This window comes from Macrobrachium rosenbergii, chromosome 55 (assembly GCF_040412425.1).
Source record: "Macrobrachium rosenbergii isolate ZJJX-2024 chromosome 55, ASM4041242v1, whole genome shotgun sequence".
In the NCBI taxonomy this organism is placed as follows: Eukaryota; Metazoa; Arthropoda; class Malacostraca; order Decapoda; family Palaemonidae; genus Macrobrachium; species Macrobrachium rosenbergii.
In genome coordinates, this window is record NC_089795.1 from 51,821,450 (window position 1) to 51,893,538 (window position 72,089).

The 72,089-nt window shown below is 37.0% G+C and overlaps 1 protein-coding gene, 1 long non-coding RNA gene and 1 pseudogene across 2 annotated transcripts; 2 read left to right on the top strand and 1 right to left on the bottom strand.

Annotated features, from left to right (window-relative positions):
* Positions 1–9,713: 9,713 nt before the first annotated feature.
* Positions 9,714–18,125, top strand: LOC136835243 (uncharacterized). Its single transcript, XR_010852064.1, has 4 exons — positions 9,714–10,036; positions 15,443–15,587; positions 17,271–17,482; positions 17,649–18,125. It is a non-coding gene; the product is annotated as an uncharacterized lncRNA (long non-coding RNA).
* On the bottom strand, positions 18,126–34,575 carry Pgk (phosphoglycerate kinase). Its single transcript, XM_067098515.1, has 9 exons — positions 34,158–34,575; positions 31,731–31,870; positions 31,380–31,588; positions 30,865–31,064; positions 30,107–30,245; positions 28,218–28,352; positions 27,088–27,209; positions 19,916–20,115; positions 18,126–18,673 (listed from the first exon to the last, which is right to left on the bottom strand). Exons 1-9 carry the CDS (start codon positions 34,217–34,219, stop codon positions 18,633–18,635), a joined length of 1,248 nt encoding a protein of 415 aa, XP_066954616.1. The 5' UTR covers positions 34,220–34,575; the 3' UTR covers positions 18,126–18,632.
* Positions 34,576–64,850: 30,275 nt separating this feature from the next.
* LOC136835811 (excitatory amino acid transporter-like) overlaps positions 64,851–72,089 on the top strand; it is a 23,464-nt pseudogene continuing 16,225 nt past the window's right edge.

Genomic DNA, 72,089 nt, shown 5'->3' on the forward strand with positions numbered 1-72,089 from the left:
GGAAAGAAAAAATGATCTCACCTTCCTTCTACATCTGTTCCTGAATTCTGCCTCGACGAAATCAAAATCAAAAAGGAAGAAAGAGGAAAAGATGGAGAACTTTGTATTAAAGCTCACTTCTTCCTGAATTCTTCCTGGACGAAATTTAAATCAAAAGGAAGAGACAGTGGATAGAGATGGAGAATTTTGTATGAAAACCTCACTTTTCCTGAATTCTCCTGACAAAATTTAAATCATGAGGAAGAGAAAAATAGATAAAGAAGGAGAATTTTTGTGTCGAAGCTCACTTCTTCCTGATTTCTGCCACGACGAAAATTAAATCAAAAGGAAGAGAGAGAGAAAAGATAGAGAACTTCGTATTAAAACCCCACCTCTTCCTGAATTCTTCGTGGACGAAATTTAAATCAAAAGGAAGAGAAAGTGGATAAAGATGGAGAATTTTGTATCAAAAGATCGCTTCTTCCTGAATTCTGCCGCTACGAAATTTAAATCAAAAGGAAAATACAGTGATAAAGAGGGAGAATTTTGTATCAAAAACTCACTTCATCCTGAATCCTTCCTGGGCGAAATTTAAATCATGAGGAAGAGGAAATGGGTAACGAAGGGGAATTTTGTGTCAGAAGCTCACTTCTTCCTGATCCCTGCCTCGACGAAATTTAAATCAAAATGAAGAGAGAGAGGAAAAGATGAAGAATTTTGTATCAGAAACTCACTTCCTCCTGAATTCTTCCTGTACGAAATTTAAATCAAAAGGAAAATAAAGTGGATAAAGAGGGAGAATTTTGTATCAAAAGCGCACTTCTTGAATTCTTCCTGGACAAAATTTAAATCAAAATGAAGAGAAAGTGGATAAAGACGGAAAATTTCGTATCGAAAGAAGAAAATTTAATCTATTTCTTTACTAAGTGAACTTGCAGGGAAAGTTGTCAATGACTATACGTGAAATGGCCTTTGCTTACTTTCCGGTTATATGAAAATTCGGAGAATCTCCGGTCTACATCCGTCTCATAATAGTCACGAAAGAAAGAAAGAATGAAAGGAAGACAGAAAGAAAGAAGGAAGCAAGCAAGGAAGACACATAAAGGGTTCATGGTAATAAAGTGAACAGTTAGGTAAAAAAATAAATAAAAGGCTTCCCTAATCATTGTACTCAGTGTTATTACATCGATACGCCATTAAGCAACTAAAATTCTACACAGTGAATAACATACCATAACAATATCATAGCAGGTTCTCTTATGTAAAAGATTTAAAAGTGTCTATACATATACTGTAGGTATTTGGAAGTAAATAAAACTGATGAGGTTAGGATGAGAGAAGTAGCGATTCACAGAATAGGTGAAACAAGGACGGTAGCAGGATGTTTGCAAAAGACTGGAAGGAGACTTGGAGTGTTTATGGAAGCCAGAGTGGGAAAGTATGAAGGAGGTTGAGCCAGTTCCCCTTTATGGAAGTGAAGGCGGAATACTGTATGCGAATGAAAGAAGAAGCATTGAAGCTGATGGGACTAATTATTTATATAGTATAGTTGACAAGAAGATCAGAATGGTAATAAATGTGGAGATACTGAAAAGTATCAAAAAGTTTTGAGTAGGTGACAGAATGGATCAGAGTATTTTGAGACGGTTAGGTCGTGTGGGAAGAATGGAGGGCTACTGCTGGTGAAAAGAGTATATAATCCAAAAGTGCATGGATAGGAGTATGAAGTGGTTAATATAATGAAAGTTTTTTGTGCAGGATCCATTCAAGATTCAGCTGATAAAGTATGACTTTGGCAGTGCCTTGTGTTGTTTATTCTGAGGAGCCGGCCGATGTTGGAAGAAAATTTTTTAATGTGGAATATATGTATATATATATATATATATATATATATATATATATATATATATATATATATATATATATGTATATATATATATATATATATATATATATATATATATATATATATATATATATAATATAATATAATATAATATAATATAATATAATATACTGTATATGTGTATGTCCATACGTGTGTCCAAGTATTTGTGAGAAATAACTTCATGATGGAAAAATGCCTTTTTAACTATATAAAAAGAACGCTGATTGAACAACCCTGTCGCATATATGCACGTCACCCGTTTTGTTCCTTTCTTCCTTTCTTCATTTCTTTCTCTGTCTCCTCCTCTGTTTCCCAACTGGTTCTATAGTCCAGTCACCTTTCTTCTTTTTGTACATCATTACCTTCTTTCTTTCGTTCTCTGCTTCGTCACATCCTCAACGTCCTGAGCTCAATCTTTTCTGAATCTGCCAACCATACCCATTCTCTCTCTCTCTCTCTCTCTCTCTCTCTCTCTCTCTCTCTCTCTCTCTCTCTCTCTCTCTCTCTCTCCACTCCGTTCCTCACTCCACGCTCCCTTCCCATTCTTTTGAGGAGCGAAGCGCTGACCATAAGGCTCTATAACACCATCTTACGTGGAATAACATCAAACAGCTCGCCAATGGAACTGCTAATTCTACCTGACTTAGGACGGCAATCATCCGGTTTTTCCATAATAGATTTGACGATGGTCTCGCCCCGGCTGATCCCGATGATTACAGTAACAGCAACCGTTGCAGTATCCTTTAATCGGACGAGTTATAACGTTTGTTAAGCCGGGTTAACGCCTGTTTAGCCGTGCATAAAAAACTAAAAGAGGGAGGAGAAAAAGGTATCTCGGGTTCAGAGCTGCATCAGTGATGGTCGGCTTTGTTTCCCGATAAATTTTAGGAAGCCTTTTTGTTGTCGGTAGCTGTAGTAAAAGGATTATAGATTCTTTGCCAAAGGCCAAGCGCTGGGACCTATGAGGACATTAGCGCTGAAAGGAAATTGGCAGTAAAAGGTTTTGAAAGATGTAACAGGAGGAAAACCTCGCAGTTGTACTATGAAACAGTTGTTGGGGAGAGGGTGGAAAGTAAGATGGAAGAAAGAGAGTATGAGCGGAGGTACAGTAAAGAGAATGAAAGGAATTGCATCTAGAGGCCGAAGGGACGCTGCAATGAACCAAAGTAATGCCTGCAGTGCACCACATGGGTGCACTGACGGCACGACCTCCTACGGGGAACGAAGATGCAGATGTCACAGGGATAGCGTTAGTAAGTAATACTCACCTTTCTACAGTAGCAGTGGTACTGAAGAGAATTTAAGTCTTAGATAGTGACAGTAATGGTATCTTTTGTAATAGCAGCTGTAGACGTATTGCACAGAATCTGTGTTAATTATTACCAATTCTCTCCGATATTTGCAAATTCAAAAGAGTTGAAAATACCTATATCGAGAGTAAAAGAAGCTAATTATCCTCTTAGCTTCCTCCACTGCTAGCATCAGTGAAAAGCGTCCTCGTTCATGGAAACACTAGTGTATAGCAACTGTCAACAATACTCTGACCAATAGTATTTAGCCATCATGTTTATCAGTTTTAGGGAATCTGTTAATTTCTTTCAGATAGTTATTGTAACTGCTGGGGTGCATGTATTTCATTGACCGCACTGAAACTCAGCACAGAAAGTTAAATAATTTTCTGATTCAACACCGTATACGCTGGCAAGGATATAACATCAATGAAAGTAGTTTGTCGAAAATGTTAAGGAAAAGCGAGATTAAAAGAGTGTATTTGATACGGAAAACAACAGCGAATTAAGGTGCCTCTTAAAAATACTGAGATAAATTAATTACACTAGTCCTTAATATCTTGGTCAATATTTGAGGGATTTTTAAATGAGCTTAAGAAACGAAAAATAGATAAGTATTAAAAATGATGTAATAGAAAGGTTTAATCGTTACCCAATGGAACTTTTAAAACGTTAACAGAACCTTTTTTTATAAATATGTATTAGAAAACTTTGTTGACAGAAGCACCACAAGGAAGTAGTCTAAAAACAATGCTGTTTAGCACATACGCTACTGAATTACAATGGATTTCATAAAAACATGAAATAATTTTTCCAATTACTTTTAGTTATAATTATTTTATGTTTTTTACAGATCGTACGCAGCCTTGCCTGGTTCTAAACATCACTGAGGATATCATGACCAAAATATCGAGAACGCAGTGAAGGAAGCATAGACTTGGACGTTATAGGAAAAATATCGAAGTAAGTGATATCAAAACAGAATATATAATACTGATATAGCCAAAAAACTTTAAAGTTAATGATGATAACCAAACAAATAGTTTAAAAAACTTAATATCAATAAAGTCAAGACAAATAGTACAGCGGTGCAGTACTAATTAATGAACATGATGACATCAAATAATCAATATAGAGAAGCAGAGCTTTGGCACATGAGGAATATGTTTTTCATAAGGAAACATTCAAACATGAGCAAACTTTGGATGCTTGTTTATAACCATGTAATCGCAAGAATGTACTGCTTACTGTCTCGTCTGATTTAAAATGATTTACTGAAGAAACGACAAGTTTTGTGAACACCAACGTAATAATGAATAAATTCCTGCTTAACAGGGTCACGCCCAAGTTCTCTGAAAACGGTTTTCCACAAAAAAAAAAGGCTAACATACGGTTTTCCACAGAAAATGCCGAGTAAAAGCTTTCCCTTAAAAAGTCTAACAAACAGGCTTTCACTTAAATGCCTAAACCAAAAGGTTTCGAAAAAAATCATTAAAAGTATTACCAAAAATTCTAACAAATCGGGGTTTCTCATTGAAATTTTAACAAAAGGTTTTTCCCTGAAAAAGTCCATAAGTTTCGCCAAAGAATTCTAGCAAAAGACCTTTCCCTTGAAAATTCCAGCGAGAGGTTTCTATCGACAGAAAAATTCTAACAAAAACTTTTCACCGAACAATTCTAACAGACAGGTTTTTCACCGAAACATTCTATAAAAAGGCTTTTGCCCTTTAAAAATGCTGACAAAGTTGCTTTCACCCTTAAAAAAATGTTGACAAAAGTTTTCCCAGGTTTTGTGTGACCTCATAAACGCTGTAGAGACAAGGAAGAAAGTCTACCAAATTCCGAATAATATAGACAAAACATGGCCCAGTTCCAAAATGACAGTGGCTGGTCTGAGCTCCAGGTAATCTGACGTCTGCGACCTCGATACTTACGACATATGTCTATCAACAGGCTTTTTAGGATCAGTGAATTCATTAGATAACTATTTTCTTGATCTGGATCGACAAAAAGTCAAAATAGTATTCCTAAAATGGACACCAATAGGAAAAACGTATGTAAAACCGTAGAGCATAGTGATGATTTTTAGTTTTCTGCAAAAGAAAAACTGTTGTGCCGGCTTTGTCCGTCCGCACTTTATTCTGTCCGCACTTTTTCTGTCCGCCCTCAGATCTTAAATTGTGTTCATTGAGGGTAGAGAGGCTGCAAATTGCGCATGCTGATCATCCACCTCCAATGATCAAACATACCAAATTGCAGCCCTCTAGCCTCAGTAGTTTTCATTTTATTTAAGGTTAAAGTTAGCCAGAATAGTGCTTCTGGCAACGATATAGGACAGGCCACCACTGGCCTTGGTTCAAGCTTTCATGGGCCGTGGCTCATACAGCATTGTACCAAGGCCACTGAAAATAAATACCGGAGACTGCCGAAAGATAGATTTATTTTCGGTGGCCTTGATTATACGCTGTAGCGGCTGTGCAGAAAACTTATTGCGCCGAAGAAACTTCGGCGTATTCTTTACTTGTTTCACAGATAATATACTGTATACTCTCCACTCTGATGCCTTGAATATTTTACTCAATTATGGTGTTTTTTTTCTTCAGGCAGTGAATGAAGATTGTCCGGCCTGCAAAGGAACGATATATACATATATATATATATATATATATATATATATATATATATATATATATATATATATATATATATATATATATATATATATATATATATCTTAGAGAGAGAGAGAGAGAGAGGAGTGTAAAGCATGCAGCATACCAAGAGCTTCATAAAAGTTTCAGAATCCTTACTTTCTTTGTAGGTAAATTGAGTAAATATTGCCTTGACTTTGTTTAAATTAAGCTATAACGTTTTTTGCTACCTCTAACATCATGTATTGGCATAGTCATAAAATGTTTTACTATATATATATATATATATATATATATATATATATATATATATATATATATATATAGTTATATATATATATATATATATATATATATATATATATATATATATATATATATATATATATATATATATATATATATATACATATTATAAAAAGCCAAAGATGCCCTTTTAGTTGCATAAATAACTTAAACCAAAAGTTGATAATTTTACAACACACATAGGAAATATCAACCTAAAATAGGGAGCTTATTCACATCTGAATCTTTCAAAATTAAAATGAAAATAGTCCCTAAATCACTCAAATCCACCTCCTCAAGTCGGAAGAGATAAGGTTCTAGGAAGCAGAGCAGAAAACGAGTTTGTTAATGGAATCTTTCTAGAAGCTTTATAAACAGAAATCCACACACACACAAACAAAGGTACAACTTTAAGATTTTCAGCAAATCTTTAGGTTGATGATCCAACACTTTTCTTGACCTCAGCAAACTCGATAATCACTGATAACTGTATAGACTGGTGGGGTTCTGATCTGAATAACGCAAAGCCAAGAAGACTTGCACCTCTCAGCCACAATGTCCACCTGTGACTGATTGCACTGTGTAGAAAGTGGGAACTGGGAGGTAACATCCTTACATATATATATATATATATATATATATATATATATATATATATATATATATATATATTACATATATCATATACATATGTGTACATGTGTTATATATATATATATATATATATATATATATATATATATATATATATATATATATATATATATATATATATATGGGTCAGGAAGTTAGTAAAATTGCTGGTATATTAGGCGACAGCCTGCCCATGAAAAACCTCTGGTACGGAAGTTCTTAGGTTCCAACTTCTATTATTACCTGTGTGGTCAATTGGTAGCACCCTGGCCTCATTTGAGAGACTGGGGTTGATCCTGATGTGAGTCAGAAATATATATATATATATATATATATATATATATATATATATATATATATATATATATATATATATATGAAATTTTTATCACATGATTTATATACAATCATGAAGCTACAAATGTCGCTAATATTAAATTCACCTACCTCGGAATAACCCGGGAATTGTAGTTCTTAGGGGAATTTATTATGATAAATGAATTGGAATCGGGACACGAACTCGCGACGAAAGTCTATTCAGCGACTCCAGTTGACGTAAACCATTGAGCCATCAAGAGAGGTCATATAAACGGAGATATACTGAGGTAGCGTGAATTTCGATATTAAACGACATTTGTAGCTTCATGATATATATATATGTATATATATATATATATATATATATATATATATATATATATATATATATATATATATATGTGTGTGTGTGTGTGTGTGTGTATTATATATATAATTTCTCTTCTCATTAGTTAGAACAAGATTGCAAAATATTGCTATTTTGCATCCATATTCAGTATTCAAAGCTCAATAAACTGCAACATCCACAGTTTGAAGATAAAATACAGTACAGTTACCCCCAAAAGTTTCCTAAGAGTATTGTCTTAATATTTTTAAATTTTTGTGTTGCAAGCATGTTGCAGTTTGTTGGATTAAGCCATTATATACCTAATTGCCGGCCCAATACACTGCATTTTACTTAGACGGTAGAGTTAAAAAATCCTTAGCCTACATATGGCCTTACTGTTCTAGAAAATTGGTGCTATTTGCAAGAGGCAATATCTTGCATTTTGCAATAACCCGTTTGCAACACTGCCGCTTCAGAACCAAATTACAATATACTGCATTTCTGCATTCATAATTCATCATTAGTGGCCCAGTATAAAACATTTTACGCCTACAGTATAAAAGGAGTTGAGAACCTGGCTGATGAAGCAAAAACATATGTATAAATAGAATAGCAAACTATCGTGGTATGGAACAGTATGCTAATACTGATTCCTGGGCAACCTCCATTTAGGGCTAATTTTTAGAAATACAGTGTAAGTATTTTAAGAACCATCAATAACTTACGTTTCTAAACAATTTGATTAGGTGAAAAGCCTTCAGATGTGAATACGGATCCAGCTGCTATTCCTCCGTATATGAAAAAAAGATAGAATATACAATTCAGGTCGAAGGCCAAGCGCTGGGACCTATGAGGTCATTCAGCATTGAATGGGAAACTGAGAGTATAAGGTTACAATTGTGTAACAGGAGGAAAACCTCGCAGTTGCACTACGGAATAATTGTTAGGAGTGGGTGGAAAGTAAGATGGAAGAAAGAATATGAATGGAGGTACAGTAAAATGAATGAAAGGGATTGCAGCTAGGGGATGAAGGGACTGCAAAGAACCTAAATACCTACAGTGCACACACGTGAGGTGCACTGACGGCAACCTCCGTAAACAGACAAGATTGAGTGAAATGTGTGGAATAGAATATTGAGTTTAGGCCAAAAGGCCAAGCCCTGAAACCTATGAGGTTATTCAGCTCTGGAAGGGAAATTAAGAGTGGGTAGGTTTGGAAGGTGTAACAGGAGGAAAACTTTGCAGTTGCACTATGAAACAGTTGTTAAGAGAAGGTGGATAGCAAGATGGAAGAAAGATAATATGAAAACGGGTACAGTAAAAGGAATGAAAGGGGTTGCAGCTAGGGGCCTAAGGGATGCGGCACTACCCCAGGGGGGAATGAAATGTGTATTTCATAAGTTACAGTAAACACCAACTGACTTTTACCAGATTTTCTATAAATTCTTAACCTGATGTGGTCAGTCACCTCTACAGCTTTCACACTATCGTGTGCAAAAAACTGTATTTATGATATATTTTTCTGTTTTCCTTTTCAGTTGTTAAAACTCCAGTTTCTTTTGTTTTTGTACGTACACAGTAAGATTAAAGAATCTTATTAAAAATGTCTTGATTATGCCTAGGCTTGCCAACCCTCACGGATTCGCCGTGATTCTCTAGTATTCCTGTATATTCTCCCCTCTCCCGTAATGGCTTCAAAACCTCCAGGAATTTTAGAAAAATATTGTGTTTTAAATAAAATGGAATTTCTGTTTTTTTTTATGAAATTGTTAGCAAAAATAAAGAACAAGTATATATATATATATATATATATATATATATATATATATATATATATATATATTATATGTTATATATATATATATATATATATATATATATATATATATATTATATATGTTATATATGTATATATATATATAATATATATATATATATATATATATATATATATATATATATATATATATATATATATATATATATATATGCGTGTGTGTGTGTGTGGTGTGTGTGCGCGCACATACAAGTCCCACCTGAATAGATAAATGGGTGATCATGTGATTTGTCAAAGTACACTAACTAGAAACAAAACAACAAACAAGAGAAACAGCAGCAGCACTAAGGAGGTTGGTATACAAAAATAAAAACACATTTTGTGGTGCGCGTGTTTGCGCGATCTCCCGGATTTCTAGATCAGGTAGCTGGAAGCCTAATTATGCCTTGCTGTGTGCTCAAATGGTTCGAGATTCCATGTAATGTATATACCTTTTTCGAGCGTAACTACCTTGAGTGCTAGTTGCGTGTTTCATCGCCACCTTCGCTTCAGACCACTGTTTACGCACGCGCGAAGACGGGACAGATACCTTTTACTCCTCACGGCGAGCACAAGTCACTGGCCCTTATTCTAACGTGAATATTACGTTCAGTACTGCATGAAGTGGTTTGCTGTTTTTCAGTACTGATTATTTGACCATGAAATTCCTGTGAGACTTCACGTTCATTATCCCTTCTTTCGTAATCAGTGATGGGCTGGACATGGGATTCTCTGCTGCGTCCCAGGAAACTGCTATCAGCATGGAATCAATTTTGGGCACTACTGGATGCGTTATTGAACATAAATGAATTTTGCAGCTGAACAAACCAGCGCAAGTCATCCTTTGAGGTAGGTCTCGTTCCGTTTGGCACACCGTACCAGACTTTGAAGTTGCCCTATTTTTCTAGTGCGCTTTCATCAAGCCTTGAAAATACCAGACATCTGGGCGACATCATTGCTTGTCTTCAGGGGAATGTGCATTTGTCCAAGAGAGGATTTTACCTTGCTGCTAGTTTTACCTCGCGTTGCTACTGGTTCAATAAATAAATCCTTTAACTTAGCGCATTTCGTATTTTTGTTTTCATCTGTTATTTTCGAATATGGCGACCGTCACAGGATTTGATGAATTTGTTCTGTATATCCGCCCAGATAAGTTAGGGATAATAGTGAACATCTCAATATTTCTTAAATTCTAACATTTCTTGATCATTTTGGCTTAGGTTGTTTTCCGTGTTGAGATGTTTCTGGTTTTGACCCTTATTTCGGATTATTTAAGTATTTTTGATTTCGAGATTTCATTTTCAAAGTGTCTGGTAAACTTAAAATTTCTTGTTAATTCTCGTAAGTATATACGAAAGTGGATTACTGAGAAGCATCGTAATATTTTGAGTTTTCCTTCTATGCGTGAATTAAAGTTGCAGTTTGAATACTGGAAGCGCAGGTTGGTGGATTTAAACATTTTTTTTTTTTTTATCACAAATGTGAACAGTGGAGTACAGAGGAGGAGGAAACAAAGTCTGAGCGGGAGTAACAGCTATGTCATGAGTACGAAGATAAGCTTTTAGCTTGTTTATTGGCTGTTGATTCTTCGCATGATAGGTCTTTTGTGCAGTCTAATGGTGATAAGAGTGCGGCTCGTTGTTTGCTAAGGATCCCCTGTTGCTCCTCCTACATACAGTAGTTCTGACAGTGAAGATTTTGATAGGTTTCATACTACCCGGAGTATGACAAGCTACTTTCATTGAAACAGCAGCTTACTGGTAGAGTGTACGTCTCTTGTCCCATTGATATTTGTTTACTAACATTATAGATTAGTTCCTTTTATTTTGCACGTATTTATCCTTTTTTAGTTCTTCCAATGTTCTGTAATACTGTGTCCTTGCTTCAATATGAATTCCAAGAGGAACCGTAATAAAGACAAAGCTCCAAGCAAACTAGTACTACTAGCACAAGCTCCTTTTGAACACGAAAAGGATGTAAAGTCCCCGCTCAACGCGTTCTCTGTAGAGAACTTCCCGTTTTCTGCGGTGCCTTCACATCGACCTAAGGTCGATCGGAATATATTTTTATCATAATTGTAAATTGTAGCCTATATATGTTGTCTTTCTAAACAGCCATGCTTTATGTACAAGTAACGAGTTATTTGTTGTGTCAGACATTATTGATCACTATGTTTTCTGTATGAACCTGTCCTGTTTTGTAAGAAATTAGTTTGACCACAGGTCACCTGTAAATCTTTGTACCAGCGGTCTCGGCGTATTACGCTGACGTCAGCATCCCGCTTTATAAGCAGCTCGCTTTCATCTATAAACCAGCATTACTTGTCTTCCTGCTCATTATTTCGCACCTCTCTCACAAGGACATATTTTAGTTCACAACTTTGCTTCAGACTGTTTACCTTGCAGCATCACATATCTTCGCTGCTTCAACAAAAAAAGCTGGCTACCGCGTGTTGCAAGCCGCATTTACTTTTGAAGAACACAATGGAATTCGTAAGAAACCTACATATTTCAACAGAAAGCTACTTTATCCTGTAGCCAGATATCAACTAGGAATCTCATAGAATTTCCAGACCACAAATTCTCGGAATTCCATACAACTAGCTGAACTTCTGGAAGCTTCTAGAAAGGTTGGTGGGCCTTGCATTTCAGTACGTGTGGAAGAACCTCCGTAACCTTTTACAAATTTAAACTTTTACTTTCTCTCATTGTAAAGTTCTCTTAGTCATTATAAGAGCGATACTCAGAAATTCAATATACTGCAACAATTATCGGAACTTAAGCTTAGCCTAATAGTAGTGCTGACCATATAATTTCATTTCTAGAGTCGTTTAATTGTTGAAAGAGTGCGGAAGCCACAGATTGATATTGACACAGTGCTTCAATATTTAATTTGGGAAGGAATGAATATATCCTTCAGGAATCGCTTGATCCAAATTACTAATCATAAACCTAAATTGAGATAAATTCTAGATAAATATTTTGAAACTACTGAGCGGTATTTGGCAGGCCAAAGGCACGGAACGAATAATTGCAAGAATACTGTTCTAAAGGAAGCAAATCCAAAGTCTGCTGATATCACCTCTGCTGTGGCCGTGAATGTAAAACCTGATATAGGTAAGTTTAAAACCTTCAAGCCTTGCAGCATTTGCATTAAACTTTATGGCAATGAAGCAAATCCTCCAATTTTCTAAGTGCAAAATATTGGTCACCCAGTTCTAAACTTGTAGGTACATATTTAATAGTTGATGTAACCAATGTGGAGACTGGCATTTTACATTTTTGTGTCTACAGTTAGGTGGCAATGTTGGACAGGATGTAAAGCCTCGTCAGTCTAGCTCTGATTCTAAGAAGGGTATACCTGAGGTGAAAGATAAATCTGGTAAGCAAACCAGTAGTTGTGTTGTTAATGTAACAGACGCTTTTTAGATAGACTCTGATGTGGAGTCAGTTTTACCCACATTTACCAGCAATAATGAGGGTAAACTGCTAATTAGATGCCTTAAAGACATTGGCTGTCAGTCAAATTTTATTTCCAGTACAGTGGCTGAAAACTTGAACGTGAAGGTTAACAGGGATAATGTATCTCTAACTTTAAATGGTATAAATTCTTCCCGGAAATATTTACCAGGTTGGTGGAAAGTAATGTTGAAATTAATGGTGTTATTCAAGTAGTTAAGGCCCCATGCATTCCAAATATAAGTATTGCATTGAGACTTATGTAGTTGGGTAAAGTTGTACAAGGATTCAAAGACAGAGGTTATATATTAGCTGATACGAAGCTTTCATGTCATGACTTAATTGGTGTCAATTTCATTCTAGGGACAAAGTCATGCCACTGCTTACCTCAAAATGAGATTTTATATGGTTTGAATAAAACTTAAACCAGTTTATGCTGTAACCCATGCAGGGATATTACTGCTGGGTAGTATAGACCACCTTCAAGATCTCCCTTATTTGCCATATACTGTAAAAGTAGATGTTGTAGTAATTTGACTACAGTTCCAGAGTTTAATATTGATATGAATATTAATAGTTCTTTTATCTGACCTTACCATTGAAGAGAGCTTGCTCCCTACAGAATTTTCCATATTGGACGAGAAGGGAAACTTTATAGAATTCCAGTTTGAAAAAGCGTTAAACCATGTTTCGGAGGAGAACTGTTCCAGGCATATGAACATGAGTAATGGAGGCTGTAAAACTGAAGATTCAGAGCTTAATAACAAGCTAGTTAAGTACAGCCTTGATAATATGGTAAGAGATGTTGGCAGGATTGTGGTCCTCGTTTGTGAAATTTTAAGGTGGCTCATTTATTGGGTACAAATCATGAATTAGCTTGAATGGTGTTGAAATCTAATTTGAAGAAACTTCAAAAGACGAAAATAAATTATTCCATATAGACAAGGTATTTAAAGATCAGTTAGAGTGGAATAATTCTGACAACCGTGAAACCACTAAATGTCGGGTTGTATATCTCCCTAATCTTTGCCAAAAGAGTAAGGATGGAGGGGTAACCATTAGTCATAACCAAGCCATTTTTCCAGGTCCTACCTTGAATAAAAAGATTGGATTAGCCTCATTACATTTGAGGTTTGGATTTTTTGTTTCGATATTTGTCAGGCCTTTAATAATTTAGCTTTAAATGATGTGGATAGTAACAGCTTACATTTTTTATGGTTCAGTGATGTAGATAAGAAAGACTTGATTATTGTAGCATTTAAGAATGTTAGGCTGAGTTTTGGGTTAAGTTGTAGTCCAATACTGTTGATGTTGGCTTTGTGTAAGATGTTGATACTGTATTGGATATCGGTGGTGAAAGTTAATCTCTCGTCGAACTTAAATGACATATATCAGTTGTTATATGGACAACTATGCCATTGTTTTTGATTCATCAGCTGAACTTAAATGGGCTTATGAACAGGTTAAAGGTATTTTTGAACCCTACCAGTTTAGGTTACAACAGTTCATAACCAATTATTCTAATTTGCAGGAAATCATAGATTCAGAGAATAAAGTTAAAACTGATGAAAAAGTAAAGTTGCTTGCTTTAGTTTGGGATCATTTAAGAATTGTTTATCCACCGAGCCCATTAATCTTGACATTACACAAATACCAAGAGCGAGGTTTTACGTAATATTGCTTCTCAGTATGATCTTTATAATTTTAATGGCCCTTTACTTAATAGAAGCAGGCTTTTCCTGAACAAATTACAATGTGATCAAGACTTAACTGGGATCAAGCACTGGATAAAGAACGTTCAAGAGAATGGCAAGATATTGCTAAACAAGCAAATGCTGCTTCTGTCATTGAGGTTCCTAGGTTTGCTGGAAGCATTTTCTGACAGTAGCAAATGTATATTTGTAGTAGATTTATATATATATATATATATATATATATATATATATATATATATATATATATATATATAATATATATATATATATATATATATATATATATATATATATATATATATATATATATATATATATATATATATATATATATATATATATATATATATATATATATATATATATATATATATACCACATACCACATGTAAGCTGTTTTGCTTTGGCAAAAAAATTGTATGGTAGGGAAAATCTTTAATCTAAGAGTATGCTTTCCTTGAGCTACAAAGCATTGCCTTAGCAGTTGAATATGTCTTTGATTTATATCAAGAATTATCAGGTCCTGCATGCATAAAGCTAATTAAAATTCATGAAGACTTTATTCCGATAGCCTTGCAGCTTTATCTTGGATGTATTCTGATGCCCACAAGCTTGATAAACTACAGAAATCTTCTGTGTTTGTGAAGAAAGGTTGCATGAGATTAGTGAGCTGTTCTCAAAGCACCCAGTTATGTTTACCTTTGTATCTGAAGAAAATCCAGGGGATTATATTACATGTAGTCTCTCTTATAAGCAATGCATAAAACCTATAACTACTTTACAGGTCCAGACCTTGTCAATGCTCGGAAAATGGAACAAAATAAGGATACTTCGGAATTTGTGGTACCAGATCCTAAAATGGATATTCCAATACCTGTAACCAATTTGGGTGCTTACATTAGTAAGATACAAAAACTGAACATCTGCAGATGACTTCAAGAGTTTCTAGCTTTCATTGTTTAATTCTAATCTATCGCAATGTTTTCCTGTTTGTCAGTAAGCTGAAACTTAAAGTGAAGACTAAGGATCATAGTAAATTTCACCTTTTTAAGGTTTTCAACAGTAATCCTTTTTTTTGGCAGATGGTAGGCGATTGTTGCTGTCCAGGGAACGGGGATGATGTTTTCCTGAAGGACGTGCCAGGAATAGTTGAACAACTTATATTTATGTTGACAGAGGACTGTTAAGAGTATGAAGTAAGCTGTCAAGACTGAAAGATGAAGGGAGGTACAGTATAGGTTTCCTATTTTATTGTCTAAGGATAGTGCTTTAACTAAATTGATTATCAGAGTAATGCACCATGAAGAGTTTGCTCATGCAGGTGTATATTCTGTCTTATCAGAGATGCATAAAATGTGTTGGGTATCAAAGTCTTTTTCTACAATTAAAGAGCTGCTGAAGTCTTTTTGTATGTCAACTTTTTTATGAGAGGGCAATCAAACATAACCAGAATTCATACAGGGAATTTAGAGTTAATGCACCAGAAATTTCCTTCAGGTATATTTTTATGGATTATATGGGTCGATATTTTGTGCACATGAACAGTCATAAGGTTAAGGCCTGGTTATTATGTACTTCTTGTAATTGGAGTAGGGCAATTAATTTAAAACTTTGCTATGACTTGTCTGTAAAGGAGTTCAGTTGTGTTTTGTGTTTTGTTTGCCAAAGTTGTGTATTTCCGACATGGGTACTCAACTAATAGCAGGAGCAAACACAGTCATGGGCTTTTTAAGGGATCCCGAGGTCAAGCTGTATTTAGAGGAAAATGGAGTCAAACCGGTTCAGTTTGAGCATTTTTTCGAAGGCCAAAGTCAACTTGGATCGATGGTGGAGACTTGCCAAGTTGACCAATAAGCTTATCTATGGCTTGATAAACAATAATGTATTAAAGGTAAGGGACTTCGAATTTTATAGCTCAGACTGGACATTTACTCAACAGAAGGCCTATTGCTTTCACAGAGGCTTTGCGTGGGAAAACCTTCAATGGATCATTTCCTCAGCATATTACACTAGAGAACTTGATTCGTGGGTATGACCTCACTTCTGTTAATATAATTCCCGGTTTGCAGAGGACACCTTGTGGACTTGCATCATTCAGAGTTCCTGGCTACATTAACTCAGCAAGCTGTTGATAAAAAGACCAGATATCTTCCTGTTAAACACACTTAACAGAAGAATGATATTGTGCTAATAAAGCCTAGCCAGTATCCCATGGGTTTGGTAAAGGAAATATATAACTATCAATGATATTGGAGAAATTACTGGTGCTGTTGTGTTAAAGGGTAAGAAATGAGAAACTACCAAGAGACACATTTCTAACCGTATATTTCTTTTAAGACTTGAGTGCCAAATAGAGGATAATGTTGATGGGAAACCTACTGATGACAATTTGCAGGGTCAAACTCGAAGCTCATGTAAACCAAGCATTGCTGCTGAAATGTTAAGGAAAAGAATAGGAAACTCTTAGGTTTTGAGTAGTTGCTCTTGTCAACTCTTTTGGTGATGGTTATTAGCTTTTAGGGTATTTTATCAAATTATAGCTGAAGTACTTAAATACTGTGATTAAATTATTCAGTAATTTAATGTTTTTGTGGAGAGAGTATGAAAAACTGTATAATACATTTTTCTAGTTTCCTTTTCAATGGTTAAAATTCCAGTTTCTTTGATTTTTCTACAAAGTAAGATTAAAGGATCTTAAAAATTTCTTTATAATGCCTTGCTGTGTTCGAAATTCCATGTACTGTATATACCTTTTTTGAGAATAACTACCTTGAGTGCTAGTAGTGTTTCGTCTCCACCTTCACTTCAAACTTTACCAATGCCTGAAGACAGGACAGTCTCGGATACCTTTTACTCTTCATGGTGAGCACAAGACACTGGGCCTTATTCTAACGTGAATATTACTTTCAGTACTCCATGAATTGTTTGCCGTTTTGCAGTACTTCCTGTGAGACTTCATGTTCATCTTCCCTTCTTTTGTATCACTGATGGGCTGGACATGGGATCCTTTGCTATGTCCTAGGAAACGGCTATCAACATGGAATCAATTTTGGGTATTGGATAAGTTACTGATCATAAATGGATTTCTCAGCTGAACAAACCAGCTCAAGTCAGTCTTTGAGGTAGGTCTCGTTCCGTTTAACACACCGAACCAGATTTTGAAGTTGCCCTATTTTTCTACTGCACTTTCATCAAGCCTTGAAAATATGCTTGTATTCTCAATCAATTTTTATATATTTATTAGCCATTATGTTTATCCCGTTGATTGATAGTATTTCCTGTTTTTAGGATTCAAGGTATTCTAGGAATAGGGGGTTGGTAGCCAGTGCCTAGGATACGAAACATCTGGACGGCATCGTTGTTTGTCTTCTGGGGAATGTGCATTTGTTCATGATTGGATTTTACCTTGCTGTGAGTTTTACCTCATGTTGCTACAGGTTTAACTTTTTCCATCTCTCTATTTTTTAATACATCATTTTGATGGAACAGAAAACATTTTCACCAGGTCTATTCTATTATTTATTCCTGAAATGATCTATGAATCTCATGTGTGCTGCATATTTTAATTTCCTTTTATCATAGTGTTTACAGCAAAAGTTTAGAGTTCACCATCAGGGGAACCTGTGATTGGAAGAATGTTACTTGAATTCCACTTCAATGTCTTAGGCATAAATATTACCGGCAACAAATTCATCTAGTACTCGTGGACAGCTATTGTTTTTACCATTTAACCTGTTGTAAGTTCTGTTTGCAATAAAAAACCACTATAAATAAAATTTTATTCTTTTATGGATGCACCTGACAACCATCTCATCAAAACATCACAGACTAAATAAACTGACAACAGATACAGCAGCTTCCTAGAGTCAACACTATAATTTTTCTCCTTTCAGTGACAAAAATAACTACATTTAAATCTGTCAATATGCCAACAGTATGTGTGAAAACATTTTACTTGTATGGTTGATTTAGCTTTGTTGTATGGTTGATTTAGCACCATAGTCAAGGTTTTTAAAATTTTATGGTTAGAACAACAATTTCTTAACTGTTGGGTAACTTTCATTTTTTCTCAATTAACACAGTAGCTATGCACTGAACTTCACTATATTTCAGCTACTAAAAATAGAAAAAAATCTTAACTGACAAATACAAAACTTACACAATTGGTCATGAAATATCTATGATACATGAACATAGCAATACTGCACAGGAAAACCTGACACAAAGTAGTCAACAAGCGTATGTAACATGAGACATCGCCCTGATGGTCCTCTAGGCATTGGAAAGAGCAGCTACTCCTGGAAGTGTCTTGCCTGAAAGGTGAGAAAACTTGGTTAGAAATCTCAGAATAAAAAAGTGGATGTCAATATGAGTGTCTAGATACACATCTGAACTTGCTAGACCTAGCAACATTTTTATATTTATATACCAAATTTAAATTTAATGAACAAATGTTTTTGATAATTCTAGATACTGAACAATTTTGAACAAATGCTGTAGAGCAATACTGTGAGAGGAGCAGTATAATTTACCCAAATAAGCATTTTGAACAAATGCTGTAGAGCAATACTGTGAGAGGAGCAGTATAATTTACCCAAATAAGCATTGGACAGTGAACAAATGTTTTTGAGAATTCTAGATACTGGACAATTCTGGAGAAGTACAGCAATAGTGTGTGAGAAAAGCAGTATAATTAACCCAAATAAGCATTGGTTATCAGTTGAAAAGCTTAAAATCACAACTGAATGCTATGCACCGCAAAACATTAAAATACAAAAGTACTTGTCACAATGGCAATGATGAATGCTGGAAGATACTACAGAGCACACCCCTCCCTCAGCTCTACAAAACTGAGGCCAGTGTATCGTGCATTATCATCAAGATGATAAAATGAAAGGACGTTATTGGGTGGAAAGTGGGTATGGCTGTTTGCATGTAGGAAATTTGTACTGAACTTTTCTTTGCCTTCTGGGCATTGTAGTATATGAGAAATCTTTATGCTGTAAACTACAGTACATTCCGTGAGCAACTTTGATCAAAATATTCTACCAAAAGATCAAATTAGTTTTTTTATTACAAATTAATCACAAGAAAGCTAATACTGTATACATTTTTCAGTATACTGTACAGTATTAAAACACAAAAATACAGAATTTTCTAGCCTTTCATGGGGAGTGCAGGTCTTTATCACATGAATTTAGTGAGGGTTAAAAATAAAAACTTTCATAAACTGACAACAAAAATAATCAACAATGATAAACATCTATATACTTTTCCCTAATCAACCCCCTTTTTTTATGAATAAATTTACAAACTGGTGTCTTTTTGGCTAACTAGCCTGGCCTGACCACGTAACTGTGTTGCTTAGTATCATATTTGTAGAGAACTCATTTGTTTCAAGTAGGAACACCTACAACCACCACCATATTCATACAGAAAATATTGCATTTAAAACCTCATGCTTTGTTTCTAGGAGCTGAGTGACACCAGGAGCTATAATAAAGGAGTACTAGTGAGTTTGCTATAACTACCAAGATACATAAATCAAAACCTACCCTCAAGAAGTTCTAGTGAAGCTCCACCTCCAGTAGATACGTGAGACACTTTGTCTTCTGTGTTCCATTTAGCGCAGCAGGTTGCGGTATCTCCACCTCCAATGATGCTCGTGCATCCTTTGGTTGTGGCGTTGACAACCATGTCCATGACACTCTTGGTACCATTGGCAAACTTGTCAAATTCAAACACGCCACATGGTCTGTTGGGATAAATATAAGATGATAATCATGATGTTAAAATAAAATGCAGGACTAATAAATACCAGTAATTCTTATTAGTTTAGCCAGGAAAACGAATTGAAACATTTAACTCCCATAAGGTTAGCCCATACTGACAAGGAAAAGTAACCTTTTAAAAGCAAAAAGAAAAAAAAATACAACTTGTAGGGATATGTACATAACCATTTAAAGCAAATATGGAGAGACAAGCGAGATTCTATCAGTTACGAAGGGATGCAACTCTCCAGTCTGATCTTCGTGACTCTTGACATAAAATCAATATCAAGTTGCTCAGGAAAATAATGATAAAAACAACAGCTTTCTGTCGTTAAAGGAGGAATACCTCTGAAGCAAACTTGTAGTGGAATAATTCACCTGCAGAGCAGCAAGGATAATCTTTAAGTTGCAAACTGCAACATCACAAAAAAGATCACTGACATCTGTCACTTTCCAGGCAATGTACACTTTTAACATTTCTTTTCCTTCGACAATGGTAAGCTAATTGTATCTGTGCCAAGAAACTTACAATAGTAATAGTAGTAAGCAAGGGATAAATGTTTAAACTTGTATTTTTCATAGCTAACAAACCTGTGGTCTTAACAGTAGGATAAAACTTCTGCTGCCAGTTGGAAACCAGTAAAAAAAAACAACAGGAATTGTTTACGCATTTATGCAAGGAATTGGTGGCATCTGGCATCAGTCACGGGGATGAGGGCGGAAGTGGACAGTGACCTAATCTCCAGACCCATGCTGTATTTAGTTTTCTTCCAGCCCAGGGTTAACTACAAGAGGTGTGGCTAGAGGTGGGCAGTAAATGTTAAGACTGCAGGTTTGTTAGCTAGGAAAAATACAAATTTAAAAATTTGTCATTTGTTCATATGCAGAACAAACCTGGGTCTTAACATTAGGATAGACTCACTTTTGGTAGAAGGTAAGAGAATCTTGAACTGACTGGAGGTTCAGCACACCTGGTCACACTTCCTGGATAAGAGAATTCAAAGGAAGGAGACCCAAGCCTCTGATTTGTTAGATAGGTGGGTATCTAACAGTTAGACTACTGGGCTAAAATACAATGCAGAGAGTCACTGCATAGAAGGAAGTTAAAGATCTATATCTGTTCAGATAAAGTAAGGTAGCCACCTAGAGGTGTTTGTTATCGTTCCTCTCTCTCCTTGCTAGAGAGAGGAAGGGCTTTCTACAGAAAGGTATATTTGTGCAAAATATTAAATACTCTTAACAGAAAGGCTACTTTACTCACCTGTATCCAACCAGTTCCAGTTTATGATGGATCAATCTTTTTACCACCCGTAGGCAGAGAAGAAGAGAAGAAAAGAAGAAAGACCAGCCATCTCAATCAGTCTCACTTTCATACCATCATCCTAGGCAAGATACTAAACTGTCCCGCTAGGAGCACAGACCCAAGGAAAAAGTGTCCAAGGACCTGTGGGCAATGAAGGTAGAAGGATGTGAAGGTGGTTTGGCGAAGCCAAGAACCAGCATTCAAAATCCAATGAACAGATAAGTTGTTCTTGAATGTCAAGGAGGAGCCTAGTTCTCTAATGTCGTGTGCTCCTGCATGCACAGTATTGGCAATATAAACTGATGAAGAGGTGTGGGCATGTCTAATCACTTCACGTAGCCAAAAGGAAAATGTATTCTTGGACACTTTTTTCTTGTTCTGGTCTGACAGGACATAGTAGTAACTCATCTGGATTGCTGCCAACAAAATCCCCAAGGGAAAGGATGGGAAACGAAGCTAATCTGTCATCATGGACTGAGGGATTTTGAGTCTTAGCAATGAATTCTGGGGCAAATTCGAAAGCTACCGACCCCCAACCCCTGGTATGTTTAACATCAACAGCCAGACCATGGAGTTTCCCCACTCTCTTTGATGAACCCAAGGCTAGAAGAAAAACTGTCTTGAGAGTCAAGTTTCTGACCATTGCAATGGTTTGTATGGAGCTTGAGTGAGACTACTTAGCATCAGAGTCAGATCCCAGGTAGGTGGTTTAAGTTCTCTAGGAGAACAAGACTGTTAAAAATTTTTAAGCAGCATATAGATTTCTCAAGAGGAAGTCAGGCTCACGTCTTTCAGACGTAGAACTAACCCCAAGGCAGCCCTGTAACCCTTAATGGCAGGAACAGAAAGGTGTCTTTCTGTTCGGAGGAAGATCAGGAAATCAGCTATCTATTGAATAGATGTACTGAGTGGAGAGAGACCCTATAGACGACACCAATCACAGTAGATGGCCCATTTTCCCTGGTACACGGCTGAGGAAGATCATTTGAGGTAGCAAGACATCTCTGTCGCCGCTCTGCGAGAAATAGCCAATCATCTGTCACTGCTCTGCAAGAAAAGCCTCTTTCTCCCAGGAGATGCTGATGCTGGATAGTCTCCAGCAGTGAAGAGACAGGGACCCTACTGATTGATATCTCTCTACATGAGGTTGATGGAGGAGGTTGTGCCACGAAGGGATCTATCTTGGAACCGCTGAAAGCAGAGATAGCAGATACTGTTTGAGGTCACAAAGGAGCTGCTAGGGTCATCCTGAGATTCTGAGAAATCATCACTGTTCAGGACATGATGGATCAGGCAAAAGGGGGGGAATGTGTAAACTTCTAATTGTCCCAGGGATGTTGAAGGGTGTCCTCTGCCATGGCGAAGAAATCTGGAAGTACTGAACAATAGACCTCTAGCTTCCTGTTGATCCTTGTTGCGAAGAGGTCTATCATTGGTCTCCCCCACAGATGCAAAAGCCTGTCCGCTGTCTCCTGATGCAGAGATCATTCTGTCCATAGAACCTGACCCTTGCAACTTAGCTTGTTGGCCACTACATTCCTCTTGCCTGGAAAGTACCTGGCCGTGACGTCCACTGAGTTGTCGATCGCCCACTGATGCAATTGAACTGTCACCATGTGAAGTTGATGCAACACTAGCGCCCCCACTGTTTGTTCACATATGCTACCACTGTAGTGTATGTGAACATTAAAACAACGGAGTGCCCCATCACCCTTTCCTGAAACTTCTGAAGTGCTAGGAAGGCTGCTTTCAACTCTAGTACGTTGATGTGAGGTTGCCTGTCCTGAGGACTCCACTCTCTGGAAATCAGGAGATGATCTAGATGTGCTCCCCAACCCTTGTAAGAGGCATCTGAGAACAGGAGAAGCTCCAAGGGGGTGAATGAAGAGGCACTCCCATTGTCAGGTTTTCGTTGTTCAGCCACCACAGAAGGTCGCTTCTTACTTCTGTTGACAGAGGGGACCTGAAGCTGAGGACAGCCCCCTGCTGGGGAACAAAATTCTTTCAGCCTCCATTGAAGGGGTCGAAGATGTAGACGGCCATGAGGAACTAGCTTCTCCAGTGAAGTCAAAAGGCCTAGAACTACTTGCCACTGCCGTGCTGGTTATTTCTATTCAGACAGGAAGGAGCGAGCCACTGTCCTGAACTTCTCAATCCTTTGGTCTGATGGAAACTCTCGGTGAGGCTGTCTCTATGACCATAACCAGGTAAAGAATCCTCTGACTGGGCTGAAGATTGGACTTTTCCAAATTTATCATGATGCCTAAACCACGGCAAAATTGGAGAAGACAGTCCCTGTCTTGAATTAGCTTCTCCCAAGAGTTCACTAAGATCATCCCATCCAGTCATCGAGATATCTTAGAAGGCGAATCCCCTGTGCATGAGCCCATGTCGACACTAAGGTGAAAACTCATGTGAACACCTGGGGAGCTGTTGTTAGGCCAAAGCAAAGGACTTTGAACTGGAACAACTGTTCTCCAAGACTGAAGCAAAGAAACTTCTGGGAGGAGGGATGGATTGGGATCTGGAAGTTAGCGTCCTTCAAATCTATTGTGAGCATGTAGTCGTCATTTCTGACAGCTGCTAGGACTGTCCGAGGAGTCTCCATCCTGAACTTGCTCTTCTTGATGAAGAGGTTCAAAGTTGAAAGGTCTATCACTGGTCTCCAATCACCAGTGGCTTTGGGAACTAGAAAGGCTAGGCTGTAAAAAACCTGGGGAAGGATGCTTGACTTGCTCTATTGCTCCTTTCTCTACCATCTTCCTCACTTCCTCTTGGAGAGTTAGGTACTTTGGAGAGCCCTTGGCATAAGTGAGCTGAAGGACAGGACGATCGGAGAGGGGGAGGGACGAAGTAAAAAATTACTAGATATCCTACCCAAAAGATGCCTACCACTCACGGCTCCTCCCCGAAATGCTGCCACGTAGCTCAATGGCTCGCCAGGCATCCCCCCACTGCCCACTGGTGGCAAAGAGTAGGGAGGGGCACCCACCCTACTGTGTACTTCCTCTGGCCCTGCCTCTAGCTCCTCTTCTTGGCCTGGAAGAGCAGGACTGAAAGGGATGTTGCTAGGAAGGTTTCTTCGCTGCTGACGAAGCAGGTTGAGAAGGCTTGCTTGCAGGAGCTGGTCTTGAAGGCTTCTTGGGAGGAGGTTGTGGTTTCTGTCTTGGGGTATTAGAGCAAGAGGGACCAGCTGATTTTGTCAATGCCTGCTGAATGAGACGGTCGTTATTATCAGGTCAACACCTATCGATAGCCATCTCTAGCTGATCCCTAGGGAAAAGCAGCTGGGAGTCTAGGATATCACCATTCCTCAAGGACAACAAGGAGTCAACATCATCAGACTGAGCCACCTTGGAGAGGGCTGCGTCTCTCATTAGCAGTAGATTAGACCATAGGTTAGCACTCAAGTGGGTAAGGTACGAAATGGCCTCAGCACCAGATTGAGACAATCTGATGTAAGAAGCACTACTAGCTGTACTGTATTTCTTGATGAAGAAGAGTAAGTTTTGGCCACTGTTGTCGACCACAAATCGAGCCAAGAGACACTCTGGAAGGCAGATCAGCCAGTCGACTCCAAAGTTGCTGCTACTTGAAAAGTAAGGGAAGGACCCTCTGCCCTAACCTGATCCAGGGCCAGTCCTGTCTTTTTAACCGAACGTCATCAGGGTTGACTTGTCTATTTAGAAGAGGCACAAGAGGAGTTGCACAGAACCTTCTATGGCGAGGAAGTGGAGGAGGAAGAAGCTTGAATGACCTGCTGGAATAAATAGAGCCCAAAATCATGGGTTGAGCAGGGTGACTGAAAAGATGTTTTACAGTCCTTCTTCAGTCCTAGCAAAGCATCTATACCCGTAAGGACAATCCGGAAGGAGCCACAGCTTTCTTAGAAAGATTACTGAACCCAGCGAATGAGATCAATAACCTCTGCTTAGGAAGTATAAAAATCTTGATTCTCCATATCCTCCGCTTCCTGGTCACGAGGATCCCTGTCTGCCTCTTTCAATGGATCCAAAGGGTTTAGCACCAGGGCATAAGATCTATCAGGTCCTAACACTTATCCGGGAGTTTGAATGTCTTTTGATGCAGTGGGATGTGAAGTGTCTCAACCACTGGTTCGAGGCGCAGAAATTTTCTTCTCGCACAACAGACATGCATCATCCCACAGCCTGGAAGGGGTATACAGTAGTCACGTCCACGGCCACAGAAGGACAAACGTTGGCCTTTCCTCTTGGAATAAGATTCTTAAAGACGAGAGGCAGATGGATGAGGCACATCACTGACGGGAACATGTACACGTAAGGGAGAATCACGGACGTGGTCTGAAGACAACAGAGAAGTGTAGATGGTTCTTCACTTCTTGGTGCAAGGATCAGTGATGAAGTCTTTAATCCTCCAACATCTGATGGGGTAAGAACAAACAGGAGGAGAAGATGAAGAGGACCAAGAAGAAGAGGGAGATCTGTCATTTCTTATTCAGAACATGTCTGTACTTCTCTCGAAAGACTGAGTTGACTCTGTCAAATGCAGCCTGAACAAGAGTGTCTGCAGATGTAGCAGCAGCAGATGAACTCTATACAGGAGCTCGAATAGCTGTTGGTATGGCAACTGTCATGGCAGCTGAGCAGGAAATCTGAGCTGTAGCCTTAACAGGGAGGTGACCAAAGATGATGCGCTGGAAGGTCTAATGGCACTGTACCAGGGGGAACAGCGCGAGACCCAGTAGAGTGAAGGCTGGGGGGCTGGGAACTGTCATGGCAGCCAACACTGGAAAGTGAGAAGACATGAAGTGGGATAATAGGCCATCTAAGATTGGTACCACCGATAGGCCTAACAAGGCCCAAACATCAGAAATCTTCTGATGTTCGGATGCGCAGAACTTCCCACCCAAAAAAGAAGGGTAGCATGAGGAATTAAATCTCTGACCCCTCTCCCAAAACTTCAAAGGACGAGGCAATGGAAGAATGGGAAGGGGTAAAATCTTCCAAGGAAGAAGCAGCAACTGGATGAGGTTTGAACAAGGGAGAGGCAGAACCATGAGGAGCTTGAGAAACACCCATCGAAGGAGGAGAGAACCCTTCCTAAGATAGCGTCTCCGACTTCCTCTTATGATGCTTCTTCTTGACAAAGATCCTCCATTGCTCAGGAGACCAAGAACGACACTCACCACAAGAACTAGATCTGCATCTACTACAAGCAGAATGGGGATCGGTCTCAAAGGACGCAAGGAAACATGAACAAGGGTAGTTTGCTGCTCCAGGACACCTCCTCCGAGGCCCAAGGGAACCATCAGTTGAGTTTTGAGATCGCACTATCAAACACACAAAACATCAAAGGCACAAAAACACTCAAACCTAGGAAACACGGGCAAGGAAGGAAAAACCAGCTTTAGGGAGGAGAGCAAAAAGCATGTCCTCCTCTGAAGGTGTAAGAAGAAAACTAAATACGTCACGGGGTTGGAGATTAGGTTGCTGTCCGTTCCTCCCTCATCCCTGTGACTAATGCCAGATGTCACCGATTCCTTTCATAAACAATTCCTATTTTTTTTTTTGTTACCAGGTTTCCAGCTAGCACCAGATTTATCCTAATGTTAAGGCCCAGGTTTGTTCTGCACATGAACAAATAAGGCTTAGTAACAGGAAAAATTACCGACCCATTCCATACGATGGTCTTTGCACGGGAAACAGCTTCACTGAAAATCTTGATGGATTCTGGTCCACAATCAAGGCCCATCCAATCTCCTTTGATTCCACCTTCAACTGTTGCAGACCCAGTCTGATTTTGATTGAGAAATTATTAGTACACTAATGTAAATTATACAAAATACTGTATGTGAAGTAAATAAAATACTATGAAACATTGCAAAAATTCCTTAATTATTCAAGCCAATATGCTCATGATGACCTTTCTTTTTGACAAAAGTAAGCAAGTGACAATGAGCTATGAAAAGACCTGGAATTCAATCTATGAAAATGGAGGGAAATCTATTAATCTGTAAATATGGTCTTTCATTAGGGGAGAACCCCTTTCCTCAAAATATATAACAAAAAATCACATGGTATACATACAAATACAACTGCATATATATTGAGTTATTTTTCAGTTTTGTTCTTAGACTGCAGAGTATGCATCAATACCATTTAAACCTAATTTTTACAGCTCTATTAACAACCCTTTCTGCATTTTTACAGCTCTATTAACAAGCATTTCTGCAAAGTTCAAACATTCTCACAGCCTATTTAACTGAATAAAATTCATGGCAGATAAAAACGAGTATATGAACAAAACTCACAACTGCTTTGAAAAATAAAATGACTTTATATGACCTGGTTCAGAAATTGATATGTAATCACTTCCAAAGCCAGGTTTTCCAAGGCAATGCAATATGAATAATTATGGCATTAAAATATTCTTCAAGGAAACAATTCTTTAACCAAATATGACTATTGAAGTGCAATATATCAAGATTTCACTAATGGTGCAAGCTGTTCTATCACAGAGGTTACTGTGATCAGGCACATTAATAATTCACGCTGAAAGGGTATGGTCTTGTTCTTTCAGAGTAAATTTTCTATCATAACATTTCCAATTGTTTAAAAACTTAGGGTATGATTACTTCACTTTTTAAGGTAGTGTTCACCTGAGCTGTTGATGACAAGAGCACCTAAGTGTTAAAATGATGACAGAATAACTTAACTTTTGATTATTCAAAAGATCACAAATTAGAGGCAACATATTCCCAAGGGAAAGCAAGGTGTACATGCAAAAACTATTTCCACTTACATTAGCATTCTCGTCGAATTTATCAGCTGTAACGAAGTCAACTGGGAAATGTATTTGGACATTCTTTTCCTGAGCCTTTGCCATCAACTTGTCTACAATTTTGGCACCCTCCTCATCATAAAGGGATGTACCAATCTGGAAAAAGTTTGTATTAAAATATTCCACCTACAGCCTTTGAGAGAGTTACAGCGAGAAAAATGATTCACTTGGAAAATAAGAATAGAACAGAATACAGAATTAAGGCCAAAGGCCAAGCACTGGGACCTATGAGATCACTCAGCTCTGAAAGGGAAATTGACATTAAGAAGATCTGAAAGGTGTCACAGGAGGAAAACCTCACAGCTACACTATGAAATAATTGTTAGAGATTGTGGAAAGGCAGAAAGAAGTAAAAGGAATGAAAGAGGCTGCAGCTAGGGGCTGTAGGGACGCTGAGAAGACCCGTAAGTAATACCTACAGTGCACCACGTGAGGTGCACACACGGCACCAACCCCCTGCGGGGACTTGGAAAATATGGAAATCTCTTTTGGAGCCAAAATATTCATCAGTGGAGGCAAGGATTTTCAATAACAGAGAGAGAGAGAGAGAGAGAGAGAGAGAGAGAGAGAGAGAGAGAGAGAGAGAGAGAGAGAGAGCCTTAATATAGCTGAAGAACACCAAACAAGAGTGGAGTGTTATAATGGTAACTTATCACACTGCCTCTATAGCTGAAGGAAGAAGGCTATTTTTGAGAATCTTATCATTCCTATCTATTAGTACAGAGTAATTTTTCATATCATATTTTAGGGCATAAGTTATAAAAAACTGGTCTTCATCAGGCTTTCTGTTCAAATCTGTAATGTGTAAAACTTTACCACTGATTTATATTTCATAAAACATACAACCATTAACCAACATCCTATGGTACATTTATATCTACTGTAATGCTTTTCTGTTCAAATTGAGTTAATTTTTAACACTATTACTGTAGTCTAAATCTACTTACACCTCTTCTGGCATTGATGCTTGTACACTCACTCAAAAATGTATTGCAACATACTTCAAAGCATTTTGGACAACAGCTTAATGCAGTGACATCTCCATTGTAAGCGCAAGAAACAACTCGGACACTACTGGTGCGTCCGAGAAATTACCTGCAGTTTCCTTTAAACTGAGTTTTTTCTGATATTTTTGTCATACTTTACTCAATTAAAGGATGTTACTATAATGCTTCACAGCCATCACTGTTCATAAGTCTTAATATTTTCATCTTCATTGGCCATCACTATCTTTGTTTTATCTTCTTCATATGTGTGAACTTCATAGACATAGGCCTATGACTACCCATCTTATCAGTGCAGGTAACGAGACAGTTTAACTTTCCTGCCCGAGTGTGGCATCACACGGTAACATGCGTTATGAGATTTTTTCTTTTTAGTGTTTTTGACAACGATTATGGTAGAATTATTTCTCTATTTATATAATTTCGTTGATGATTATTCAATATTATTTTATTAGTAAATATGCTTTTATTTGCATTCGAAATATAGTTTCTTTTTTTACTCTTTTGCCTAATCATCTGACGTGAAATTTTTCATTGTTTCGTCATTTTTCATAATGTGAATTTTTCACTCACCATTCTTTTTTATACTGTTAACCATATGATTAATAACCAAAATCGAATAAGAAAAGTACATTTCTTTGTATATACCAAAAGCATAAATTATTGTTAGGTGAACAAAAACTTCTGGAACATGTTGCAATACATTTTGAGTGAGTGTACATCAGTTTGTTTTATGTACATCAGTTTGTTTTGGAAGTTTAATTGCCCCAATATGGATGTTATCTTTACTCTTTTCCTTATGGAAAAGTCATTAATATTAAAGGAACTTCATATTAAAGTTCTTACCTCCATTCCTTTGAGGACTTTCAAAAACGTGAAAGCCATACCACCAACAATCATCATTTCATTGACGCGATCCAACATGTTCTCGATGAGCTGAATCTTGTCCTTAACTTTAGCACCTCCAAGAATAGCCAAGAAAGGTCTGAAAGGATATACAGTATGTTTGGCAAAATCTCTTAAACTGCATGAATTTCTACTCTTACATATCGACTCCAAAGCTTTTTTTTTAGTACAGTAATTGAATTTATTCAATTTTAAAGGAGAGCTATTCTTCTCTTGCATAACTGGCAAAATTTACAGTCATTCATTCTAAAGAAATTAAGCATATGTACAATGAGAGTTTTAGAAGTGCAACATATACAGAGCTTAAACCCTCCAAAAATGTTTATTATTAATTGCAGTATATAAAATTTACATAACTCGGGTATTTGTTCGAAGTACAGTAATATCAATAGGGTTCATCTGAATAATAATAATAATAATAATAATAATACGGCCATACATATCACACATTTGCTGAAATTTCTCAATTATTCATAAACTGCTGTAAAACTACAAACAGTTCTCTCTGAAAAACACACTAGACTAATGGAATATGGCATTCAAGTTTCTTCAAAGTAACAAAATGAACAATGACTTTGGAACTTTAAAAAGAACCCTGTCAAATATGCATAAAAGTTCATCTCATTGCACCACATATACAGCACATACCATTGTGTCACAGTAAATTAGAATAAGGATTTAACAGATAACTAACTCACCTCTCTGGATTTTCTAAGGCCTTGGCAAAATATGTTAATTCTTTCTTCAGAAGGAATCCTGAGGCTCTCTTATCGAATCCTTCGCCTACCATCGACGAATGAGCACGGTGGGCAGTTCCAAAAGCATCGTTTACATACACATCACCAAGTTTGCGCAGTGAGGAACGGAACTCGGCAACCTTGGCGGGGTCAGCTTTGACCTAAAAAGAATTCATCCTCTAATAATATCTCAGCTTGGTCTGAACTCTCCAATAATAATAATAATAATATATAATTATGATGATGTACTGTGCAACAGAAAGTCTCGATTTTGTCATGATATTTTGGCATATTTTCCAAAGTAGTCCCACTCAAAAAATAACTTGATAATTCAGGGGAAAATGCAGGCATTCAAAAAATGACTTGATTATTCAGAGAAAACTCCAGGTTACCATGTACTGTACATCCAAATAAGAGATACCAAGTGAATTTTCATGCCATCATTAACAGTGTAGTCAAACCCAAATGCAACAAACCTTAGCTCCTGATGCATCAACACCCTTGCCTTCCTCTTCAACATGGAATCTGAGATTCTCAAGCAATATGACTGACCCGGGTGCAGGATCAGCACATGCAGCTTCTACTTCTGGTCCAACACAGTCTGGGAGGAATGTGACATTACATCCAAGGAGCTTCTTCAGTTCTTCAGCCACAGGAGCCAGTGTGAATTTCATGTTCTTGTTTCCTGAAATATAACATTATTGGATTTATCTGTACTGTATTTCTGTGGGAACAATATCAATGTTGAAAGATATGTGAATGTTATGGTTCAAATATAATTGTATTCAATATTATACTTTAAGCACTTCTGGTGCAATGACACATACCATCAGGCCTTCCCAAATGAGAGCAGAGAACAACACTCTTGGCTTTTTTGTCAATGGCATACTTGATGGTGTCTAGGGCAGCCACAATACGCTGGTTGTTTGTGATCTTGCCATCCTTCTGTGGAACATTAAAGTCAACTCTGAAAAGGTAAAAATGACTATTGTAACATTTGTTGCTAACAGAAATAAACACTTAGCCTTAACTCGTCATGATTCATACCGAACTGTATCCTACATAACAGATAAGATGAAATTAATAAAGAATTGATTCATACCGAACCGTATCCTACATAACAGATAAGATGAATTCAATAATGAATTGTTATTCCAAATATCACTGCACTGTAAAGGCAAAACTGGCTATCAAGAGTCAATTTTACCCAGCAGAAAAAAGTGTAGCCTACATCAGTGATTTTGCCCAAGTTTGATAAGGTAGGAACCCCTTATTGTCAGGTTCATTTTCCAATTAATATTCTACTATAAGGGGATCTCCAGCCAAGGCACTACGTATATAATGCAGTAATCATTTTTATAGGTTCCTGGAACCTTTAGAAATTATTGTATTTACTAAGCTTCTTAAAGATCAGTTGCGGCAATGTAAGAAAAGTTATTATATATTTCCATTCAGTGTGCTACAAATTTATTTGACATTCATTTACAGCATTCTATATATAGATGTGTTTTGTTCACCTTTGGATTTAGACTTTCATTAAAGAAAATGAAACGTGTCTTTTAACTTAATGAGAAAGTGATCCCTTGCTATCATCTTCAAGATATCAAGCCCAGATCTACTGAATTTTATCTGTGCAACATTTACACATAATCAGAGGCTTTCATATGGAATTAAGTACATGTTCTGAACCTGGTGCACAGGATGACAAGAACTGTGTTGCTCTACAGCCACAGTGTGATTTACTATACCATTCAAAACACTGCATCTTGTGACCCATCTTAGTTTTCCATAACCCATGAATTTAATTTTAGCCACATTGACCTTATGACTACAATTTCTTTTATAACATAGGTAGTTTGTGGTGGTGGTTTTAATGACTTCTATGAACATACAGGTCAATTAAAAAAATATGAGAGCTTTGTTCTAAGAATGGCAAGAGCACTATTTACAAGGTTCTTGTACCATGACTTCCCTTTCGTAAGCCTGCATTTGCAGCTGTCAGGAGACTACACAATTGTGTGGAGTTTAGCAAATTATCCAGTGAGGAAACCAAAACTCTGAACATGTGAAGTGTAGATTAATAATCTTCTGATGCTGTTAGATGAATATTCATTGAATCATACCAGTGATTATTAATTTGAAGAATCATCTCTACTACCCCTTTTTTCAGGTCTCTAGTGTCATTCTGCAGAATCCAGGTTACAAGTAATGGAACATCACATGTGTAGTCTAAGCTACAAAATGTGCCAAAAGTATGGTTAATTATTGTTTAGAAGATGAACCCTATTCACATGGAGCAACCCCACATTTTGCCACTGACTTGAAATTCAAGCTGCCAAAGAGTATGGTGCCCATTGGGAGGTAAGAGAAGGTAAAGGGAAATATAGAAAGAAATCTCACTGAAAGATAAAAAAAATTCAAAATAAAGATAAACAGATAAGTTAGGATTAATCTCTATGTAACAGTGGCACACTTTTTACCCAAGATTAAGAGGTCAGGGGAGGAACCCTAGCCAGTTAGGACACACTACCCTGGGATAGATTAGTGAAATATGTCCCTCTAATAGCCTAGGCTAGACTAACCCAATCCTAGTTCCCCGTTGGATGAGTCGGTAGAGTTCTCCGCTAGCACTCTGCTAGGCCTGCGTTCGAGTCTCCGACTGGCCAATGAAGAATTAGAGGAATTTATTTCTGGTGATAAAAATTAATTTCTCGGTATAATGTGGTTCGGATTCCACAATAAGCTGTAGGTTCCGTTGCTAGGTTAACCAGTTGGTTCTTAGCCACGTAATATAAGTCTAATCCTTTGGGCCAGCCCTAGGATAGCTGTTAATCAGCTCAGTGGTCTGGTTAAACTAAGGTATACTTAACCCAATCATACGCTACAACCCAAATTTCTACCACGCCCCAATTCCTGACGAAAGGGATAAATGAAGCATTTCCAGTGAAATGAGTCAGAAAATCATGGTTTACATTCTTATTAAAAAGAGTTTAGTATGGAAGGCTAGCCTTGCTTAAAGGATAGCCTGGTCTTTGGCATACGTTTCTGTCACTCAAAATTTGAACTACCATAGCCTACAAAAGATGAATAATAAAATATTAATCAATATACTCATTAATCAATAATTTCCTTGTCTAGACTTCACGAAATATGACTGCCTCATCCGTGATGGTAAACACCAGCCCACAGGGTAATGTCACCCCCAACCTCATTTTTTCCCATTTACACTCGTTCCAAGACCACCTCACTCTTACCTCATGAACACCCTCTTGCCGGCGAGGTCTAATTTGTCGATGCTCAATTTGTTTAAGGCCATTTTTGCTGATAATCGACTTTACCGCCAAGAGAGACGTCCTCTGCTCGTCCGCTGCACGCACCGGCTGCCGCCTGCCAGATAAGCCGGGGAGGAACGTCGATGGCAGGACAACTTTAGGAAAATCTCTGGGTATTTTCCCTGATTATTTTTCCTAGCCTGAAGCTGACTGGTATCTTACGCCGTTATTTTAAACAAGTAACAAAATATACACATAATTATTTAACTTTAATTAATTATTTTAATATTAAAATGGATAATATACGCATTTTCCTTGAAATGCGCTGTTTTATGGTTATTTTGTAGGGTAAAGTGACAGGACGGTAGGATATTTCCCTAGACTTGACTGCTATTCTCCCCAAAACACAATCAGCTGACAAGGTCGTGGTGTCGTCTGCTTTTTGTCACTCCGCGTCAGTGGCCTGAAACTTTTCCATTATCTCATTTACACCGAAGAATTATCATAATTTCGTTGTAGCCGGCCTGTCTACTTTGGGAGTATTTAAAGTATGCCCAGAGTCAATGACATTAGTTGACGCGCTACCGTGAACTTGGATAAATGACATTTATTTGCGGTACAAGAAATATCTAGCAATGTTTCCTTTGACCTTCTTGCCCTTGAAAACCTATATTGAGAGCAATCGGTTAGTAGCACGTTTTATACTCTCTGGATTACAAAATCGTCTTACGGTGGCTTTATAGTTATGCAGAAGCTATTTAATGAAATATTTCTATCTGCCTGTTCCTTTTCTTTCAAATTCCCATGTTAAAAATAAACACGATTCTATGTAAAAGGTTTCAGAGCTCCCCCTTACGTAAAGTTTTAATAGTTTCGCAATGTGATTAAATTAGGCGGTGTCACAATCTTCCAACTTTCTCATTAACACTGTTACGTATGTTACAGATATACAAAAAGAATGTATAGGTACTGGTGTTCATAGTCTCGTGCTGACTATGCAAATGGATATCTGCTTGGCTAAAGGAAATAGCCAGTAGGCTATGTTTTGCCACTTTATAAAATCTTGAGGTTTTATAAACTCAGATCATTTACCTGAATATACAGAATAAATTAGTACCCACTCTATACGAAATGTGTCGCTGCACAGAATATTTCATGCCTGGGAATATTCAATATGTTGCAGTTTGGCCCATAATACCACATCCCAGCCTCTTGATTTAGTGCATGATATGATATGCTTCATACGAAACGTGGCTCTATTAAGTCTGCAATCTGCTTTATTCATTGTTTTTTCTTTAACGATACCAACGAACTATTTATTCCACCAGCATTGGTGATTTTGATACATGACAAAACCAAGGAAAACACATTCTTGAGTTGTCCTTAACAAACACTTCAGTGCATGGGATCTAGGAACATCCAAGGCCTAGAGAATACACTCGACCTTGGAATTATCGAGCGAAAACCACTTGACGAATTCCCATGCAGCAATCTATGGTCCCACCAACCACTCTGTATTACGTAATGATAAGATATACCTTGGGAATTATGGATATCTGTAAGTGTTTGAGGTTACTAGAGACCCGTGCTCATCAGATGAGAAGATGATTTTTCGAATTTTTACAGTGTCATTCATAAAAAACTTAAGTTTGTTTATTAATGTCTACCTGTTCTGTATCAAAATGTATACACAAATACACAAACAACACACACACACACACACACACACACACATATATATATATATATATATATATATATATATATATATATATATATATATATATATATATATATATATATATATAGTCCTTTTTCTAAGTAACATGTCGAATATGCATTTTGTTCAATTTTATTTTTTTAGTTATCAGAGTGAAAGGATTTTACCATTGACTTCTTGTTTTAGCAAAATATCATGTCTGTCTCTCTCACCTTCAAGGATACTTAGCTGAAACAGGTCAATGACAAAATCACCATCAATGCAGATAACTAAAAAAATGAAAAAAAAATGTATATTCGACAATTATATATATATATATATATATATATATATATATATATATATATATATATATATATATATATATATATATATATATATATATATATATATATATATATATATATATATATATATATATATCACATTACCACATTCACCTGTGGTAACGTGTGATGAGTGAATCATGTACAAAGTGATAATAATCAAATATATATATATACATACATATACATATATATATATATATATATATATATATATATATATATATATATATATATACTGGTAATTGTGGTGAATGAATGTTGCTTTGCTGGTTGCAAAATCCTCTTAGGATCATGGCCTCTATTTGTAACCACACGTGTTGTGGCTGGGTTGTGCACAACATATGAACCTTCAGGAATCTACACTGTCATATTATATCACGAATTATCCTAGTTTTTCTCGAAAATTGACATTCCTTGATAATTTCCATGCTTTATGTTTTCAGTTAGAGTTCGGATTTGCGGGGAGGTTATTTGATTTGGGGTTTAATGCAGTAGGCCTATGTGAATATTTTCACCAGTCAACTGTCACTCTGGAGACGAAGTACTACCGAGGCTTGGTTCCCGCCAGTCAGCGACATTAATATTTTCCGCCTTTGCTTATGCTTTTGTTTATGTTTATGCGTTTTGTTTGTGCTATTGATATTTACAACCTTTTGTTTGTTTTTACATTCATCGCCAAGGGGCTGGCATTAAAGACGGCGCCAATTTTGCACGTAAACTAGTATTTACAGAACCCGAGCGGGGAAGTGGTAGTGGTCTTCAGTTTTACATAAATTTATTCTATTTCCATGATCCTCACGCTACCGAGGCCCCTCCCGATATGTTTCGCCGAAGAAAGCTGAAAACACATTGCCTACGAGATTCATGAATGATTCAATTTCAATTGGTAAAGTCACCCATATTCTACAAACTACCATTTTCTTTAAAGCGTAGTATACTTTAAAAGAAAACGAGATTAAAGGGTAACATTAAGAATATGTTTTCTCTCTTTCACTCTCTCCAAACCTCCCACACACACATTATACACACACACACACACACACACATTACACACACACACACACACATATATATATATATATATATATATATATATATATATATATATATATATATATATATATATATTTGTGTGTGAGTTATGTATGTGTGTACGTGTGTGTGTTTATGAGAGAGAGAGAGAGAGAGAGAGAGAGAGAGAGAGAGAGAGAGAGAGAGAGAGAGAGAGAGAGAGAACTAGAAGATTAAGAGTTAACCCATCAGGAATACACCCAGGAATAGAAAAAGTTTAGTTCCTGAGAAAAGACAACGATGAATGCAAATTCTTGCGTAGAAAACTTAAGCAACTTTAAATTATTCATATGCTCACACAGAAGGTTCATTAGTAGCACGCTGAACCCCCCATAAAAACTTTGCTTAATCCTCTATATTGCACTCACTCTTTCGCTTCCTGACAGTGTAGGCCCTTCCTTTCCATTGCCTCTTTCGGTTTTTTTATTCAGTACTTCCTAGACCTGCCTTTCCTCTGGCTCTTAGCACTTCTGATTTCATCCTCCATTTTCTCCACATGACCAAACCATCGCAAAATGCTTTGATCCACTGTTTCACTTAAGCTAACTCTTTTATCACGTCTGTGTATCTCAACATATCTTGTCCTTTCATTTCTTCTTACGTGACATATGCTACACTAGAAATTTATTGCCACAGAGTCAACTTTTTTCTCTTATTAGACTTCAACACTTCATTCTGTAATGGAGAGGTGGCTCAACAAACCCTTCATACCTACCTACCTACCTACCTTCCTTTGAATCCATGGACATGCCAAGTTACAGCATAATTTACTTGCACATTTGACACCTTTCTTGCTTCTAATCTGTGACTCATCCTGCCATCATCTGACACATACACACTCACACACACACACACACACACACATATATATATATATATATATATATATATATATATATATATATATATATATATATATATATATAAAACAAAAATGCAATGAAGGAAAAGTGAAACAACGGATGTTTGCTAGGCCTTTCGACACACGGTCCTTTACTTGCAACCACTCTGTTCTTTCACTTTTCCTTCGTGGCATTTGCCTTTATTTATACATTCATCACATTCCATATCTTTGTGAATTAGTTTTACACACACAATATATACACATACACACACACACACACATATATATATATGTATGTATATAAACATACACACTTTTGTCCCTTATACAAGCGTGCCTTTTTATATTCACAGATATTAAGACACAAGTATCGTTTAATATCCAATTCATTGTACCTCGGGAGTTCCCGAGATATAATTAACTGAATAATAAACGATATCTATGGCTTTATATAAAGAGCTTCCTCAGATCAAAAGTTAGACCGTATAGATGTAAAGGCGATATAATAAAAAAAAATCTACAGCAGTATTGATTGGTTTACATCACACTGGCATTAAACAAGAGACTGTAGAAAAGGCACTATCTGTCTCCATGTTCTGCTTTATATTGCTGCTTATTTGCCCGTTCGCTGATTTTATCCTTTATAATAATAATAATAATAATAATAATAATAATAATAATAATAATAATAATAATAATAATACCATTCATACATTTTGGAATCGACACTTGGCAACACTGCTTGACGGAAGGGGGGGAGGGGGAGGTACAACGAATTATGGCAACACTGCCAGTGAGTAAGGGGTCACTGGCTGAAATCCTTCCCCGCCCATTCCTTGTCCAGCCTTCCTCCCATTTCCCCTTGATCAGATTATAAAGTTCGACTGGAAATCATACGGCATTCGGCTCACTGAAGACGAATTTATAATTTATCAATATCTTAGAAACTCAGAACGCTCCTGAGGAGATTTATCTCTCAGAATGAAGCTCAGAGCGTCGTGGATTTGTAATATTTTAAAAGATATCTGTTTTTCTCAGTCTTCGCTCAGTCCAGTGGCACGACTTTTTTTTTCTCTTTGATAATTGGTTGAACTTGTCCTTTGATTAAGAAAGGCCAGCGCTGTTGCAAATAATTCAGGGCAGAGAGAGAGAGAGAGAGAGAGAGAGAGAGAGAGAGAGAGAGAGAGAGAGAGAGAGAGAGAGAGTTTCTTTTTTTCAGATTATTAGTTCTTGGGGAAGAATGGTCAATCCACTAAGATTTAAACAGATTGTTGCAGGGCAGTTTTAATCAATAAATGATTCTGATAAATTGGAATAAAAGCTTAAGGTTGCACATAGGTGAGCATTGTTTCACACAAACATATACACATGCACTGGCTCACTCACGCGCACACACAAACACACACATATATATATGTCATTTATATATATATATATATATATATATATATATATATATATATATATATATATATATATATATACATATACATACATACATTATTATGTACACACATACACATACACACACACGCACACACACACACACACACACACACACACATATATATATATATATATATATATATATATATATATATATATATATATATATATATATATATATATATATATATATATATATATATATATATATATATATATATATGGACTAACATCGTGCTAGGCGAGCTGAATGGGAAAGTGTGAGTGGGGGTATTTGACAAGCTGCTGGTGAGCAAACTGTATAGGTTTGTGAATTGGCTTGTGTCGGGGAAGTTTTCTGCACAGCTAGTTCTATCTACGAACCAGCAGTTCAAGTGTGAATGTGACAGTGACCACTGTCATTTCTGTATTCTACTGACCCTCTTTCTGTTAGTTAGTTGAAACAAAGAAGAGGGTAACACATTCAGGAGACAAGAACAGAAAGAAATGAAAGATTTAGAAATAATTAACCCTAGAGTTTGCAATCTAAGTTTTTTCTGTTTGTTAAAAATACTGATGAATTTCAGTGAAATTTTACGGGGAAGGGAACACAGGTGTTTTTTTTGGGATGAATCCGGATTCAAATCCAGGTTCGGGGGATTCTATTTGAGTCTGTGTACTACCACTATATTATTTTATAAACTTTATATTTCATCACAGGTTTAGGTAAAATTTCCTTTTGTCGTAACAACGACAACACCAATAGAAAAATGACACAAAAACATTTATAATTCTTTATAAAAAATCGTACCAAATAAAGGTGTAGCATAAGCCATCAATTAACAGTGAGAAACAGCTAAGTTGATCTTACACTGTTTTGACTCAAGTCAGAGCATTCATAATAAGCACTATCTTTATGGTCAACCAATGATCATTTCTGAAGAAAAAACCACGTTAACTAAAGTCAATACATCCGACGTAAACCTTTTACTATCATGTAACAATATTTAAAAAGACTAATTGATGAAAGCCAATACAGCAAAGAATTAATCATTTTACTGTCATGTAACACAGTTAACTAATACCACTTTGACTAAAACCAACACATTCAAATGAATCTCTTATTATTATATAAAACCTAGAAGGCAACATGGCGTTTTTCTGTGAGTAGATTTGATACATTATTTGTGAACTGAAGATGATAGAGGAAATTAGTTCATTAGCAAAAAATGTAGATAAAAGAAAAAGGTGACTAAAGGTTATATATACAGTTAATGACACACACACACACACACATATATATATATATATATATATATATATATATATATATATATACATACAAACAAATATATTAAATATATACAAACATACAAAAATTCACTTATTTATATATACTGTATATATATATATATGTACAAAGGGAATTTTTGAATGTTTGTATATTTGTTTGTATGTATATTTGTAACTTAGTGAGCTATAGAAATCCGAACCGCTTGACCGATCTAGACAAAATTTACCACGCGGCCATCGTTTGACCCAACTTAGATAATAGGGTAGGTTTCAAACCCGTACCCATCCCCCTTTCCCTTTGTAACTTATGTGATAAATGAACTCTCCGGGTTTATCATACCTCATTTCATGTACAAGAGACCAGAGAAATGAATGATTGAAAATGCTTTTCAGTCACCACAGTAATATCTGGATAAAAGGGACAGTCACCACTGTAATACCTGGATAAAAAAGGACAGACATCAAAGTAATACCTGGTTAAAGGCAACAGACAGCACAGTAATCTATATATATGTATGTATATATGTATATATATATATATATATATATATATATATATATATATATATATATATATATAAATGGATGTATGCAGGTATGTATGTTTCAGCATAACTCTGACTCTGAAACGCAATGAGCAATTTCAACCAAACTTGTACATACATATGACTTACTATCACTAGCATCAAAGGGCACCAAATTTTTGGGGGGCTTCCCTGAAAGGGGGCTGGTTATGCCAATATACTTAGTAACTTTACGAATTTATCATACCTAATTTCGGTATACATATGACTTACTATCTGGAAAAGAATACTGTTTGGGTGAGGCATCAATGGCACCAAAGGGATGGGGGTTGGGAAGGAGGTAACAAAAGAGTGAGAGGGAGTGAAGGAGAGAGAGAGAGAGAGAGAGAGAGAGAGAGAGCAGAGGGGTGTTAGGTAGAATGAGAGAGAGAGAGAGAGAGGGGGAGAGAGAGAGAGAGAGAGAGAGAGAGAGGTGGGGGAGGAGTGGGAAAAGAAAGGGGAAAGAGGCAGGAGGTTGAGAAAGAAAAGATGGAGAGGGAGGGAGAGGCAGGGAGGTTGGAGAAGAGAGAGAAGAAGAGAGGGAGAGAGAGAGAGAGAGAAAGAGAGAGAGAGAGAGAGAGAGAGAGAGAGTAGAGGGGGTTGTTAGGGAGAGAATAGAGAGAGAGAGAGAGAGAGAGAGAGAGAGAGAGAGAGAGAGAGAGAGAGAGAGAGTTTAGAGGTTTGTCATTCAGAGTTATCCTGGGAAAGAGGGGTTGGTCAGAGTACCTGGATAAAGGGACACTCACCACAGTACTACCTGGATAAAGAGAGAGAGAGAGCACAGAGATAAGGATAAAATGAGCAGTTACCACAATAATATTTGGATAATAAAATGGTCAGTCACCACAGTAATACCGGGATAAAAGGGACAGTCACCACAGTAATACCTGGATAAAAGGGATAGTTACCACAGTTAGTAATACCTGGATAAAAGGGACAGTCACCACAGTAATACCTGGATAAAAGGAACAGTCACCGCAGTAATACCTGGATAAATGGGACAGTCACCACAGTAATACCTGGATAAAGGTGACAGATAGCACAGTAATGCCTGGATAAAAGGGACAGTCACCACAGTAATACCTGATAAATGGGACAGTCACCACAGTAATACCTGGATAAAGGTGACAGATAGCACAGTAATGCCTGGATAAAAGGGACAGTCACCACAGTAATACCTGGATAAAAGGAACAGTCACTGCAGTAATACCTGGATAAAGGTGACAGATAGCACAGTAATACCTGGATAAAAGGGACAGTCACCACAGTAATACCTGATTAAGGTGACAAATAGCACAGTAATGCCTGGATAAAATGGACAGTCACCACAGTAATACCTGGCTAAAGATGACAGTCAGCACAGTAATATCTCGATGAAAGGGACAGTCACCACAGAAATACATGAATAAAAGGACAATCACCACAATAATACCAGGATAAAAAGGACAGACGGAACAGTAACACCTGGATAAAAGGGACAGTCACCACAGTAATATCTGGATAAAATGGATAGACAGTAAAGTAATACCTGGTTACAGGGACAGACAGCACAGTAATAACTGGTTAAAGGGGACAGACAGAATATTAATATCTGGGTAAAAGGGACAGTCACCACAGTAATACCAGGATAAAAGGGACAAACAGTACAGTAATACCTGCTTAAAGGTGACAGACAGTAGAGTAATAGCTGTTTCAAGGTGTCAGACAGTACAGTAATAAATGGATAAAACGGACAGTCACCACTGTAATAACTAGATGAAAGGGACAGTCATCACACTAATGCCTGGATAAAAGGGACAGTCACTACAGTAATACCTGGACAAAAGGGCCAAACAGAACAGTAATTACTGAATAAAAGGGCCGGTCAACGCAGTAATTTCTGGATAAAAGGGACAGTCACCACAGTAATACCTGGATAGAAGGGACAGTCATCATAGTAATACCTGGATAAAATGGACAGACAGCACAGTAATATCTGGATAAAAGGGACAGTCACCACAGTAATGACTGTCAGATCACACACGACTGTTCGAAGGGTGAACGTTCACATGAAAAAAGTAGATCTGCCAGTCAGACTGTCAACACAAACCCCTCCCCTCTTCCTTCTCCCCTCCCCTTTCCTTTTCCCTCCCCTAAACTAGACTGTCACTCAGAGTTTTCCCGGGAAGTTGGTCAGGTTGGTAATATAGTTAGATATATATATATATATATATATATATATATATATATATATATATATATATATATATATATATATGTCACCAATTTTCCCAATACCATGATAGATTCAGAATTTTCCTTAATATTGATTTTAATCCACTTTTACTGCTTTATCTTACCAAAATCTTGAAAAAAATCATAGATGACGTGATTCACCTGTGACCCGTCCTGTTAAGGCAATCCAAAGGCCTTTCCTCTCCTTATTTATTTGTTTCTTTCACTTCTGTCTTCTTTATCCAGTTTTCAAAACGTTTCATTTCTGTCTGTAAACGCCTATAAACGTTTCTTTTATCATTCTCTCGTATTTCATCTCCTAACCTTTGTTTACAATTTCCTCTTACGAGAGGATTTCGCGTTTCTCTGTCCTTCTTCTTCTGTCAAGAAGGGGATGGACATCATCCTTTAAAAGCCCTCTTTCTCTTCCTTTTCCTCCTTTTTCGCAATTTTAAGAGTTTTTGTTTTTTTACATTTATAATCTTCTCTGGAGTTGTCCTTGTTCTTCATCCTCCCACTGTTCACGTTTCCTAATATCTCTTTTGTTCTGCTCCATAATTCTCTCTCTCTCTCTCTGTTTCTTTCTTTCCTTGTCTCTCCTCCTGCGGTTATTGCAGTTTCTTCTTGGGGAAACCTACAGAGAACATGCTTATGTGTGTCTGTGTGTGTGTGTGTAGGTATAAGGGGTGGTCCCATGGATAGACGTCGGGACCTCCAGGGGGGGGGAGTTACTCTCAAGGGGGACGGTACCTGGAGGGTGAGAAGCAAGGTGTAGGAGGAGGAGGAGGAGGAGGAGGGGAGGAGGAGGAGGAGGAGGAGGAGGAGGAGGAGGAGGGGGAGGAGGAGGAGGAGGAAGAAGACGAGAGTTCGAGGGAACTGGAGAGACGGTACGCCAGAAATCCCTTGTGTGTGTGTGGGATACAAGTGGCCACTTGACCCAGGAAACCTGCCGGGGGCTCCTCGACCCTCGAGGAACATCGAGGTTTTGAATCCTATTAAGTCAGAGAGCTCCTGTGCATATAGTGGCAAAGGATGACCAACTGGGGGAGGAAGTGATAGGTAGAGGTCCCTTCGGTTTTTGGAGAGTTGCGACTCGAGATGAGTTAGATGTCCAAGGAGAACTGAGGAGGAGGAGGGAAAAGGGGGTGGCCCAGAGGCTTGCAGATAGATGCCTGTTATAAAATGTAGGTTAAAATGACACATGGAGTGGAGCAGAGGTGCTATATATGGGTTAATTCTATGGGTGCTATGTAATTACAATAGATGTCTGATGGTTTTTTTGAGGTGCCCCTTCTTATTCATAGTGTTATTATTATTAGTTGTTATGAATCCAGTGCTGAGGTGTAAATATATATTTTATATATTATTATTATTATTATTATTATATATTATTATTATTATTATTATATATGTATATATATTATGAAGAAATCCAGTGTTGAAGATGTAAATATATATTTTAAAGATATATATTTACATTATACACATCACGCTGGATTTCTTCACCATTTTAGTGTCTCATGCTATTATTATTATTATTATTATTATTATTATTATTATTATTGTGTGACATTATTATTATTATTATTATAAGCCTGTTTGTAGATTCCACTGTAAAAGCAGAGCGCTTTTGCGTAAGCCAGAAACAAAGATTGTCCTCCAGGACATTTCCCTACGAAATATGCAAATGAACCTACTCAAGTGTTTTGCCGTCTTTCCTAACTACTGTCCGTTTGTTTCAGTTTCTAATACCAAAAATGAGTTGAAAGTGACTTCTTAACGACACTGGGAGAAGCTGCGAAGAAAATTAAGGCAAATTAAGGCATTCCCTGACACAAACTCTTGAGGGGTTTAGATTGAAAGCACTTGGCCAATAATTTCAGGCTCTGCTTTCTGGACCATGCTGTTGACCAGCATAATTTTCGAGGGGTATCATTTGGTTACTTTACTCAAATCTTATTTTCCCAAACAGCAAGAGTTGAGCTCCCTCCTTGTTTGATAACCAGAATGGCTTCTGCAACTCAGAATCTACGGGGGACATTCTTTTACGTCAAAATGATAAGAGAGGTCTTTTCAGTGGAGCTTCTTAGAACATTTTAAGACCTCATAAATATAACGCCGTTGTTCTTGATATCTCTGAATCATCTGACGGTCTGAACGTATTCTTAAGACTGTTAGGGAACCATTTTGGCCTTTGCTTTTACGTCTATATATACTTCTGGTTGTTCCTCTAACTGCTGCACATCTTTTCTTGTTGGTGACATAACTTCCGAATTTATAGTGGTGCCTCTTGAAGGGTATTTTGTCTTCATCAGTGATCTCCATTTCTGAAATTCATGCATCTATCAAGACCTTTAATGCATGGAACATTAAAATTCATACCGTCAGTTTGTACCTTTCATAAGTGTCAGACGAAGGCCCTCAAAGCGAGTTCTACTTCCGCAACTTGGAAACCCGACGGGCAACACAGAAGAACCGTTTAATTCCGGGCACTTGAGATCTGAACGATGATTCGTACCGAGAAAGAACGACAATGGGAAAGTTATTTCAAGCACAAAGAATGAAATGACTCGCCACTTTAACAAATAAAAAAAAAAATAAGGAAGAAATTCGTAAGACGAAGAAAGGAGGCTTTGCCTCAAGTGAGCGCCAGACCAGTGCGACGAACTCGAGATGCTTAAAGAACTAGAAAGACAATTCAAATAAACGATACTGTTTGACCAAGAGTGGAAGCGAAGTTGGTAATCACAGACCATTGGAGGAATGCAAAAGAGAGAGAGAGAGAGAGAGAGAGAGAGAGAGAGAGAGAGAGAGAGAGAAGAGCGTCAAGGACTGCAAAACTAGGAAATCCTCACAAGTATGCTTGATTGAATACGATGCCAGTGAATGAATTTGAAGGTACAAAGAGATGTGTGTGTGTGTGTGTGTGTGTGTGGCTTGATGGCTGCGTCGTGACCTGTTCGTGTATATTTGTGTGGGAGAGACAGAGAGAGAGAGAGAGAGAGACAGAGACAGAGAGAATCGATAAATACAATCTTTCTCACTAATGCGGAAGACAGACTGATGGCATTCCGTGCATATTCACGTAGGTTTTAATCATCTGCATACATGTGACACTCTCTGGGTAAACGGGAGTTGGCCTCGGGCAGGCACAGCGTCTCCATGTGTTCTGTGCTACTACCTTGAACAGTCGAGCCTCAGGGAAAGGGAATTCGCTCTCTTATTGCTTTCCCTCGTTCTTTATTTTCGTCAGTTATGGTTTCTAGAGTGAGTTAGATGCAAAATGAAGCAGAAGGAAAGCTCCTAACGGTCTCCCCGTCCACACACAGTTTACAATAAATAATATCGTCTTAGCTTAACTTCTTATCTATGAGAAGATTCGCCAGTCTATAAAATAAGGTATGGAATTACAACAGTAGTATAAGTACAGTAGTTGTAGTAATAAGAGTAACAGGAGGAAGATTGACTGACTCACTGATTGATTGGTTCCTGGAGACTGGCGTTGCAGTGACAACTGTCATCGAGGAAGATTAAAAAAGGAAAGAAACGCTAGAGTCTGTAGATAATTTTGTCCGAATTTATAAAAAAAACTTTCGTGCTAGTAGGAATGAATATAAACATACGAATATCCATATGCACCTGTTCGTGTACATAAATTTATAAACTTATTTATGATTCTATGGAGAGAATGAAGATAAATCTAATCATTTATGTGAGTGAGATAATAGTAAGTGCATTTATTTACACTGAATTTGGCAGAAGGACGCTTTACCCTGTCAAAAGAAACTTTTCCTCCCAAGATCTTTTTGAAGGTGAAACATTTTTCAGAATCAGTGTCTCGCTTCAAGTTTTACCTGAGCGAAAATCAGAACTAATGCAAAGCCCAGTCGTTAAGCATTAATTGTATTTGCTTGCTTAAGGATAATCGTAGGAAATCTAAAATAATCCTTCAGAATTATCATGCATTATACATGATAATTCTGAAGGATTATTTTAGATTTCCTACGATTTTTCTTGCATTATATTATTTACGATACTGAAGGCGAAAACTATTTTGATAAACATTTAAATGGTAATTTAAATGTTTATGTGCGTAGATAAAAATGCATAGGGGACTGACAGGTGAAGAACAGTGTGATTTTAAACAGATAAAACGGCGTGTGAGTCATACGTTTGTTATGAAACAGTTATATGAAGAGTTTATAGTTAAAAGAAAGAACTGTATAGGGTATCTATGGATCTAGAATAAGCTTGGAAAAGAATCGATAGAAAAACAATGTTTAAGGTACAGAAGTAAATATGTTGGCTTTTTCTGATGGGAGTGAAGCGGCTGTAAGAATAAGTGGAAGGGACAGTGGCTGGTTTGGTGTGAAGACTGGCTTGAGAAAAGGGATGGAGTGATGCAAAAAGTCAGAGAAAAAGCATCAGATGAAAGATGTAAGGTTCTGGGATAGGAAAATAGGTCGTGCATGGAATGTGGAGTGACTGATGTTGGCAGGTGGTGATACAGCGCTGACTGGGAATAGTGGTGAAACTGAAACCACTAATGAAGAAGTTAGAGGGATAATTTAAGAGTAAATGTCGGTAAATGCAAGGTTAGGAAGGATATGGTTCAATTGCATAGGTATTTTGGAGTAACATAACGGATGTTGGTATCATAAGAAATAGGTGATTCACTGAATAAACAGAACAGGGAAAGCAGCAGGGTGCGTGCAAAAGATCCGGGAGTGACTTGGTTTGTTTATGGAAGTCACAGTGGAAAAGTAGTTAGGGGCGTATTTAGTCACCTCTCATTCATAGAAGTGAAAGGTGGATGTTGGAGGTAAATTATAGAAAAAAGGATCAGGCTGTTGGGATGAATTATTATCTTAGTACATGCGGCAGAAAGTAATTCAAAAGGTTAGCAATTCGCACATATGTAGAAGAGGTAAATAATGTGGACCAAACTACACTGAAATGGTTTGGCTATGTGGAAAGAAGAGGACAATAGTTGGTCGAAAGAGCATAAAACTCGGAAGACGTAAGAAAGAGACGGACCTTCTCAGCAGGGTTTGATCTTCAAGCTTTTACATGAGTACCTTGAATATTGACTGTTGGCTCCTAATGGGTTAGTACATTTGCTAGAAATAAAGATAGTCTTTTTGGTCTAATTAATCACACCAAGGTCTGCCTTGATGATGGATATGACTATAGACTTGCTCAACTGTTTCTAGTCACTCTCCTTAACAGGTATTAGTTTTGAATGAGTTTAATGACTATAGATCTATCTTGTTTGGTGTTCCACAGGGACGGGCACTGTGATCCTAACTATTCTTTCCTTTAACTATTAGTGTAGGGAATAAGAAATGGCAGTATGCATACGATGCTGTTTATGTTTCAGGTATTTGATGCCAAAATGTTAAACAAAAGACGTTACAACTGGCCTTAACAGCGATATGGAATGAATAGGTAAGTGGTGCAGTCAGTAGTGAGTAAATTATGAGACTGAACTTCAGCAGAACTGAGACTTCATGGATTATCCAGTCTTATACTAAACTCCTGCTCTATGTTTCACTCTGCGTAAGTAACACATTACTTGATGATAATGAATACTGATGAAACTTGGTGTTACCTTCAGCTCTATATTTTCTTCTTCATTTAATGCTACGAGCAAATATCTTTTTCTGTAAAACTTCCAGCACCTATAGTGGTAATGGCATGTTACAGGCTCTGGACCTTTTGTTCCATCATTTTTTTTTTAATATTGTTCACCCGTCAGGCTGTCAGTCACTGTCTGGGATCTTTATCTAGAAGACAAGATGCCCAAGGCTCTGGTTCCCTTTTCCAAAAATGGGGAAATGGTCCTGTTTGGCCATCATCTGTAAGATCTGTTTTAACAGAGAATTTCCATTAGTGCCTTTAACACCTTCACCTTGGAACTGGAGTGTGCAATTTGCTTTGCATAGTATCAAAATTCAAATTCAGTTGAGGAGCTACGCTGTCACACTGACCTGTTCCAGAATTCTTTCTTTCCTTTTACTGTAAACTTGTAAAATGGCCTTTTTGGCGGTGTTCCTGATGCCGATGTTCCATATGCTCTCCAATGAAGGGATGGTTTTCAGGATTCGAATTTTTGCATAGACGGTCCTATTGAGTCTACATCATCTGAAAGCGCCAAGATTATGACATTACCTTCCCTTAACTTGATGTATCACCTTGTACTTCTTCAGCAAATGGTTGTACTTCTTCTGTCACCATATGAAACCAGAAATCATATGGGGACAATATCCGTGGCTAAGTCCACTTTTCACATCAACGATCGATTCTTGTTGTTCTTTATCTCTCCAATACTCCGTTTAAAAACTGTATTCTTCTTATCCAGTTGACATAGCTCCCTTCATCAGTTTCTGACGTCAAAATTATCATTAATTTCCTCCCCCTGTGACAGTGCTACTTTTCTGAATGGTTTATCATGTATTCAAACAATTCATTACTATCTCCACTTCAATATCTCTATAGCTTTAATTTTTCAAATATTCAGTCTCCAATCTTCCCTTTACTGTCATAACTTCTGTTTACCTCTGAAGTTTATGATTTCCTATATTAATTTTCGGTTCTTTTTATCTATAGGTATACTAATCCACCTGATATTTTCATATCTTCATGTGAGTTCCACGTTTCTTTGCAGTTATTCTTAACGAGACTATATGTCTATCTATCAATGCGTTGTCTATGAACACAAACAAAATAAGCATCATTCTGTTTACAGTATGTTGGTCATTTAAGCTGTGCACTATAAAGTGCTGGACAAATTACACCTACGTTTTCCTACTTTTGCATGTAATTCATCCAGCTTTATTATATCACGCAAAGATATTCTATTAACTATACTCTGAAGGTTTTCATAAAAAAAAATTTGCCTTCATTCTCACAGATTTGTAAATGTGACGGTACCAAGTTAAAATGCTGCTCAGATTCTTGACAGACTTTCAATAGCACACAGTGAGTCAGAGGGGATGGCTTGGGGAGCGGACAAGTTTACCTGTTGAGACATCAGTAGCCACTGCGTGGCTTACTCAGGTGTCATGTGGGTGGAAATGGGAATTTGAGCTCTGATCAAACACGTAGTATACTTTCGGTCACTAGGAATATTCTGCTATTCATTGGTGGCTTTTAATGAACTTTGGAGGCTTGCGCCAATGTTATGGATAATCTAGGAGATTGTAAGGGAGAGTAAAGGTAAAGCACAATCCCTCTGAAATATGAGTGAGCAATATTCATAGTAATGAGTGTTATAACCAGCGTTAATCTTTTCCTCACTGGATTATCCACTAGTTTTTAGACCATAAAAGGAATGATGAAAATAAGAGAGAATGGTTGCCACAGTAGATTAATTTCACGTAAAATGCGCCATTAAACTTCTGCGATAATGGAAATTTCCATATTTAAACATTTACTAAGCATAACACTAACACTTTCATCTTCTACTTAAGAAATACAAGAACGAAGAATGCAAAGTTGATGTACACACACATATTTCTCTCTCTCTCTCTCTCTCTCTCTCTCTCTCTCTCTTCTCAGTCCTTCCGATAGGTCTTAGAGGAACCGTAATCCCCTTCGTGAGGGTCTTGGAAACCGGGTCCTCGGCAGCGAGAATCCCAAAGTCAACACTTGGCCTGCGACCAGGTCAAGCAGGGGTTGTCTTGGACAGAAGGGCAACACAGGTAGGGCAGGAGGACGTGTTCTGTCGGTCCCGGCTCCTTCCTGAGAGAGAGAGAGAGAGAGAGAGAGAGAGAGAGAGAGAGAGAGAGAGAGAGAGAGAGAGAGAGAGAGAGCTGAAGAGATGCAAGTAAAAAGAGACCACAGCCTTCAAAAAGGTTGAGGGACTCAAGGAATGAACGACGGGAAATTCGTTTGTTTTAGCGATTGTAGTTGGACGGCTGTACTGCTGGTCCATTCGTCAAAACATTTCACTTGGTTTCGTCGAATATGGATGGAAATCTGCGTTGCTGTTGGGATTATCTTCAAAGTTAGGCATTTATATAGCTACTGGTTTCATCTCTGTTACAAGCATTTTGAGTCTTTTGAACCAAATACCGTTCAAAATTTGTATTCCTTCCGTATTCCTCTTCACCTCCAGCACTTTGTCTTTTTGCTGTTTGGTTTCATCTTTGTTTTAAGCCTTTTAGGTCTTTACGGAGCCACATCCAGTTCAAAATTCGCATTCCTTCTGTATTACTCTTCACTACAAGCCATTGGTCTTTATACTGTCCGGAGTAGAATGACAAACTGTACTCGAACCCTCTTCATTGTAAGCAATATTCAGGTTCAGTATCTTTATCAGCACACGTCTTGATTTGCAGTCATCGCACGTTCACTTATGTAGCTTCATAGATGGACCACGAGATTTTAATCCTGTAATTTTGGAGGTGCAATACATATACTGTTCAATAATATCAGTTCCCCGTTAATATGAATATATATACACATATATATATATATATATATATATATATATATATATATATATATATATATATATATATATATATATATATACTTATTGAATAACACCATACCTCCTGTGGTTAAACTAATATTCATGAGGTCTCCTAATTCAGATGTCATTTCGAGACTCGAAAATATCTAGTTCTTACTACAATTGCAGCAAACATTATTTGTAGCTACAGGTAATGGGTCACAACGAAGTGTTTCGAGACGCACCGGAGAACGTGGTAAAGTAAACAAGTAATTTACTCTGAAGAGTATAATCATTCATCATCTCGCCTGAGCCGTGGAAGCTCAGTGATATGATATCTGAATTCCCGCTATGGTGGTATCGAGTTCTTGGCAGATTTTTAATGGCACACGGACCTACTTTCATTGTACCACAGGATAGGGGCCTGTGAAACTGCACTGGTCTCCCTGCTGAGTCACCAGTGGCCAGTGCTTCGTTTACTCAGGTCTCACGTGGGTGGAGATGGGGTCTGAGAGCTGGTTATATATTCATTAATTTTTTTTCTTTTAATGAGTAATTCCCACTTAATATGTTATAATTCCCCTATATATATCTGTAAGCATTTATATTTTGTAATACTACCTGATTACCATATCAACCCTGATGAATGACGTTTGTCTAGTAATCAATAGGGTGGAAAAGGTATGTACTGTACAACACCACAGCCAATGTCATTCATTCGAGAGGGCTTTCCCCTACACGCATACCGCGTCCGGGTTGCCTCTTGTGCTGTACTTTGTAAGTATTTTTTGCACAATAAATTGTTTATATATATATATATTTTTACCTTCACAAGGATATGAAAAACTGTTATCTAATTATATAAATTTAACTACACAGGTCTAAATACATCCATTTTAAGATGGTGTCGTGGATACGACTCGAACTAAAATGCAGGTTTTACGAAAATTTACAACATAAAAACCTATATATAATTTTTCTCTCTCTGCTTAATCGAATCAAATTGCACAATTAAAATGGAAAGTGGCCTCCCATAAGCATGTAGTCTTATTTAATACTAACAAATTTCAAAATCCTTTGTAAATCTTGGGTTCAATTAATCACTGACATACTATTAAATATTAGGATTTTATTAATGAACAAAACCATCCTTTGAAATTAAGTTTTCACTTGTGGTGTGACGTTGACCATTAATAAGCAATTCAAGTTTTTTGTTTTAATCTCCGAAACGTTTGGTTTGTTCTCTTTTTATATTTAAATATCAATTTCTATGTTATTGGGCCCTTCCTCCATTCTCGCTTATCCTGCAAACATTTCAGAAAGTATATGAAGTAATTTAAAATATTAGTTACCTAAGTACGGACGAGGAATAGACAAAAAGACACCGCACCTCGTGAAAGGACGAAATCATCCGCGGCCTGATCAAAGAGGAGAAGGAGAAAAGGAAGACAGGAAACGAAAACAAACAATGGACGGAAAGAACAAATGAGGCCTGAGAGAGTGAGGGGACCTCCGTCTCTCTTCTTAGTGTATTGGTGGGGTGGGGGTGGGGAGGCTCGATTGGTGGAGGATGGGTGTGGGGAAGGTGTTGTGATTGATAGTGGAGGAGGAAGGGGCGGAGAAGGAGCGCTGGCCACTGAGGAGGAGAGAGAGATGTTGAGGGGAAGTGGGACTAGTCCCATGGCTAATAGAGGTTTGGGGGCCATGGTGGCAGGGGTGGGGGGCGGACCAGAAAGGTGGGGAGGGGGCGTAGGTCTAGGTTTAGGGGTTCTTCTGGCGCGAGACTGACTCTAGGGCATCCAAGAATCTCATCTCCTTCTGGGCTGCCGCCACAGAAACCTCCTGTCGGTGATTGCTCCACGTCTGAGGCGCCCCTTCCTTCCTTCCTTCTTTACTTCCGAGGAGGAGCAGAGCTCCTTCTTACGGCTACAGGATACTGCAGTATCCTGCGTGCCTCCCTCCTTTACCCCGAAGTCTAAATAAGTGCTCGCGACGTCGAGGGTTCAAGGGGCATCGAGTCCAATTCCGAAGCCACCTCCAAAAAATTGAACGATATCTGATCAGTTATTCCAAGGGTTGCTCGCTCTGACCTGTGTGTTCTGACAGCTCTTTGTAGTGCAGTGAGAAAGATCTTACATTATTTCTGGTCCTTGGGGACGTAGAGAAAGACTAGGTCAGTTTCGGTAACTGACTCGCAAAACCTTTTCTCTCTCTCTAGAGAGAAAGAGGGAGAGAGAGAGGAACAGAGTGGCGAAAGAAGTCTTCTCTGCCCAGATTCGAATCATCCTTTTTGAGGGGGAAGCTTTCGTACTATGAGCATCGAAGATGTCTGAGAAAAGGACAGAAAGCCTGAGGCGATCAGCGGAGCGCAAGTACTCGCGGACAAATAGTGGTAAGTCATTTCTCATTTAGTTAACGGCTCTTACTCGTCATGTGTCTTAAACCATTCTAATTGGCTTGATTTTACTATATACATATCTAATATTTAAATTCTGCTGTCTATCTTCTATTTCTTTTGCCTCTACCAGTCCAAGAGATTTGTAACAGCACTGGGAAATTAATGCATAACAGGAAAAATTAAGGCTAAATAAATCCCAATAAATTTCAATAAACTGCGCGATTAAAGGACCTGACTTGGTACCGTTTAAACACTGCGATTTACGAATTGGAATTTATGAAATACATCAGAAGAGTTTAATCTTCACAAGAGTAATCTAATTTTCATTGTACATTAGTCCACAAAATATTAAATAATTTTTTGAAGCATTGCAACTAGAAAAGACGTTACCAAAACATATATAAAATCTATTCGTTGTGCCTTTCCTGACCTATTTAGTGAATTATGTACCTGGTAATTACACGATTGTGGTGGTCATATACACATACATACATACTTACATACATACATACACACATACATATATACAGTATACACATAAATGTATGTGCGTATACACCTTTTCCCCGTAGAGTAACAAACGCTAGAAAAGTTAAGCCCCAGACTTTTTAAGCATAGTCACGACCACCACAACCGTGTAATTACCAGGTACGCAATTCACTAAGTAGGTCAGGAAAGGCAAACGATAGATAGGCAGGAATAGATTTAATATATGTTTTGGTAACGTCTTTTCTAGCTGCAGTGCTTAAAAAAATAAAAAAAATATTTAATGTATATATATACATATATATAAAACAGTACAGTTTCAGACTTGTTCGACTTAAACTAAAGATTGAAAATGTTGTGCTTAATGATAAAAGTCGGCCGACAGCAACTGTGGATTTAATCACACCCATAAAAACAAGAAAAAAATGCGTATCGAGTTTTCTGTACAGACGCTACAGCGTATAATCAAGGCCACCGAAAATTAATTTATCTTTCGGTGGTCTCGGTATAATGCTGTATGAGCCGCGGCCCATGAAACTTTAATCACGGCCCGGTGGTGGCCTGTCCTATATAGTTACCAGAAGCACGATCATGGCTAACTTTAACCTTAGATAAAATAAAAACTACTGAGAAGGCTAGAGGGCTTCAATCTGCTATGTTTGATGATTGGGGTGGACGATCAACATACCAAATTTGCAGCCACTTCAGCCTCACTTAGTTTTTAAGATACCAGGTGAGGTGCGCGGGACAGAAAAAAAGTGGGACTGACAAACGAAAACCGGACAATAGTCTCTCTTACAGAAAACATTCATAAATCACGATTGCATACTGTAATCATTCTCTGAAACCACCAGCCCATATCTCAGCAAAGTATGTCAACATTTTTTTGCCCTATTTGAAAGTAAGTCGCAAAGATTTTAACAACAGAATGAAGTAAAGCCATTAGATTTCAAGCACTATTATAGTACGGTATTTATTCGCTGGAACCACCAGCTCCTATTTCTGCAAAGTATATACAGAAATTTTTTTTCCCTAATCGTAAATTAAACAGTGCAGGTTTTCTTTAACCATGACCATGTTTAAAGCAACTACTAAATATAACACCTTTTCCTAAAACTCATGATAATTGTAGAAATAGCTCCAAAAGTAGTAAATTAGAAATTAAGACTTACCTATTCAGCTGATGTCAAACCTTACTCAGACTTTAAGCGGCCGATGGAAAGACCAAGGTTTTAGGTACGTTCCTACACAGTTTCCAATTCTGGAAGAGGAAGTGAAATGATATTAAATCTACTATTACCGCGATGTTGCGCTGTTGTTTTGATTGTAAAACAGTAGTTATCAGGATAATATTATAAATTTGAAGGCCCATAGACCCGTGGCTTTATTTTCACAACCAGCTAACACACAGACACACACATATATATATATATATATATATATATATATATATACATGTATATATATATATATATATATATATATATGTATATATATATATATGTATATATATATATACATGTATATATATATACATATATATATATATAATATATATAATATATATATATATATACATAACTGTATAATATATATCTATACAGAGAGAGAGAGAGAGAGAGAGAGAGAGAGAGAGAGAGAGAGAGAGAGAAGTGACTTTTTCAAAAGTTATTTACATTTTAGAATAAGGTTGCTAGCCAACCTTCTCCTTCCCTCTGGTTGTAGTCCACCAGTCAACTGTCTATCAGGTACGAAATACTCTCTATTAATAGAAAGTGCCTCAATCATTCTAGTTTGCTCAGGAATCGAACCCTGAGGGAATCTTCTATTAGCTATTCTATATCTTTCGTACTGGAATGGATTCGCATTATACATAACTAGTTCCTCCGTATTGCCAAAAATTATGGTAATATAAGAGAAGGTTGAAATGTAACGTCCTGACTCTAGGACGCTATATATCCTACCGGAGGTCAAAGTATCCTAATTGATGCTCATATAGGACCTAAAGGTGAGAGAGGTTGGTCCCGGGGCTGGACGGCGGTAAGCTTAAATGAGGAGTTGCGTTACAATAATAATAATAATAATAATAATAATAATAATAATAATATGTAGTGTTGAAAGTCATAGCTGCATCAGATGCATTCTGTTTATATACAGCTGTCTCTATATTTCTAATAACTGATTTTCCAGGGTTAATGCACTGTGCCAGTAACTCGCCGAGGCTCGTCATTCTTTGCAGAGTAAAGTAGTTGCAAAGTAGGGTAGTTTTACATAGGAAGAGTTCGCTGGGACAGAGTAAATTGGCTGGTAAGTGAAATGTGGCGTTAAGTTTCCGTAGAGTTTTACTTCCTCAGGCTAAAATCGTCGTAAATATTATCCTACGAACGCGTCCTGCTCGCGGTCCCCGGAATGGATAGTAGTACTGTATAATAATGCTAATGACGAGTGTAGTCGGAAGAATAACTCTACGGATAATGAACGCTATGTTTCACTCACCAGCCTAGCCTAATTACTCTGTAACTGTTACAAAATTATTCCTACAAAAAAACTATCCTAGATTGCAACTGTTTTCCTCTCCAAAGAATGGCAAACATTCGTCGAGTTACTGGCAGAATTTAGTAACCCTGAAAAACCAATTATTAGAGGGTTTTAACAAAATCTACATAAACTGAATGGTGCTATCACTTTCAACACTCCGTGCTTAAAAGACGATCCTCTACTTAAATATATAATAATAATAATAATAATAATAATAATAATAATAATAATAATAATAATAATAATAATAATAATAATAATAATAATAAGTGCAAAAGAAGTAGTTTAGCACGTATATATACATATATATATACTGTATATATAAATACATACATACTGTACATACATACACACATATATATGTGTATACACACATATATATGTATGTATAAACAGTATATATATACATACATACTGTACATACATACACACACATACACACACACACACACACACATATATATATATATATATATATATATATATATATATATATATATATATATATATATATATATATATTATTGTCACTTGTATTCATATATTTCTATCCATATTCTCAAGTTTTGGAGCATTTCCATTCTGCCATTGGCGAATTACCTAATATATGTAAAATTATGTATATACTTTCATATTTCCACAAAACTTCGTCGAATCGTCAAACCAGAAGTGACTTTTGGTCCTACGCTGAACTGACAAGTATAAAAGAGTTCGATGTGAAGCGGTTGTGAAAAAAAATTTGGAAAATTGTGAAAATTATTTTTTCTTCAGCCGGATTCTTACTGAAGATTTCAGATTTTTGTTGCGTCAGTATCAGTTAATAAAGCGAACGTCGTTTCAATAAGGGATTCGGATTTCCCATACATGTCATTATTTTACTGTAAATACGAAGAAAACTAATTATACATAATTCCGGAATCATAAATGAACCAATAGGAACATTTCTGAGTGGTAAAATTGGCTAATTGTTATTGAATTTTGACATGTACTTATTATTATTATAATTATTATTATTATTATTATTATTATTATTACTATCCGACCAAAATGAATGCCCATCTGTGCATACAAAGAGAAACCTGAGGAAAGTATCTTTGAGAAAGCAAGCGGTAAAGAGTTATCAGGACATAACGGGTCTTACCAGCAATCTTTGTGCAATCACAATAATGTCACAGATCACTGAAGCTAGAACGAGATAAATACAAATAATTTACATAAACTTAGAGCTAAGATCTTGACACGGATCCTAATTCTCCGACGCCTAATGAAAAAAGGGAGAAAAATGAAAATATGTCATAAACACGTCGGTGACTTAACGCTCACACATCACAAAAGGTTAAATACAAGCCAGCTACTTGTTGGCAGTTCTAACAAGTGCTTCATACGATTATCCAGCATTTGCTAAAGTTTCGTTTCCCACTTACGTTAGCTGGGTTGTTTTAAACTTGTTTGTGATATGTATGTGATAAGTTGTTGACATTTCAACTTGTTTGTGACATGTATGCCATAAGTTGTCGACATGCTGAGATGTTTTAACTGTAGCGTGGATGCAACCTAAGGTGACTAAAGTACAAATTTACTTAGGAGAGAAGAGGAAAGACAACCCCATATTTATCTATTTTTATCTGAAAAATAAGTTACTGAAGATAAAACTAGATTTATGTTAAGGAAATGATACACCTATGAAGGATACCTATTAAAATTTGAAAGTATATGTTATTGAATGATAAGAACCAAAATACTTCAGCGTTACTGTTGATGAATAAGTATGAATAATGAGTAATGAAAGGGCCACGTAAGACCAGGAGATTTGCATTGCGTGTACGCATTGATGACGTATTAAGCTTTTGGGAAAGCTGCCATTAATTGAGGTTAATTCTGTATTATGAGCAATTTTGAACTGAAAATAGTTATGTTTTTTTATACTGAATAACAAAATTGTAGGGCATCACATTATACAGGAAGACTGAAATTATTTTGTAAACAGAACATCAGTAGCTTTTTGAAAGATTTAGCTTGAGCTGTCTTTCAGTAATTCCCCTTTTTTCATACTCGTGGATACGCAAATATATGAGTGTGCGTGTGTGTGTGTGTGTGTGTGTGTGTAGCATATATATATATATATATATATATATATATATATATATATATATATATATATACATACATATATACATATACATATATATGTGTGTGTGTCTATTCACATTTTCTTCCTGCAAGGTGAAAAACAACACGAGAAACTTAACAACGGAAAGACTATGCACAAAACTGAGGAGTCTACAAGGATCACAGATATGAACGAATAAGCCACAATAACTAAACCTCGCATTTACTCTTCTCTTCCAGGAAACAAGATGGAGTCTCACGGGTACAGTTCGCAAATGATTCGGATGACGGAGCCCGAACCCTCCACTAGCAAGAAGGTTAGTTTCCTGAAGCTTTAAGATTTTTTCTTTTTTCGTTTTTACCCTTCCAGCATTTTCTCGAGTTTTTCTCAAAGAAATTAAACATATGACGTACTCAAATCTATAATTAGAATATACAGAAAAATTCCATGGTGCTGATCGAGTTGGTAAATCTACAGTAAAATAAAAGGAAAATCATAATCTTTTAAATCAAATATTATAATATATGTTGCATGCCTGAAATATCTTAATTCTTATGAGGAAATGTAATCGTTTACAGTAAGCCGATGTTTGATAGGCTGCTTGTGGTAGAGACTGCCTTAATTTCTTTATAAGAACTGCAAATTTGAGAGCATATTTAATGTAAAAAATATTCCAACTGGGAAACGTATGCTTTCAATTTATCGACAATCAAACCACTATACATATATATATATATATATATATATATATATATATATATATATATATATATATATATATATATATATATATATATATGTGTGTGTGTGTGTGTGTGTGTGTGTGTGTGTGTAAACAAAACGCACATGGGCACGTGTTTCACAGAAATAATGTTGACTCATCATGACAAAATCCCAGTCTTTCAAATCAGTCTTTCAAGAGAGAGGGTCACTGGTAACGCCCCCTGGCCCTCATTGAAAGACGGGTTTTGGTCCCAATTAAAGTTAGTAATATATATATATATATATATAATATATATATATATATACATACATATATATATATATATATATATATATATATATATATATATATATATTATATATATGCACATACACATACTATTGACCAACCCAGTTGCCTGGGAAAATTCTGAATGACAACTGATAATCTCTCTCTTTCCCTTTCTCCTCCCCCTAATAACCCTCTATTCTCTCTCTCTCTCACTTCACTTCCTCTCTCTCTCTCTCTCACTCCAACTCTCCCCTCACTTTTCCCTCTTCTCCTCCCTAACACCCCTCTACTCTCTCTCTCTCTCTCCTTTCCTGTCAAGACAGTTGCTTCATTTACATTGCCCAGCACTTTTGACATTTTATATTTCAACCCTTCTCACCCCCCTTTCCTATCGGGGCTGAACTTGGACTTAAAGGACATTGGGAGTGTCACTATTCATCTCAACGACCTCAAAAACTAAGGATTAGACACTAACATCTGTCATTTTTAACATTTTATTTTTCACCCCTTCTCACTCCCTTCCTATTGGGACTGAACTTGGACTTAAAGGGTATCGGGAGTGTCACTATTCATCTCAGCGACCTCGAAAACTATGGATTTGACACTAATATTTTTCAATTTTGACATTTTACTTTTTACCCCTTCTCACCCCACCCCTTCCTGTTGGGGCTGAACTTGGAATTAAACTGCATCAGGAGTGTGTGTCACTGTTCATCCCAGTGACCTCGAAAACTATGGATTAGACACAAATATCTGTCATTTTCAGTTATTTTTACATGTCACCCCCTTCCCACCCCATCCCCTTTGGTGCCAGTGATGTCTTACCACCCGTATACTTTCCAGATAGGAAGTCATATGGATACCAAGTTTGCTGAAATTGCACTCAATGCCTTTCAGAGTTATGCTGAACATACACACACACATGCACACATACATGCATTCACATATATACATATACATACATTATATATATATATATAGAGTATATATATATATATATATATATATATATATATATATATATATACAGAAATATATATATATAAATACAGAAATATATATATATATTTATATATACATAAATGTATATATATATATATATATATATATATATATATATATATATATATATATATATAAAACAAGGAAGAGTGCTCAGAAAATTGAAATTATACAATATAGCGGCACTCCTTAAGAGTGAAAATTACTTGTCATAAAGTCATGACGTTTTCGTTGATTTGGGAACAAGAGAGTGCCTGGTTAAGTGGGTGTTATGGGAAGAAGGTCAAGAGGAAAGCAGAAGGTTAGATGGCGTGATAAAGCAAAGAAAGGAGGATTTGGAGAAGAAGGGTTCAGCAGATGAACAGGCTTTCGATACAAATAGCTGGAGAAGACGCATCATCAAGGGAGCCGACCCCTTAGCATAGGGAAAGCAGATGATATAAAGAGTATGAGTGCCTGGTTAAGTGCCAAGTAGACACGAGGCTGGACAAGATAGATATGATTACAGGCGAGATGCAGAGAAGTCAGTAGAGGAAATGGCACAGGAAATGGTCAAAATATGAAGACTGAGAGAAGAGGAAGCGGTATTAATGTTAAATGGCTAACTTCCTTGAATGGATAGCATGAATCTGAAACGAAATCTAAAGGAGAGTACTTTAAAAACGAAAAGAATAAATACCTTGTAACTATGGTAATAAGTCAAATATACGATAAAACAGAATATTTAATATATTAGATTTTGTCTTAGGTTCAAGTAAAGCAAAAAACACACAGCAGTAATAATTTTGTGTTATTGGAAAACGGCTATAGAATAACTACACGATCTCGATTTTATTATCTATCTATCTATCTATCTATCTATCTAGCCAATATATATATATATATATATATATATATATATATATATATATATATATATATATATATATATATGTATATATATGTATTTCAGAACAGTTACCCCCATGGACAATTACCCTGAGGACAACTATCCCTAGGACAATTACGCCCAAGGACAATTAACGCTCCCCCCCCCGCGTATCATGTTCTGTTTGGAGAAAAGGATAACTTTTAAATTTAATAGGAAAAAATAATCCATTTCTTTCGTAAAAAGCCACTAAGCGCCATGTCACCTATAACAACTTAACAATCGTTACACTAGTAATTGCTTTTGAATACATTTAATTTTAACGACTTTAACAACTTAACAACAGTTACACTTGTAATTGCTTTTGAAGACATTTCTTGAAAAAAAAATTTAATTTTTCGCCTTTTTGAGATTCATTTGTATTTTTTCTTTGTTAATTCTTCAGCATTAGAGAAAAGACTATAAGCCCTTGAAGCACTATGGAATTTGTAAAAAGTGATAGAGGAAAAGACAGACTAGTTTATGGTGGATATATTCAAGTTAAACAAGAAGACTTAGCAAATGGTGATGTGTCATTTGAGTGTGAAGAACGCAGAAACAAAGCCAACTGCACAGATCAAGTGAAAGTGCACATCCAGCGAAATGAAACTGTTGGCAGACTTCACGATCACACCCATGCTCCAGATGAAACCAAAACTAAAACCGCTCAATCTATCCACAAGATAAAATGCAAGCTACAATGCAGAAAAACTACACAGAAAATCATTTCTGAGGCCTGTGTCTCATTGATGAAGAAACGGTAGCAAATTTGCCTCCAATTCACCACTTAAAACGTAGCATCAGACGTCAGCGACAATGTTCGTCTTACTTACGGCTTTTACCTCTAAACACACAAGAACTGGTTTTAACGGACGACCATACAAGAACAAGAGATGGCCAAGATTTTTTGCTGTACGATTCGGGACCCGTTGAAAAAAGAATTCTGATTTTTGGAAAGCATGAAAACCTGGCTTATCTATGCAGAGAACGGTACTAGTCTCTAGATGGAACATTCAAAACGGTTCCCTGGATATTTTCACCATTATACACAGTTCATGAACTGCTAAATGACCGTTCAGTATCATTAATTTATGCTGTTTTGCCTAATTAAAGCCAAACAACTTATCTAATCTTCTAGAGCCGCTAAAATTGATGAGACAAATTTAGTGCCAAACTATCATGGTAGATTTTAAAAGTTATCCTTTCTGCAGACAGCATATAATAACGGTGGTAAATGGTACTGTCCTAGGGGTAGCTGTCCTAGGGGTAGTTGTCCTCGGGGTAATTGTCCATGGGGAGTAATGTCCACGGGGTTAATTGTCCTAGACTCATATATATATATATATATATATATATATATATATATATATATATATATATATATATATATATATATATATATATATATAATATATAATGTGTGTGTGTGTGTATAATATATCACAAAGTCTTCAGTTGCATGCTTAGTTTGTTTAAGATTAAGCCGGCCTTATGCCAGAATGGGTTCTAGTTTCTGGGCGGCCTGTATATAAGGTATGGCATTATGTGGGAAGTCGTTGAAGAGACAGGAGCCTTGGGATGGACCGCTAATCTCGACAAACCAACAGATACGTGTTCATCGTCTGCTGACCATTGTCTTGAGAAAATTTAAAAATGTAGGTCAGATTCGCCATCTTGAACTCCAGGACCCTTTGAATACTGTGTGCGTGTGTGTGTATGCGTGTGTGCATAGGAGCGTGCGTACTTAAACTTAACCATGAATATTTAACTTTTTGCAGATGTATTTTTTCAATACATTCATTTTGATATAAAATAGTTTATAATAAATAGAAAATTCACAAAACTCTCTCAAACAAAATTTATTTATGCATACACATTAACATAATCGCACGTCCATACGAGCCTGATTGCACGTTCGCACGTATGTATTCAAAAACACGCATCACAGTCCAACCTCATCTTTCAACCCACCTCCTGAGGATACTTATAAAGTCATTCACCTTGAATAGGCGCTAATGACGTCCTGTTGCGCCCCAGGGACTTGAAATTGCACGTTACGTCATCAGCATTAAATATTCATTAAGTCTGGCATGTCAGGATTTATTAGTGAATTCAGGTTAACCTTGTAGTTATCATACAAGAACATCAGTGTTTTCTTAAAATCTGATCACTTGCTAGGGACCTTCAGCTGGAAAATTCGATAACCTTTGAGGATTATCTCTCATTATCAACTCCAGTGTCTCTCCCTCCCTACCTCTCTCTCTCTCTCTCTCTCTCTCTCTGTTTTTAATGTCAGTGGTCAGTAGCTTTCAAGGTGTTGTAAAGAAAGGATAGAGCAAGTCCTGTGTCTCTTGGAAATTGTGTTTTTTAGGAAAGCGCGGTTCGATATTGTCATTTCTGGGCCATTTGTTGGTTTTGCGGTAATTCACGTGTGCATTTTGCAAAACACTGAATATCAGTGAATTACAACTGCGTTTAATGTCTCATAGAATAACTTTGGCTAGAAATAATGTTAATAGCTCGCACTTAAGGCAGTGCTTTATAAATGCACTCTGGCACTTCTTCGTAAGGTGACAAATCCACTATTTCTGTTAGAAATATAAAGTTCTATTCAAGGTGACGAAATGGATAATGTGAACCGTAGACACTCGTCCCTTCTTCGCGAAGGGTACGAGGCCCTTGGAGAAGACGACACTGCCTCTGAGACCAAGAACCTACAGAAGGGGAACGAAGAGATGGAAGAGGCAGCAGACCAGATCGAAATGACGGTTCACGACCTCAAGAAGGACGCTGCGATGGAGGCCGAAATCGAAGAGCGGCCGAGCGAGCGCTTGCGATTCACCGAAATGACGAACTACGGGGCTTTTGCGCCCATCAGGTCGCGGGGATCAATCCTGCGGAAAGCCCATCACAAGTGCATAACCGTGGACGAGTCTTCTGGTTCCCAAGAGCGGAGACATCACCGAGACTCGACCACCAGCTTCGGTCCGTACCCGAGCGAGTTTTCCTTCCTCCGTAAGAAGGACTCCGCGGGTTCCTTCACGCCGGTGACGACGAGTCAGGATCGCCACTCGAAGAAGTACAGGAGGAAACAGTCGGTGCTGAGCATCACCGTGTCGCAGGGATCCGAGACCGGAGGCATGAGGAGCTTTACCGAGTTCGAGGACCCGCCCACGCCTCCGACGCCCCGACGGAAGAGGGGCGACTCCGTCTGTAGTACCGGGTCGGTCGGCGGGCCACTCCTGAAGCCCTCCATCATGGCCACGGGGGAGATGTTTTCGGAGTGCCAGAAGCGGAAGCAGTGGCTCATGGCCATCCACGCCTCTCACCCCGACGAGGTCGTGCCCATGCTGAAGAAACCGGTGCTTTTCGTTGACGAAGGGGGTCACCTAACGAAGGAGGCGGTAAATGTCTGGCTTGTTATTACTGACTGACGGCTTGGAAAATTGAGGTTGAATTGAATGGTCCTTAAATTAATTTCAGTTTTATTTCATTTCGATATATGCTAAGTAAAAGAAATGCAAAATAATCATGCTGACGATGATAACAAATATACAAAATATACAACTATATTCTGTATAGATTGTTCGGTTTGTACAAAAGCCTCCATCTACTGTAAGCCCCCTAAGGTTCAACAACAAAATGTGTAATATTTTTCTTAATGCATCCTGCTATTTCCAATCTTTTTTTTATTTTTAATTTCCCTTTGAAGATTAAATGCCTGATTCCCTGGTTTATTCAACATGCGTCACATTTAGTCCTGATTTCTTGAAAAGTACTTTCCATCGGACATTAAAGAAAGTAATTGCATCAAGAACCATTTGGAATATACCTCCAAGAACCATTTTGAAGAATTATTAGACACTTTATTATTATTATTATTATTATTATTATTATTATTATTATTATTAAAATACTCATAGTAATAGAGTTTAAAATGGAGAAACAAACTACAAGTTATATATGGGTACATATTCAAATATATGTGTACCCATACGTAATTGTGGATTTGTTTCTCCATTACTATTATTATTATTGTTATTATTATTATTATTATTATTATTATTATTATTATTATTATTATTATTATTATTATTATTATTATTATTGATGTTGGATGAAGATGAAGGAAATGAAAATGCAAATTCATAATATAAATAAGGAAGATAAATAGACCAAGGGAAAAATGCGATTATGTTCTAATAATGAAGAGCTACAAAAATCACACTAATCAGTAGACATTGTAAACAAATGACTCAGAGCCTAAATCAAAGTGAAAATGCAATTCATGCAACAAAAATATCAGGGAGATGGCTTAACAATTCCTGTAATTTGATATTCAGAGGATTATGACTCATATCCATAACTAGCTCTGACAGCAATTATTTTGTCTGTATGAAAAACAACGCCTGACAACTACAAAGGTTTTCAGAGAGGATCTTACAAGGTGTCTGACAACCTGACCTCATGTTAGGTTTCACATTCAACAAGAACCTGGTAGACTGTTACGATACAATAGGAACTCAGAGAACTGGCTTACAAGTAAGGGAATCTTACAGCAAGCTGACCCAGTAAGTGTCTCAAAGTCCTTCAAAGAAGGCTCGTAATTCTGATACAAATGTAAAAGCACGTTAACAGAAGAAGATTTTAGCCCTGTAAAAACATATATTCTTAAACACTCAATGAAACTATGAAAGCCTAAATCATGTAGTGAAATCCTACCATGCAACAAAAACATCAGATTCTTTAAACTGGGTCATTTAATACACAGACGGATTTATATATATATATAGTATATACAGCAATATATTATATATATATATATATACGTCTGACAACTACAAAGGTTGTCAGTGTGTCTTGTGTGTATATATATATATATATATATATAGAATTTAGAAGTTATATATATGAACCTTAGGAGAACGTATATATATATATAATGAATCTTTACAACAAGCTGACCCAGTATATATATATATATATATATATATATATATATATATATATATAAACCCTATATATATATATATATATATATGATATGTGTGTGTGTGTGTGAAATATATATATAATATATATTATATAAAGCTTATAAAACAGGTCAAGAAGGAGTTGATATAATTTTACGAGTTGCAGAATTGTTAAGAATTAGTTGATAAACTTAAAATGTACATTGCAGCTTTTTCAGTATAATCTTTTTGAATGTGATATCACACCAATTGTTGATATTTCCTGATAATGCATGAAAACCCTCTGCATCATGATAAGTTGTCAGGAGATTCTGACTTGAATCAAAATATTAGCAAAATAAAGTGATATTAGGATGAACATGTATACATCTGATCCATCCATGTACCCACGAAGCAGAAGCGATTAAACCAAAGATTATTAACATAAATGCTATCAGCCTAGGATACAACAAACATCAGCAATGGCTGCTACTGGGCCATGGCTTTAGACCTCAAAGAAACGTTCCATGCACCGATGGACATACAAATATTTGATAAATACAACGAAGAAGATACAGATAATGAAAGAAAACTGGATATAAAATTATTAGGATCATGGACAGACAGATAATACTAAATGGTGTGTATTTTTAATATTGCCTAGAATGTAATGAAGCATTGCTGTAGGGTACACCTCAGATACCTTTAAATCAACTGAAGCTCGGGTTGAAAATGAAGTCTATTATTTTCACTTTTCGTTCAGTCGAACACTTATGAGTATAAAGATGCCATGGAACCGTACTTTATTGCTTCAGATGTCATTTTGGTCCTTCCAGAATCATTACTCAATGTTGTTGAGTCACTGGACTGGTTATCAATAAAATATACACGAAAGTCTTATCAAAATCTCTTTGGCTCAAATCATTTTTCGAATTTAATGGAAACGTAAGACACAAAAATAATATTATGAAATTTTGAGTGCTCTCAGATTTTACTAAGCATCAGTACCAGTGGGAAACAGCCTCGACTGACCTGTACTAAACACCAATAACCCTAATATAATCATAGCTTTAAAAGACTTATCTAAGTTTTATTCCTCTTCACGACAGTCTGCAGGTTAATGCAACCCCTTATGTATACAGATATTTATTGCCACCTTTTTGTTTAGCTGCCTTGTCACATAAAGAAAACTTTTCCACTTTGGTCAGTTGTTTATCAGGTGAAAAAAGATCTGGGGCTCAAAAAACATTCTGACTTTAGTCACTTGTTTATAAGGAGACTCGAAGATCTGAGACTAATATAAACATTCTCACTTTGGTCACTTGTTTATCAGGTGACCAAAGATCTGAGACTCAGAAAAATATTCTAACTTAGATCATTTGTTTATCAAGTGACGAAAGATCTGAGACTCAGAACAATATTCTAACTTAGATCACTTGTTTATCAAGTGACGCAAAGATCTGAGACTCAGAGAAACATTCTCACTCTGGTCTCTTGTCTATCAGGTGACCAAAGATCTGAGACACAGAACAATATTCTAACTTAGATCACTGTTTATCAAGTACAAAGACTGAGACTCAAAGAAACATTTCACTCACACTTGTTTATCAGGTGACCAAAAGATCTGAGGCTCAGAAAATATTCTAACTGATCACTGTTTATTAGGTGACCAAAGATCTGAGATCAAAGAAAATAGTTCAACTCTGGCCACTTGTTTAATACGTCAAAAAGATCTGAGACTCAAGGAAACATTCTCATTCTGGTCACTTGTTTATCAGGTGGCCAAAGATCTGAGACTTGGAAAAATAGTTTAACTTAGATCACTTGTTTATCAAGTCACCAAAGATCTGAGACTCAGAGAAACATTCTCACTCTGGTCACTTGTTTATCAAGTGACCAAAGATCTGAGACTCAGAGAAACATTCTCACTCTGGTCACTTGTTTATCAAGTGACCAAAGATCTGAGACTCAGAAAACATTCTCTCTTTGGTCACTTGCTCATCAGGTTACCAGAGATCTGTGACTCAGAAAACACTCTCTCTTTGGTCACTTGTTTTATCAAGTCACCAAAATCTTAAAACTCAGAGATTAGCTGGTAATGCTATTTATCTGAATTACTTCCTACACCCTCCCTTTCTCCTTTAGGTGGTATCATGGGTCAAAGAAAACCTTCTGCTCGTCCTGACGATCCAGAATACACATCTTTGGTGGCCTTTGGGGGCATGGGCCAGTAGATCGAGACACGGAGCAAACCACGTTTGCTGGTATCCTTCCCAGGAGAGATTAAACCCCAGAGATTGCTAAAGATGCTCATCTGAATTACTCTTATCATCTCCTTTCTCATCACAGGTCAGAGAGAGTGAGAGGAGAGAAAGAGACCTTCTGAGAGAGAGAGAGACGAGAGAGAGAGCGTCATGAGGGTGTAGACGAACTGCCAGAATTTAAAAAGTCCACTTGAGAGAGAGACCAGAGAGAGAGAGAGAGAGAGAGAGAGAGAGAGAGAGAGAGATGAGGATGCTAAATGAATGATTATCTTTAAGTCGTCTTCTGAGAGAGAGAGAGAGAGAGAGAGAGAGATAGAGAGAGAGGAGAGATAGAGAGAGAGATTATTTGCAATGAACTGAGTCATTTAAGTCCCCTTGAGAGAGAGAGAGAGAGAGAGAGAGAGAGAGAGAGAGAGAGAGAGAGAGAGATGAGCTTGTGTAAATGAACTGATCATTTTAAGTCCCCATTGAGAGAGAGAGAGAGAGAGAGAGAGAGAGAGAGAGAGAGAGAGAGAGAGAGAGAGAGAGAGATGATTGACTGTAAATGAACTGATCACTTTTGAAGTCCCCCTTGAAAGAGAGAGAGAGAGAGAGAGAGAGAGAGAGAGAGAGAGAGAGAGAGAGAGAGAGAGAGAGAGAGAGAGAGAGAGAGAGAGTAAATGAATTGATAGTTTTTACAAAAATTCCCTTTGAGAGAAAGAGAGTGAGAGAGATGTGTGGGTATAAGTGAATTGATAATTTTGAAGTCCTCATTGAGAGAGAGAGAGAGAGAGAGAGAGAGAGAGAGAGAGAGAGAGAGAGAGAGAGAGAGATGATTGGGTGTAAATGAACTGATAGTTTTTGAAAAGTCCCCTTTGAGAGAGAGAGAGAGAGAGAGAGAGAGAGAGAGAGAGAGAGAGAGGAGTGGGAGGAGGAACTGAGTTTTTTAGAGAGAGAGAGAGAGAGAGAGAGAGAGAGAGAGAGAGAGAGAGAGAGAGAGAGAGAGAGAGATGAATGGGTGTAAATAAATTTAGTTTCTAAAGTGTCTCTTCTTGTCATTTCTGGTGTAATGAAATTAGTCTTGTTATTTCAATGTTCTGTAATTCAACTGAAGCTGTATTTATGTTAAATGTTACAGTGAATGAGCCACCTTACCGTTATATTTCCATTCTTCCTGTCACTGGAGTTAATTCTAGTATGTTTTATGTAACTACGATAAAAGTTTTTTATGCTGTCTTCGATATCAAACCTCCAGATGAAGTATTAAAGTTGTCTTTATTTTCTTTAGCTTTAATTTGTTTCCATCTAGAATGTCTAAATTTTCCTGTTGTCTACTTTTTACCTATCATATTTTCACAGGGCTCTTATTTATTTTCTTTCCTTCGTTTTCCTCGTCTTTGTACTCCAACCAGCTTCACATAATTCATTTGATTTTAACAGCTTTAAGCTTCAAGTCCCAAAAATGAATCTGTCTTCGCTTTATCTCTAGTGCATCACTCATTTGCATTGCAATTCTACCCTAACTCAATAAAAATCTCCTTGCTTTGCTCATTTTCATTTCCCTTCCTCTTCTGTTACATCATCTCGAACATTAACGTTTCTCTAACAGATCAGTTATCTGTATTATAATCTTATCCTAACTCCTTTGTCATTAACTTATAATATAATCCCTCATTCTCTTACATTCGGACCCCCCAAAATGAACCTATCTTTGATTTTTTTTTCAATTTCGGTTATCTGTCAAATCATAACTCCTTTCCTTAACACGAAATCTTCCCAACTTACTCGTTTTCATTTTCCTTCCCTCTCTTGTCAAATGAACATCATCTAAGATTTTTTTCTCCCAAAACATAGTTTTGAATACACCAGTTATCTGTATCATAATTTCACTTAACATCTTTGCCATTAACAAAAGGAAATCCTTCTTAACTTACTCCGTTTTCAATTTCCTTCCTCTCTTGTAAAACATCTCGAACATCATCCCACATTCTCTCACATTCGGCCTCCCAAAAGGTATCTCTATCTTTGATTTTTTCTAGCGCATCATTTATCTGTATTATAATTCTACCTTAACTCCTTTGCCATTAACTAATCGAAATCCTCCTTAGCTTATTCGTTGACATTTTCCTTCCTCTCCTGCCAAATCACCTCGAACATCATCCCTCATTCTCTCACACCAACTGACACCCAACTCTCCTCATTCCCAAACTGCCTCGATCTCACCCGCTCCAAACAACCAGGTGTCGCTCAGTTGGACGCGTCAGCCTCGGGTCAGATGGGATCGTGGGCCTTGGCCTACTACTTCGGCACGACAATATGCGCTGCCATCACGGGAATCCTGAGCGTCGTGTCCATCCACCCGGGCCA

Bases quoted from the DNA above. Each gene is read 5' to 3' on its own strand.
- Pgk (XM_067098515.1), bottom strand. From the start codon at position 34,219: ATGGCCTTAAACAAATTGAGCATCGACAAATTAGACCTCGCCGGCAAG. The intron at 28,353-30,106 runs GTAAGAACTTTA...AACTTTTTCCAG, and splicing joins AAGTCCTCAAAGGAATGGAG to ATTGGTACATCCCTTTATGA. The intron at 18,674-19,915 runs GTAGGTTTTGAT...CTCACCTTTCAG, and splicing joins TTCACTAGAACTTCTTGAGG to GCAAGACACTTCCAGGAGTA.